We start from the raw sequence: 72,089 nt of genomic DNA, 5'->3' as shown, positions 1-72,089 counted from the left end.
ATCCTCAAAATGATGCGACAGTGAAGTAGTGAGAGTTGCTACGATCCTCAAAATGATGCGAAAGTGATGTGGTGAGAGTTGCTACGATCCTCAAAATGAGTTGGCAATGATGTAGTGAGAGTTGATACTAATCTCAAAATGATGCTCAAGTGATGTAATGAGAGTTGCTACAAATCTAAGAAGTGATGCTACAGTGATGCAGTGAGAGTTGATAGTAATTTCAAAATAATGCTAAAGCGGTGTAATGAGAGTTGCTACTTCCCGAAGAAATGATGCTACAGTGATGTAGTGAGGTTTGCTACGAACCGCAAAATGATGCTACAATTATGTAATGAGGGTTGCTATTTACCTAAGAAATGATGCTACAGTGATGTGGTGAGAGTTGCTACGAACCTCAAAATAATGCTACAGTGATGTAATGAGACTTGCTACTAATCTCAAAATGATGCTAGAGTGATGTAATGAGATTTGCTACAAACCTAAGAAATGATGCTACCGTGATGTGGTGAGAGTTGATAGTAATTTCAAAATCATGCGAAAGTGATGTAATGAGAGTTGCTATTTACCTAAGAAATGATGCTACAGTGATGTGGTGAGAGTTGCTACGAACCTCAAAATGATGCTACAGTGATGTAATGAGAGTTGCTACGAATCTCAAAATGATGCGACAGTGATGTAATGAGAGTTGCTCCTAACCGAAGAAATGATGCTACGATGCTCAAACTGATGCTTCCAGTAATGCTGTAAGAGTTGCTACAAACCTCAAAATGATGCTACAGTGATGTCATGGGAGTTGCTACTGACCTAAGAAATGATGCTACAGTGATGAAATGAGAGTTGCTACGAATGCCAAAATGGTGCGACTGATGTAGTGAGAGTTGCTACGATCCTCAAAATAATGCTACATTCATGTGGTGAGAGTTGATAGTAATTTCAAAATCATGCTAAAGTGATGTAATGAAAGTTGCTACATACCTAAGAAATGATGCTACAGTGATGTGGTGAGAGTTGCTACGAACCTCAAAATGATGCTACAGTGATGTAATGAGAGTTGCTACGAATCTCAAAATGATGCGACAGTGATGTAATGAGAGTTGCTCCTAACCGAAGAAATGATGCTACAGTGATGTAGTGAGAGTTGCTACGAATCTCAAAATGATGCTACAGTAATGACGTGAGAATTGCTACAATCCTCAAAATGATGCGACAGTGATGTTATGACAGTTGCTACTAACGTAAGAAATTATACTGATAGTGTTGTGGTGAGAGTTGATAGTAATTTCAAAGTAAAGCTAAAGCGGTGTAATGACAGTTGATACTTCCCTAAGAAATGATGCTACAATAATGTAGTGAGGTTTGCCACGAACCGTAAAATGATGCTACAGTGATGTAATGAGAGTTGCTACGAATCTCAAAATGATGCTAGAGTGATGCAACGAGATTTGCTACAAACCTAAGAAATGATGCTACAGTAATGTCGTGAGAGTTACGACTATCCTCAAAATGATGCGACAATGATGTATTGAGAGTTGCTACGATCCTCAAAATGATGCTACAGTGATGTAGTGAGATTTGCTACAAACCGCAAAATGATGCTACAGTGATGTCATGGGAGTTGCTACTAACCTCAGAAATGATGCTAGAGTGATGTAACGAGATTTGCTACAAACCTAAGAAATGATGCTACAGTAATGTCGTGAGAGTTGCGACTATCCTCAAAATGATGCGACAATGATGTATTGAGAGTTGCTACGATCCTCAAAATGATGCTCCAGTGATGTGGTGAGAGTTGCTACGATCCTCAAAATGATGCTACAGTGATGTGGTGAGAGTTGCTACGAACCTAAGAAATGATGCGACAGTGATGTAGTGAGAGTTGCTACTAACCTAAGAAATGATGCGACAGTGATGTAGTGAGAGTTGCTACAAATGTCCAAATGATGCTTAAGTGATGTAATGAGAGTGGCTACAAACCTAAGAAATGATGCTACAGTGATGTAATGAGAGTTGCTACAAATGACCAAATGATGCTAGAGTGATGTAATGAGAGTTGCTACAAACCTATGAAATTATGCTACAGACATGTGATGAGAGTTGATAGTAATTTCAAAATCATGCAAAATTGATGTAATGAGAGTTGCTACTTACCTGAGAAATGATGCGACAGTGATGTGGTGAGAGTTGCTACGAACTTCAAAATGATGCTACAGTGATGTAATGAGAGTTGCTACTTACCTAAGAAATGATGTTACAGTGATGTGGTGAGAGTTGCTACGAACCTCAAAATGATGCTACAGTGATGGAATGAGAGTTCCTACGAATCTCAAAATGATGCTGCAGTAATGTCGCGAGAGTTGCGACTATCCTCAAAATGATGCGACAGTGAAGTAGTGAGAGTTGCTACGATCCTCAAAATGATGCGAAAGTGATGTGGTGAGAGTTGCTACGATCCTCAAAATGAGTTGGCAATGATGTAGTGAGAGTTGATACTAATCTCAAAATGATGCTCAAGTGATGTAATGAGAGTTGCTACAAATCTAAGAAGTGATGCTACAGTGATGCAGTGAGAGTTGATAGTAATTTCAAAATAATGCTAAAGCGGTGTAATGAGAGTTGCTACTTCCCGAAGAAATGATGCTACAGTGATGTAGTGAGGTTTGCTACGAACCGCAAAATGATGCTACAATTATGTAATGAGGGTTGCTATTTACCTAAGAAATGATGCTACAGTGATGTGGTGAGAGTTGCTACGAACCTCAAAATAATGCTACAGTGATGTAATGAGACTTGCTACTAATCTCAAAATGATGCTAGAGTGATGTAATGAGATTTGCTACAAACCTAAGAAATGATGCTACCGTGATGTGGTGAGAGTTGATAGTAATTTCAAAATCATGCGAAAGTGATGTAATGAGAGTTGCTATTTACCTAAGAAATGATGCTACAGTGATGTGGTGAGAGTTGCTACGAACCTCAAAATGATGCTACAGTGATGTAATGAGAGTTGCTACGAATCTCAAAATGATGCGACAGTGATGTAATGAGAGTTGCTCCTAACCGAAGAAATGATGCTACGATGCTCAAACTGATGCTTCCAGTAATGCTGTAAGAGTTGCTACAAACCTCAAAATGATGCTACAGTGATGTCATGGGAGTTGCTACTGACCTAAGAAATGATGCTACAGTGATGAAATGAGAGTTGCTACGAATGCCAAAATGGTGCGACTGATGTAGTGAGAGTTGCTACGATCCTCAAAATGATGCTACATTCATGTGGTGAGAGTTGATAGTAATTTCAAAATCATGCCAAAATGATGTAATGAAAGTTGCTACATACCTAAGAAATGATGCTACAGTGATGTGGTGAGAGTTGCTACGAACCTCAAAATGATGCTACAGTGATGTAATGAGAGTTGCTACGAATCTCAAAATGATGCGACAGTGATGTAATGAGAGTTGCTCCTAACCGAAGAAATGATGCTACAGTGATGTAGTGAGAGTTGCTACGAATCTCAAAATGATGCTACAGTAATGACGTGAGAATTGCTACAATCCTAAAAATGATGCGACAGTGATGTATTGAGAGTTGCTACTAATCTCAAAATGATGCGACAGTGATGTAATGAGAGCTGCTCCGATCCTCAAAATGAGGTGGCAGTGATGTAGTGAGAGTTGATACTAATCTCAAAATCACGCTAAAGTGATGTAATGAGAGTTGCTACTTACCTAAGAAATGATGCTACAGTGATGTGGTGAGAGTTGCGACTATCCTCAAAATTATGCTACAGTGATGTAATGAGAGTTGCTACGAATCTCAAAATGATGCTACAGTAATGTCGTGAGAGTTGCGACTATCCTCAAAATGATGCGACAATGATGTATTGAGAGTTGCTACGATCCTCAAAATGATGCTACAGTGATGTGGTGAGAGTTGCTACAATCCTCAAAATGATGCTACAGTGATGTCATGAGAGTTGATACTAACCTAAGAAATTATACTGACAGTGTTGTGGTGAGAGTTGATAGTAATTTCAAAATCATGCTAAAGTGATGTCATGAGAGTTGCTTCTAACCGAAGAAATGATGCTACAGTGATGTAGGCAGAGTTGCTACGATGCTCAAACTGATGCTTCCAGTAATGTAGTGAGAGTTGCTACAAACCTCAAAATGATGCTTCAGTGATGTAGTGAGAGTTGCTACGATCCTCAAAATGATGCTAAAGTGATGTAATGAGAGTTGCTACAAACCTAAGAAATTATGCTGCAGTGATATAGTGAGAGTTGCGATGAACCTCAAAATGTTGCAACAGTGATGTAATGAGAGTTTCTATTAACCGAAGAAATGATGCTACAGTGATGTAGTGAGACTTGCTACGAATCTCAAAATGATGCTACAGCAATGTTGTGAGAGTTGCTACTATCCTAAAAATGATGCGACAGTGATGCGATAATTGCGATGAAGCTCATAATGAAACTACAGTGATGTATTGAGAGTTGCTTAAAACCTCAAAATGATGTTGAAAGTGATGTAGTGAGAGTTGCTAAAAACCTCAAAACGATGCTACAGTGATGTCGTAAGAATTGCTACTAACCAAAGAAATGATGCTAAAGTGATGTAGTGAGAGTTGCGACGAACCTCAAAATGATGCAGGGTGACTTTGTGGAAAGTCTTGCACTCCCAACACATTCATTCTCACGAATGCAGTGACAGGTCAGAGCAAAGGGAGCCTCCATGTCCACAGATGTCCACATGGCAGCTGGACTTCCTTTTTCACTCCTTCCCGTTCCTCCTGGTACTTTTTAGCCACCGTTTGTTTGATGGTCTGAAAATGACACCCAGAGTAAATCAATACATTGAAATTAGAGATGAAATAAACTGGAGATATCAACGACTGCTTTAGATCATTTCCACACAAACCTTTCTGGTTGGCAAACATATGAGGCTCAAGGACCTGAACCAGTTCCCTGAACCCTTCCCTCTCAACAGTGCTGAGGGGCTGGCAGTCCTTCAGGATCAAATTCAGCAGAGCCTCATCCAGCATCTGCTTCCTGGAAGCTGGATGGTTCAAGATGAAGGAGAGAAGAAATGAAGAGGAATTAATGATCAATGAAGCAACTGTGAGTCAGTTGGAGAGTGGCTGTATACCTGAGTTCATCCTGGTGGATCTGGGACTTCATTCTCATGCCTGGCCCCATCATGCCTCAGCACTGAAGAGGTGCTTTTGTTGAGATGAGACGCTTCTGTCCAACAAATGCCACATTCAACCTGCAGAAAAGAACATGAGTACTCAGCTAAAAGTTCCTTTCTTCATGGTGACTGGTGTTTCTTAGTCTTAGACCACCAGGTTTCCAATGAGGTGTATCGGATACGTTGTTGTGTGCCGCTGAAATCCGTCCAATTCCGGCGTTGTTTCCTCATGAAATATGTTTGCCTTAAAGCTCATTAAAGTGTTGAACCACAATATCGTTCACCATAACTGAGTCAACTTCAAGATAACCTACTTCTACATTCCAGTCCCGGCTGCTCCTGTTCTGCTGCAGTCCAGAAAACAACAACCCGATACAATTGGCGCTCCTTCCCACAGCTCCGGCCCGGATCCGCATGGTTCCGCTGACTGACTGTGAGACGCGCTCCCTCCAGAGTGGCACAGCCCGATGGGGGTCCTTATCTGGCACGGAGGCGTAAAACAGGTGCGACTGGAAAGCCTGGTTTATTCTGCGTCGAGGGAACGCGTTGCTCTGCAATTCACCGCCAAGCCGCTAGGGGGTGTGGCTTTGTCTTTGTATTGTTTACGGTGCTCTTGTCGGATTCCTCGGTTTTCTTCCGGTCACAGACAACAATTGTTGGCCATTTGTCAGTCTCTGTAGTGCCGCGAAGAGGCGTTGTAGAGGTGGTCGTACTTGAGCACCTCCTCGATAATCCTTTCTTCAGCTTGGTCCATTTTTTCTTGGAGCCTTCACCACAGAAACTTTGAAAATGGCGGGGTTGTGCTGCGACTGAACCGGAAATAACGTTCTGAGCGGACCAATCGCAGTCCTCGACGTTGACGTCACCACGCGTCGACGCGTCGCGTAAGCAGGATTTTTTGGAGGCGCGTCTCAGGCTACGGCTTACGGTCTGCGTCGACGGCGTAGGTACGAATACTACTCGACACAGAAGCATAAATCAGGCTTTAATCAGGCTTTATAGTCCAACAGGAAGTTAGCATGTCAGGGATGAGACACCCTGATAGTCCAAAAGGAAGTTAGCATGTCAGGGATGAGACACCCTCATCGTCCAACAGGAAGTTAGCATGTCAGGGATGAGACACGCTCATCGTCCAACAGGAAGTTAGCATGTCAGGGATGAGACACCCTCATCGTCCAACAGGAAGTTAGCATGTCAGGGATGAGACACGCTTATCGTCCAACAGGAAGTTAGCATGTCAGGGATGAGACACGCTTATCGTCCAACAGGAAGTTAGCATGTCAGGGATGAGACACCCTCATCGTCCAACAGGAAGTTAGCATGTCAGGGATGAGACACGCTTATCGTCCAACAGGAAGTTAGCATGTCAGGGATGAGACACGCTTATCGTCCAACAGGAGGTCAGCATGTAAGGGATGAGACACGCTTATCGTCCAACAGGAAGTTAGCATGTCAGGGATGAGACGCGCTTATCGTCCAACAGGAAGTTAGCATGTCAGGGATGAGACACCCTGATCGTCCAACAGGAAGTTAGCATGTCAGGGATGAGACACCCTGATAGTCCAACAGGAAGTTAGCATCTCCATGGTTCCCTTGACCAGAAGCCAGTGGGATCGTTCCATTCTGACATCTTGATTGACATTTGTCCTTCTCTTAGCTAAATAGCTGGCAATTATTTGAAAAAAAACCCCTTGATTTACTTTTTGTATTTTGATCTTCAGCTCATTTGCATACTTTTGTTGAAATTCTCCCCTTTTTGTCTTTTTTTTCTGCTGTTTTTAGCACAAAGTCCACCTGGTGCCTAAAGACCAGTTCAGCATGGACTACGTTGAACCTTCAGTCCGCTGCATCAGCACCCATGGACGGTTCCCCCCTGACAGATGGATTCTGGTGAGGAACATTAGTGGGACAGCGCTCTTGTTAGAACGGTTCTGATCCACCTTCCCTCCCCCTGTAGCTCCTCCTGTGTCCCCTCAGCGCTCTTGTTAGAACGGTTCTGATCCACCTTCCCTCCCCCTGTAGCTCCTCCTGTGTCCCCTCAGCGCTCTTGTTCGAACGGTTCTGATCCACCTTCCCTCCCCTGTAGCTCCTCCTGTGTCCCCTCAGCGCTCTTGTTCGAAGGGTTCTGATCCACCTTTCCTCCCCCTGTAGCTCCTCCTGTGTCCCCTCAGCGCTCTTGTTAGAAGGGTTCTGATCCACCTTCCCTCCCCCTGTAGCTCCTCCTGTGTCCCCTCAGCGCTCTTGTTAGAACAGTTCTGATCCACCTTCCCTCCCCCTGTAGCTCCTCCTGTGTCCCCTCAGCGCTCTTGTTAGAACGGTTCTGATCCACCTTCCCTCCCCCTGTAGCTCCTCCTGTGTCCCCTCAGCGCTCTTGTTAGAAGGGTTCTGATCCACCTTCCCTCCCCCTGTAGCTCCTCCTGTGTCCCCTCAGCGCTCTTGTTAGAACGGTTCTGATCCACCTTCCCTCCCCCTGTAGCTCCACCTGTGTCCCCTCAGCGCTCTTGTTAGAAGGGTTCTGATCCACCTTCCCTCCCCCTGTAGCTCCTCCTGTGTCCCCTCAGCGCTCTTGTTAGAACGGTTCTGATCCACCTTCCCTCCCCCTGTAGCTCCTCCTGTGTCCCCTCAGCGCTCTTGTTCGAACGGTTCTGATCCACCTTCCCTCCCCTGTAGCTCCTCCTGTGTCCCCTCAGCGCTCTTGTTCGAAGGGTTCTGATCCACCTTTCCTCCCCCTGTAGCTCCTCCTGTGTCCCCTCAGCGCTCTTGTTAGAATGGTTCTGATCCCCCTTCCCTCCCCCTGTAGCTCCTCCTGTGTCCCCTCAGCGCTCTTGTTAGAATGGTTCTGATCCATCTTCCCTCCCCCTGTAGCTCCTCCTGTGTCCCCTCAGCGCTCTTGTTAAAACGGTTCTGATCCACGTTCCCTCCCCCTGAAGCTCCTCCTGTGTCCCCTCAGGTTTCCAAACTCCAAACTCAACAACGGCGCCCTGCCTTGTGCCTGCCATGAGGTTGGAGCTGAGAGTGACACCTGCGAGCCATTTGGTGGTCGGTGTCGCTGCAGGCCCCACGTGATTGGCCGAGACTGCTCCATGTGGGCCGCGGGCTGCTGGGGATTCCCCATTGCAGACGTGAGTGTCAGATTGGATGAATGATGAGTTTTAAGGGCTTTTAATGATGAGTGAGAGGACGGACCAAACCAAACCTGTCCAACCATCAGAGGACAGTTTGTTGTTCGAGTTTCAACTCTTACTACATGATTCTCAGCATCATTTTTAGGTAACTCGCAACTTTCACTACATTACTTTTAGCATCATTTTGAGGTTCGTAGCAACTCTTACTACATGACTGTAAGCATCACTTTGAGGTCATTTGAAACTTTCACTCAATTATTGTTAGCATCATTTCGAGTTCATTAGCAATTCTGATGACATCATTGTCGCATCATTTTGAGATCATTAGCAATTGTTACGACATCACTGTCACATTTTTTGGATCATTAGCAATTCTTCCGACATCACTGTTGCATTATTTTGAGGTTCGTAGCAACTCTTACTACATGACTGTCAGCATCACTTTGAGGTTATTGAAAACTTTCACTACATTACTGTTCGCATCATTTTGAGTTTATTTGCAATTCTTCCGACATCACTGTAGCATTATTTTGAGGTTATCAGCAGCTCTTACTACATTACTGTCAGCATCATTTTTAGGTTACTCGCAACTTTCACTACATTACTGTCAGCATCATTTTGAGTTCATAAGCAATTCTTACTACATCACTGTCCCATCATTTCAGATCATAAGCAATTCTTACTACATCACTGTCACATCATTTTGAAGTTCGTAGTAACTCTTACTACATTACTGTTGCATTATTTTAAGGTTTGTAGCAACTCTTCCTCCATGACTGTCAGTACATTTTGAGTTTATTGGCAACTTTCACTACATTACTGTTAGCATTATTTTGAGTTCATTAGCAATTCTTACTCCATCACTGTCGCATCATTTTGAGGTTCGTTGCAACTCTTACTACATGACTGTCAGCATCACTTTGAGGTTGTTCGAAACTTTCACTCCATTACTGTTAGCATCATTTTGAGTTCATTAGCAATTCTTACTCAATCACTGTCGCATCATTTTGAGGTTCGTAGCAACTCTGACTACATGACTGTCAGCATCACTTTGAGGTTATTCGAAACATTCACTACATTACTGTTAGCATCATTTTGAGTTCATTTGCAATTCTTACTACATCACTGTCCCATCATTTCAAATCATAAGCAATTCTTACTACATCACTGTCACATCATTTTGAAGTTCGTAGTAACTCTTACTACATCACTGTTGCATTATTTTGAGGTTCGTAGCAACTCTTCCTACATGACTGTCAGCATCACTTTGAGGTTATTCGAAACTTTCACTACATTACAGTTAGCATCATTTTGAGTTCATTACAATTCTTACTACGTCACTGTCGCATCATTTTGAGTTCATTAGCAATTCTTACGACATCACTGTCGCATCATGTTGACATCATTACCGAGTCTTCTGACATCACTCTCGCACTATTTTGAGGTTCATAGAAACTCTTACTACATTAATGTTGCATTATTTTTAGGTTCATAGCAACTCCTACTGCATTACTGTCAGCATCAATTTGAGTTCATTGGCAACTTTCACTACATTACAGTTACCATCATTTTGAGTTCATTAGCAATTCTTACGACATCACTGTCGCATCATTTTTAGATGATTAGCAATTCTTACGACATCACTGTAGCATTATTTTGAGGTTAGTTTCAACTCTTCCTCCATTACCGTCAGCATCATTTAGAGTTTACTAGCAATTCTTACGAAATAACTGTCGCATTATTTTGAGGTTCGTAGCAACTCTTCCTACATGACTGTCAGCATCACTCTGAGGTTATTCGAAACTTTCACTCCATTACTGTTAGCATCATTTTGAGTTCATTAGCAATTCTTACTACATCACTGTCACATCATTTTGAGATCATTCGCAATTCTTCCGAGATCACTGTCGCATTATTCGGAGGTTCGTAGCAACTCTTATTACATGACTGTCAGCATCACTTTGAGTTTATTGGAAACTTTCACTACATTACTGTTCGCATCATTTTGAGTTTATTAGCAATACTTACGACATCACTGTAGCATTAAATTGAGGTTAGTAGCAACTCTTACTACATGACTGTCAGAATCACTTTGAGGTTATTCGAAACTTTCACTACATTACTGTTCGCATCATTTTGAGTTTATGAGCAATTCTCACGACATCACTGTAGCATTGAATTGAGTTCATTGGCAACTCTTAATACATTATTGTTGCATTGTTTTAAGGTTCGTAGCAACTCTTACTACATTACTTTCAGCATCACTTTGAGTTTATTAGCAACTATCATTACATTACTGTTAGCATCATTTTGAGTTAATGAGCAATTCTCACGACATCACTGTAGCATTGACATGAGTTCATTAGCAACTCTTACTAAATGACTGTCAGCATCACTTTGAGGTTATTCAAAACGTTCACTACATTACTGTGAGCATCATTTTGAGTTCATTAGCAATTCTTCTGACATCACTGTCGCATCATTTTGAGATCTTTTGCAATTCTTCTGACATCACTGTCGCAGTATTTTGAGGTTCGTAGCAACTCTTACTACATGACTGTCAGCATCACTTTGAGGTTCTTCGAAACACTTACTACATTACTGAAAGCATTACTGACTTGATTAGCAACTATCACTACATTACTTTTAGCATCATTTTGAGTTCATTAGCAATTCTTCCGACATCACTGTCGCAATATTTTGAGGTTCGTAGCAACTTTTACTACATTACTGTCGCATTATTTTGAGGTTCGTAGCAACTCTTAGTACATGACTGTCAGCATCACTTTGAGGTTGTTCGAAACACTTACTACATTACTGTAAGCATCACTGAGTTGATTAGCAACTATCACTACATTACTGTTCGCATCATTTTGAGTTTATGAACAATTCTCACGACATCACTGTAGCATTGAATTGAGTTCATTAGCAACTCTTACTACATTATTGTTGCATTATTTTAAGGTTCCTAGCAACTCTTACTACATTACTGTCAGCATCACTTTGAGTTTATTAGCAACTATCACTACATTACTGTTAGCATCATTTTGAGTTCATGAGCAATTCTCACGACATCACTGTAGCATTGAATTGAGTTCATTAGCAAATCTTACTACATTACTTTCGTATTATTTTGAGGTTTGTAGCAACACTTACTACATGACTGTCAGCATCACTTTGAGGTTATTCGAAAGTTTCACTCCATTACTGTTAGCATCATTTGAGATCATTGTCAATTCTTCTGACATCACTGTCGCATCATTTTGAGATCTTTAGCAATTCTTCTGACGTCACTGTTGCAATATTTTGAGGTTCGTAGCAACTCTAACTACATTATTCTTGCATTATTTAAAGGTTCATAGCAACTCTTACAACATTACTGGAAGCATCACTGAGTTGATTCACAACTATCACTACATTACTGTAAGCATCATTTTTAGTTCATTAGCAATTCTTACTACATCACTGTCGCATCATTTTGAGAACATTAGCAATTCTTCCGACATCACTGTCGCATTATTTTGAGGTTTGTAGCAACTCTTACTACATGACTGTCAGCATCACTTTGAGGTTGTTCGAAACACTTACTACATTACTGTAAGCATCACTGAGTTGATTAACAACTATCACTACATTACAGTTAGCATCATTTTGAGTTCATTGGCAATTCTTCCGACATCACTGTCGCAATATTTTGAGGTTCGTAGCAACTTTTACTACATTACTGTCGCATTATTTTGAGGTTCGTAGCCATTCTTACTACATTACATTCAGCATCACTTTGAGTTTATTAGCAACTATCACTACATTACTGTTCGCATCCATTTGAGTTTATTTGCAATTCTTACGACATCACTGTAGCATTAAATTGAGTTCATTAGCAATTCTTACTACATGACTGTCAGCATCACTTTGAAGTTGTTTGAAACACTTACTACATGACTGTCAGCATCACTTTGAGGTTGTTCGAAACTCTTACTACATTACTGTAAGCGTCACTGAGTTTATTAGCAACTATTACTACATTACTGTTAGCATCATTTTGAGGTTAGAAGCAATTCTTCCGACATCACTGTCGCAACATATTTAGGTTCGGAGCAACACTTACTACATGACTGTCAGCATCACTTTGAGGTTATTCGAAACTTTCAGTACATTACTGTTAGCATCATTTTGAATTCATTAGCAATTCTTACGACATCACGGTCGCATCATTTTGAGATCAATAGCAATTCTTATGACATCACTGTCACATTATTTTGAGGTTCGTAGCAACTCTTACTACGTTATTGTTGCATCATTTAAAGGGTCATAGCAATTTTTACTACATTACATTCAGCATCACTTTGAGTTTATTAGCAACTATCACTACATTACTGTTAGCATCATTTTGAGTTTATTAGCAATTCTTACTACATCACTGTCGCATTATCTTGAAGTTCGTAGCAACTCTTACTACATGACTGTCAGCATCACTTTGAGGTTATTCGAAACTTTCATTCCATTACTGTTAGCATCATTTTGAGTTCATTAGCAATTCTTCTGATATCACTGTTGCATTATTTTGAGGTTCGTAGCAACTCTTACTACATGACTGTCAGCATCATTTTGAGGTTGTTCGAAACACTTACTACATTACGATAAGCATCACTGAGTTTATTAGCAACTATCACTACATTACTGTTAGCATCATTTTGAGTTCATTAGCAATTCTTACTACATCACGGTCGCATCATTTTGAGATCATTAGCAATTCTTCTGACATCACTGTCACATTATTTTGAGGTTCGTAGCAACTCTTACTACATTATTCTTGCATTATTTAAAGGTTCATAGCAACTCTTACAACATTACTGGAAGCATCACTGAGTTGATTCGCACCTACCACAACATTACTGTTAGCATCATTTTTAGTTCATTAGCAATTCTTACTACATCACTGTCGCATCATTTTGAGAACATTAGCAATTCTTCCGACATCACTGTCGCATTATTTTGAGGTTTGTAGCAACTCTTACTACATGACTGTCAGCATCACTTTGAGGTTGTTCGAAACACTCACTCCATTACTGTTAGCATCATTTTGAGTTCATTGGCAATTCTTCCGACATCACTGTCGCAATATTTTGAGGTTCGTAGCAACTTTTACTACATTACTGTCGCATTATTTTGAGGTTCGTAGCCATTCTTACTACATTACATTCAGCATCACTTTGAGTTTATTAGCAACTATCACTACATTACTGTTAGCATCATTTTGAGTTTATTTGCAATTCTTACGACATCACTGTAGCATTAAATTGAGTTCATTAGCAATTCTTACTACATGACTGTCAGCATCACTTTGAAGTTGTTTGAACCACTTACCACATGACTGTCAGCATCACTTTGAGGTTGTTCGAAACTCTTACTACATTACTGTAAGCGTCACTGAGTTTATTAGCAACTATCACTACATTACTGTTAGCATCATTTTGAGGTTAGAAGCAATTCTTCCGACATCACTGTCGCAACATATTGAGGTTCGTTGCAACACTTACTACATGACTGTCAGCATCACTTTGAGGTTATTCGAAACTTTCAGTACATTACATTTAGCATCATTTTGAATTCATTAGCAATTCTTACGACATCACGGTCGCATCATTTTGAGATCAATAGCAATTCTTATGACATCACTGTCACATTATTTTGAGGTTCGTAGCAACTCTTACTACGTTATTGTTGCATCATTTAAAGGGTCATAGCAATTTTTACGACATTACATTCAGCATCACTTTGAGTTTATTAGCAACTATCACTACATTACTGTTAGCATCATTTTGAGTTTATTAGCAATTCTTACTACATCACTGTCGCATTATCTTGAAGTTCGTAGCAACTCTTACTACATGACTGTCAGCATCACTTTGAGGTTATTCGAAACTTTCATTCCATTACTGTTAGCATCATTTTGAATTCATTAGTAACACTTACTAAATCACTGTCGCATCATTTTGAGATCTTTAGCAATTCTTCTGATATCACTGTTGCATTATTTTGAGGTTCGTAGCAACTCTTACTACATGACTGTCAGCATCACTTTGAGGATGTTCGAAACACTTACTACATTACTATAAGCATCACTGAGTTTATTAGCAACTATCACTACATTACTGTTAGCATCATTTTGAGTTCATTAGCAATTCTTCCGACATCACTGTCGCAATATTTTGAGGTTCGTAGCAACTTTTACTACATTACTGTCGCATTATTTTGAGGTTCGTAGCAACTCTTAGTACATGACTGTCAGCATCACTTTGAGGTTATTCGAAACTTTCACTCCATTACTGTTAGCATCATTTTGAGTTCATTAGCAATTCTTACTACATCACGGTCGCATCATTTTGAGATCATTCGCAATTCTTCTGACATCACTGTCACATTATTTTGAGGTTCGTAGAAACTCTTACTACATTATTGTTGCATTATTTAAAGGTTCGTAGCAACACTTCCTACATTACTGTCAGCATCCCTTTGAGTTTATTAGCAACTATCACTAAATTACTGTTACCATCATTTTGAGTTCATTAGCAATTCTCACGACATCACTGTCGCAATATTTTGAGGTTCGTAGCAACCATTACTACATGACTGTCAGCATCACTTTGAGGTTGTTCGAAACTCTTACTACATTACTGTTAGCATCATTTTGAGGTTAGAAGCAACTGTTACTAAATGACTTTCAGCATCACTTTGAGGTTGTTCGAAACTCTTACTACATTACTGTAAGCATCACTGAGTTGATTAGCAACTATCACTACATTACTGTTAGCATCATTTTGAGGTTAGAAGCAATTCTTCCGACATCACTGTCGCAATATTTTGAGGTTCGTAGCAACACTTATGACATGACTGTCAGCATCACTTTGAGGTTTTTCGAAAAACTGAATACATTACTGGAAGCATCACTGAGTTGATTTGCAACTATCACTACATTACTGTTAGCATCATTTTAAGTTCATTTGCAATTCTTACTACATCACTGTCGCATCATTTTGAGATCATGAGCAATTCTTCTGACATCCCTGTCGTATTATTTTGAGGTTCGTAGCAACTCTTACTCCATGACTGTCAGCATCAGTTTGAGGTTATTCGAAACACTTACTACATTACTGTAAGCATCACTGAGTTGATTAACAACTATCACTACATTACTTTTAGCATCATTTTGAGTTCATTAGCAATTCTTCCGACATCACTGTTGTAAAAGTTGCTACGAACCTCAAAATATTGCGACATTACTGTTGCATTATTTTGAGGTTCATAGCAACTCTTACTACATTACTGTCAGCATCACTTTGAGTTTATTCGCAACTATCACTGCATTACTGTGAGCATCATTTTGAGTTTATTAGCAATTCTTACGACATCACTGTAGCATTAAATTGAGTTCATTAGCAATTCTTACTACATGAACGTCAGCATCACTTTGAAGTTGTTCGAAACACTTACTACATGACTGTCAGCATCACTTTGAGGTTGTTCGAAACTCTTACTACATTACTGTAAGCGTCACTGAGTTTATTAGCAACTATCACTACATTACTGTTAGCATCATTTTGAGTTCAGAAGCAATTCTTCCGACATCACTGTCGCAATATTTTGAGGTTCGTAGCAACACTTACTACATGACTGTCAGCATCACTTTGAGGTTTTTCGAAACTTTCACTCCATTAATGTTAGCATCATTTTGAGTTCATTAGCAATTCTTACTACATCACTGTCGCATCATTTTGAGATCATTAGCAATACTTCTGACATCACTGTCGCGTTATTTTGAGGTTCATAGCAACTCTTACTACATTATTGTTGCATTATTTAAAGGTTCATAGCAACTCTTACTACATTACTGTCAGCATCACTTTGAGTTTATTAGCAACTATCACTACATTACTGTTAGCATCATTTTGAGTTTATGAGCAATTCTTACGACATCACTGTAGCATTAAATTGAGTTCATTAGCAGCTCTTACTACATGACTGTCAGCATCACTTTGAGGTTATTCGAAACTTTCACTCCATTACTGTGAGCATCATTTTGAGTTCATTAGCAATTCTTGCGACATCACTGTCGCATTATTTTGAGGTTCGTAGCAACTCTTACTACATGACTGTCAGCATCACTTTGAGGTTATTCGAAACACTTACTACATTACTGTAAGCATCACTGAGTTGATTAACAACTATCACTACATTACTGTTAGCATCATTTTGAGTTCATTAGCAATTCTTCCCAAATCACTGTCGCAATATTTTGAGGTTCGTAGCAACTTTTACTACATTACTGTCGCATTATTTTTAGGTTCGTAGCAACTCTTACTACATTACTGTCAGCATCACTTTGAGTTTATTAGCAACTATCACTACATTACTGTTAGCATCATTTTGAGTTCATTAGCAATTCTTCCGACATCACTGTCCCAATATTTTGAGGTTGGTAGCAACACTTACTACATGACTGTCAGCATCACTTTGAGGTTTTTCGAAACTTTCACTACATTACTGTTAGCATCATTTAGAATTCATTCGCAATTCTTACGACATCACTGTCGCATCCTTTTGAGATCATTAGCAATTCTTCCGACATCAATGTCGCATTATTTTTAGGTTCGTAGCAACTCTTACTACATGACTGTCAGCATCACTTTGAGGTTGTTCGAAACACTTACTACATTACTGTAAGCATCACTGAGTTTATTAACAACTATCACTACATTACTGTTAGCATCATCTTGAGTTCATTAGCAATTCTCACGACATCACTGCCCCATCAGTTTGAGATCATTACCAATTCTTCTGACATCACTGTCGCTTTATTTTGAGGTTCGAAGCAACTCTTACTACTTTACTGTTGTATTTTTTAAGGTTCGTAGCAACCATTACTACATGACCGTCAGCATCACTTTGAGGTTGTTCGAAACTCTTACTACATTACTGTAAGCGTCACTGAGTTTATTTGCAACTTTGACTACATTACTGTTCGCATCATTTTGAGTTCATTAGCAATTCTTACGACATCACTGTAGCATTAAATTGAGTTCATTAGCAATTCTTACGACATGACTGTCAGCATCACTTTGAAGTTGTTCGAAACTCTTACTACATTACTGTAAGCATCACTGAGTTTATTAGCAACTATCACTACATTACTGTTAGCATCATTTTGAGGTTAGAAGCAACTGTTACTAAATGACTGTCAGCATCACTTTGAGGTTATTCGAAACTTTCACTACATTACTGTTAGCATCATTTAGAATTCATTAGCAATTCTTACGACATCACTGTCGCATCCTTTTGAGATCATTAGCAATTCTTCCGACATCACTGTCGCATTATTTTGAGGTTAGTAGCAACTCTTACTACATGACTGTCAGCATCACTTTGAGGTTGTTGGAAACACTTACTACATTACTGTAAGCATCACTGAGTTGATTAACAACTATCACTACATTACTGTTAGCATCATTTTGAAATCATTAAAAATTCTTATGCCACACTGTCACATTGTTTTGAGGTTCCTAGCAACTCTGACTACATTATTGTTGCATCATTTAAAGGTTCATATCAACTCTTACTACATTACTGTCAGCATCACTTTGAGTTTATTAGCAACTATCACTACATTACTGTTAGCATCATTTTGAGTTTATTAGCAATTCTTCCGACATCACTGTCGCAATATTTTAAGGTTCGTAGCAACTCTTACTACATGACTGTCAGCATTACTTTGAGGTTATTCGAAACTTTCACTGCATTACTTTTAGCATCATTTGAGTTCATTAGCAATTCTTACTACATCAGTGTCGCATCATTTTGAGATCATGAGCAATACTTCTGACATCACTGTCACATTATTTTAAGTTTCGTCGCAACTCTTCCTACATTATTGTTGCATTATTTGAAGGTTCGTAGCAACTCTTACTACATTACTGTCAGCATCACTTTGAGTTTATTAGCAACTATGACTACATTACTGTTCGCATCATTTTGAGTTTATTCGCAATTCTTACGACATCACTGTAGCATTAAATTGAGTTCATTAGCAATTCTTACTACATGACTGTCAGCATCACTTTGAAGTTGTTCGAAACACTTACTACATGACTATCAGCATCACTCTGAGGTTGTTCGAAACTCTTACTACATTACTGAAAGTATCACTGAGTTTATTAGGAACTCTCACTACATCACTGTAGCATCATTTTGAGGTTTTAAACAACTCTCACCACATCACTGTAGCATCATTTCTTAGGTTCGTAGCAACTCTCATTACATCACTTTAGCATCATTTTGAGATTCGTAGCAACTCTCACTACATGACTTTAGCATCATTTAGAGCATTGTAGCAACTCTCATCACATCACTGTAGCATCATGTCTTAGGTTTGTTGCAGCTCTTATTACAACACTTTCGCATCATTTTGAGATTCGTAGCAACTCTCACTACATCACTGTAGCACCATTTCTTTGGTTTGTAGCAACTCTCATTACATCACTTTGGCATGATTTTGAGCATCGTAGCAACTCTCATCACATCACTGTAGCATCATTTCTTAGGTTCGTAGCAACTCTCATTACATCACTTTAGCATCATTTTGAGAATAGTAGCAACTCTCACCTCATCACTTTCGCATCATTTCTTTGGTTCGTAGCAACTCTCATTCCATCACTGTATCATCATTTCTTATGTTAGTAGCAACTCTCATCACATCACTGTAGTTTTATTTTCTTAGGTTCGTAGCAACTCTCATTACATCATTTTAGCATGATTTTCAGGTTTTAAGCAACTCTCACCACATCACTGGACCATCATTTCTTAGGGAAGGAGCAACTCTCATGAAGTCACTGTCGCATCATTTTGAGATTCGTAGCAACTCTCACTACATGACTTTAGCATCATTTAGAGCATTGTAGCAACTCTCATCACATCACTGTAGCATCATGTCTTAGGTTTGTTGCAGCTCTTATTACAACACTTTCGCATCATTTTGAGATTCGTAGCAACTCTCACTACATCACTGTAGCACCATTTCTTTGGTTTGTAGCAACTCTCATTACATCACTTTGGCATGATTTTGAGCATCGTAGCAACTCTCATCACATCACTGTAGCATCATTTCTTAGGTTCGTAGCAACTCTCATTACATCACTTTAGCATCATTTTGAGAATAGTAGCAACTCTCACCTCATCACTTTCGCATCATTTCTTTGGTTCGTAGCAACTCTCATTCCATCACTGTATCATCATTTCTTATGTTAGTAGCAACTCTCATCACATCACTGTAGTTTTATTTTCTTAGGTTCGTAGCAACTCTCATTACATCATTTTAGCATGATTTTCAGGTTTTAAGCAACTCTCACCACATCACTGGACCATCATTTCTTAGGGAAGGAGCAACTCTCATGAAGTCACTGTCGCATCATTTTGAGGTTCGTAGCAACTCTCATTTCATCACTTTCGCATCAGTTTGAAATTAGGAGCAACTCTCATTACATCACTGTAGCATCATTTTGAGGTTCGTAGCAACTCTCATTACATCACTGTAGTATCATTTCTTAAGTTCGTAGCAACTCTCATTAAATCACTTTAGCATCATTTTGAAATTAGTAGCAACTCTCACTACATCACTGTAGCATCATTTCTGAGGTTAGTAGCAACTCTTACGACATCACTGCACCATCATTTTTAGGTTCGTAGCAACTCTCACTACATCACTGTAGCATCATTTTGAGGTTTTAAACAACTCTCACCACATCACTTTAGCATCATTTTGAGATTAGTAGCAACTCTCACTACATCACTGTCAGCATCTTTTTTAGGTTCGTAGCAAATATCACCACATCACTGTGGCATGATTTTGAGTTTGGTTGCAACTCTCACTACATTAATTTCAGCATTATTTTGAGATTCGTAGAAACTCTCACGACATCACTGTAGCACCATTTCTGAGGTTCGTAGCAACTCTCATTACATCACTTTAGCATCATTTTGAGATTCGTTGCAAATGTGATTACATCACATTGGCATTATTTTGAGATTAGTAGCAACTCTCACCTCATCACTTTCGCATCATTTCTTGGGTTCGTAGCAACTCTCATTACATCACTGTAGCATCATTTATTAGGTTTGTAGCAACTCTCATTACATCACTGTAAGCATCATTTTGAGGTGAGTAGCAACTCTCACCACATCACTGTAGCATCATATTGAGGTTTTAAGCAACTCTCACCACATCAGTGGAGCATTATTTCTTAGGTTAGTAGCAACTTTCATGACATCACTTTAGCATCATTTTGAGCATCGTAGCAACTCTCACCACATCACTGGAGCATCATTTCTTAGGTTAGTAGCAAACCTTACGACATCACTGTAACATCATTTTGAGGTTTGTCGCAACTCTCACTACATCACTGGAGCATTATTTCTTAGGTTAGTAGCAACTCTCATTACATCACTTTAGCATCATTTTGAGATTCGTTGCAAATGCGATTACATCACATTGGCATTATTTTGAGATTAGTAGCAACTCTCACCTCATCACTTTCGCATCATTTCTTGGGTTCGTAGCAACTCTCATTACATCACTGGAGCATCATTTATTAGGTTTGTAGCAACTCTCATTACATCACTGTAACATCATTTTGAGGTTTTAAGCAACTCTCACCACATCACTGGAGCATCATTTCTTAGGTTAGTAGCAAACCATACGACATCACTGGACCATCATTTTGAGGTTTGTCGCAACTCTCACTACATCACTGTAGCATCATTTTGAGGTTCGTAGCAACTCTCACTACATCACTGTAGCATCATTTTGAGGTTCTTAGCAACTCTCACTACATCACTGTCAGCATCATTTTGAGGTTAGTCGCAACTCTCACTACATCACTGTAGCATCATTTTGAGGTTAGTCGCTACTCTCACTATAATACTGTCAACATCATTTTAGCATAGTAGCAGCTCTCACCACATCACTGTAGCATAATTTCTTAGGTTAGAAGAAACCCATTATATCACCTCAGTATCATTTTGAGATTAGTAGCAACTCTCACTACATCACTGTAGCATCATTTATTAGGTTAGTAGCGACATTCATTACATTACTTTAGCATCATTTTGAAATTAGTAGTAACTCTCACTACATTACTGTCAGCATCATTTTGAGGTTAGTAGCAACTCTCACTACATGACTGTGTCTTCATTTTGAGGTTAATAGCAACTCTCATTTCATCACTTTCGCATCAGTTTGAAATTAGGAGCAACTCTCATTACATCACTTTCGCATCAGTTTGAAATTAGGAGCAACTCTCATTACATCACTTCAGCATCATTTTGAGGTTAGTCGCAACTGTCACAACATCGCTGTCAGCATCATGTTGAAATTAGTAGCAACTCTCATTACATCACTGTAGCATCATTTTGAGAGGAGTAGAATCTGTCACTACATCACTGCAGCCTTATTATGAGGTAAGCAGAAACTCTGAATACATTACTGTCAGCATCATTTTGAGGTTAGTAGCAACTCTCACTACATTACTGTCAGCATCATTTCTCAGGTTCGTAGCAACTCTCATCACATCACTGTAGTATCATTTCTTAAGTTCGTAGCAACTCTCATTAAATCACTTTAGCATCATTTTGAAATTAGTAGCAACTCTCACTACATCACTGTAGCATCATTTCTGAGGTTAGTAGCAACTCTCATTACATCACTGTAGCATCATTTCTTAGGTTAGTAGCAACTCTTACGACATCACTGCACCATCATTTTTAGGTTCGTAGCAACTCTCATTACATCATTTTAGCATCATTTTCAGGTTTTAAGCAACTCTCACCACATCACTGTAGTATCATGTCTTTGGTTTGTAGCAACTCTCATTACATCACTGTAGCATCATTTCTTTGGTTTGTAGCAACTCTCATTACATCACTTTGGCATGATTTTGAGCATCGTAGCAACTCTCACCACATCACTGTAGCATAATTTCTTAGGTTTGAAGAAACTCTCATTGCATCACTGCAAGCATCATTTTGAGATGAGTAGCAACTCTCACTACATCACTGTAGCATCATTTCTGAGGTTAGTAGCAACTCTCATTACATCACTGTAGCATCATTTCTGAGGTTAGGAGCAACTCTTCCGACATCACTGCACCATCATTTTGAGGTGAGCAGCAACTCTCACTACATGACTTTAGCATCATTTTGAAGTTCGTAGCAACTCTCACTACATCACTGTATCATCATTTCTTATGTTAGTAGCAACTCTCATCACATCACTGTAGCATCATTTCTTATGTTAGTAGCAACTCTCATCACATCACTGGAGCATCATTTCTTATGTTAGTAGCAACTCTCATCACATCACTGTAGTTTTATTTTCTTAGGTTCGTAGCAACTCTCATTACATCATTTTAGCATCATTTTCAGGTTTTAAGCAACTCTCACCACATCACTGGACCATCATTTCTTAGGTAAGGAGCAACTCCCATGAAGTCACTGTAGCATCATTTTGAGGTTCGTAGCAACTTTCATTTCATCACTTTCGCATCACTTTGAAATTAGGAGCAACTCTCATTACATCACTTCAGCATCATTTTCAGGTTAGTCGCAACTCTCACTACATTACTGTCAGCATCATTTCTCAGGTTCGTAGCAACTCTCACCACATCACTGTAGTATCATTTCTTAAGTTCGGAGCAACTCTCATTAAATCACTTTAGCATCATTTTGAAATTAGTAGCAACTCTCACTACATCACTGTAGCATCATTTCTGAGGTTAGTAGCAACTCTTACGACATCACTGCACCATCATTTTTAGGTTCGTAGCAACTCTCACTACATCACTGTAGCATCATTTTGAGGTTTTAAACAACTCTCACCACATCACTTTAGCATCATTTTGAGATTAGTAGCAACTGTCACCACATCACTGGAACATCATTTTGAGGTTCGTCGCAACTCTCACTACATCACTGTCAGCATCTTTTTTAGGTTCGTAGCAAATATCACCACATCACTGTGGCATGATTTTGAGTTTCGTTGCAACTCTCACTACATTAATTTTAGCATCATTTTGAGATTCGTAGAAACTCTCACGACATCACTGTAGCACCATTTCTTAGGTTCGTAGCAACTCTCATTACATCACTTTAGCATCATTTTGAGATTCGTTGCAAATGTGATTACATCACTTTGGCATTATTTTGAGATTAGTAGCAACTCTCACCTCATCACTTTCGCATCATTTCTTGGGTTCGTAGCAACTCTCATTACATCACTGGAGCATCATTTATTAGGTGTGTAGCAACTCTCACCACATAACTGGAGCATTATTTCTTAGGTTAGTAGCAACTTTCATTACATCACTTTAGCATCATTTTGAGCATTGTAGCAACTCTCACCACATCACTGGACCATCATTTTGAGGTTTGTCGCAACTCTCACTACATCACTGTAGCATCATTTTGAGGTTCGTCGCAACTCTCACTACATCACTGTAGCATCATTTTGAGGTTCTTAGCAACTCTCACTACATCACAGTCAGCATCATTTTGAGGTTAGTCGCAACTCTCACTACATCACTGTAGCATCATTTTGAGGTTAGTCGCAACTCTCACTATAATACTGTCAACATCATTTTAGCATAGTAGCAGCTCTCACCACATCACTGTAGCATAATTTCTTAGGTTAGAAGAAACCCATTATATCACCTCAGTATCATTTTGAGATTAGTAGCAACTCTCACTACATCATTGTAGCATCATTTATTAGGTTCGTAGCAACTGTCCTTCCATAACTTTAGCATCGTAATGCAATTAGTAGCAACTCTCACTACATCACTGTAGCATCATTTCTTAGGTTAGTAGCGACATTCATTACATTACTTTAGCATCATTTTGAAATTAGTAGTAACTCTCACTACATTACTGTCAGCATCATTTTGAGGTTAGTAGCAACTCTCACTACATGACTGTGTCTTCATTTTGAGGTTAATAGCAACTCTCATTTCATCACTTTCGCATCAGTTTGAAATTAGGAGCAACTCTCATTACATCACTTTCGCATCAGTTTGAAATTAGGAGCAACTCTCATTACATCACTTCAGCATCATTTTGAGGTTAGCCGCAACTGTCACGACATCGCTGTCAGCATCATGTTGAAATTAGTAGCAACTCTCATAACATCACTGTAGCATCATTTTGAGAGGAGTAGAATCTGTCACTACATCACTGCAGCCTTATTATGAGGTAAGCAGAAACTCTGAATACATTACTGTCAGCATCATTTTGAGGTTAGTAGCAACTCTCACTACATTACTGTCAGCATCATTTCTCAGGTTCGTAGCAACTCTTACGACATCACTGCACCATCATTTTTAGGTTCGTAGCTACTCTCATTACATCATTTTAGCATCATTTTCAGGTTTTAAGCAACTCTCACCACATCACTGTAGCATCATTTCTTTGGTTTGTAGCAACTCTCATTACATCACCTTGGCATGATTTTGAGCATCGTAGCAACTCTCACCACATCACTGTAGCATCATTTCTTAGGTTTGAAGAAACTCTCATTACATCACTGTAGCATAATTTCTTAGGTTTGAAGAAACTCTCATTGCATCACTGTAAGCATCATTTTGAGATGAGTAGCAACTCTCACTACATCACTGTAGCATCATTTTGAGGTGAGCAGCAACTCTCACTACATGACTTTAGCATCATTTTGAAGTTCGTAGCAACTCTCACTACATCACTGTATCATCATTTCTTATGTTAGTAGCAACTCTCATCACATCACTGTAGCATCATTTCTTATGTGAGTAGCAACTCTCATCACATCACTGTAGTTTTATTTTCTTAGGTTTGTAGCAACTCTCATTACATCATTTTAGCATCATTTTCAGGTTTTAAGCAACTCTCACCACATCACTGGACCATCATTTCTTAGGTGAGGAGCAACTCTCATGAAGTCACTGTAGCATCATTTTGAGGTTCGTAGCAACTTTCATTTCATCACTTTCGCATCAGTTTGAAATTAGGAGCAACTCTCATTACATCACTTCAGCATCATTTTGAGGTTAGTCGCAACTCTCACTACATCACTGTTGCATCATTTTGAGGTTTTAAACAACTCTCACCACATCACTTTAGCATCATTTTGAGATTAGTAGCAACTGTCACCACATCACTTGAACATCATTTTGAGGTTCGTAGCAACTCTCATTACATCACTGTAGCATCATTTCTTAGGTTAGTAGCGACATTCATTAAATTACTTTAGCATCATTTTGAAATTAGTAGTAACTCTCACTACATTACTTTCAGCATCATTTTGAGGTTAGTAGCAACTCTCATTACATCACTGTAGCATCATTTTGAGGTTAGTAGCAACTCTCATTACATCATTTTAGCATCATTTTCAGCTTTTAAGCAACTCTCACCACATCACTGGAGCATCATTTCTTAGGTTAGTAGCAACTCTTACGACATTACTGTAGCATCATTTTGAGGTTTTAAACAACTCTCACCACATCACTGTAGCATCATTTCTTTAGTTTGTAGCAACTCTCATTACATCACTTTAGCATGATTTTGAGCATCGTCGCAACTCTCATCACATCACCGTAGCATCATTTCTTAGGTTAGTAGCAACTCTCATTACATCACTTGAGCATCATTTTGAGATTAGTAGCAACTGTCACCACATCACTGTGGCATCATTTCTTTGATTAGTAGCAACTCTCACCTCATCACTATCGCATCATTTCTTGGGTTCGTAGCAACTCTCATTACATCACTGTAGCATCATTTTTTAGGTTCGTCGCAACTCTCACCACATCACTGTAGCATCATTTCGAGTTTCGTAGCAACTCTCATTACATCACTGTAGCATCATTTCTTAGGTTCGTCGCAACTGTCCTTACATAACTTCAGCATCATTATGAAATTAGTAGCAACTCTCGGAGCGGAAGTTCCAGTCAGAGCCGGAGATGGCCGCTTTAGGAAAGCTTGCTCGATTACGAACTAAACTTTTGCCCCTAAGAAGTATAAAACTGAGAAGTTAAGCCAATTAAAGTCATCGCGGGGTGAGGATGGCGTCTGGTGCAGCCAAAGACAGGAAAACTAGAGCGCTGAAGCCGACGTCTAACAAGCCTGCCGTTGGAGAAAGCAAGCAGCGGCAGCCGGGAGCTACCGCTAAAGCTACTGTGGGAGCCGCAGTCAAGGAAGCAGTCCGTTCGCCGCCGCCTGCTACGACCGCCTGGGCTGAGGAGGACAGGGAGGAGGAGGAGACGGTTGGTCTCGCCACGATCCTGAGAGAACTACGTGACTTCAGGCAAGACAACAAACGTCAGTTGCAGGAAATTAAAGGAGAACTTGATAAAACGAACTCCAGGCTAACTGATGCCGAGGCTAGGATATCGGCTAACGAGGATGGGCTGCAGCAGGTGAACGAGGTGCTCTCCAGCAGAGAATAACGGCTCTGGAGGGCTACGGGAGAAGATCAAACATCCGCATTTACGGCATGAAGGAGGGTTCGGAGGCTCCGGGCCCTATGATTCCGTTTGTTGAGAAACTGCTGCGGGAAAATCTGGGCATCCCTGACGGAAGAGTCTTACAAATACAGAGAGCTCATCGTGCGTTGGCGCCACTGCCCGACAAAGATAGACCACCGAGATCCATAGTGGTCAATTTCCTCAACTTTACGGATAAAGAAGAAGTGGTGAAGCTTGCCTGGCAGAAGAGAGGTTTTGTGTGGCAGAACCAGAAAGTCAATATTGACCATGACTATCCACCTGAAATTCTTGTCAAGAGGAAGGAGTATGCGGAGTCGCGCAGGGTCCTGAAGGAGAATGACATTCGGTTCCAGACATTGTATCCAGCCCGCTTGAAAATCCACCATGCCGACGGGGTGAGGATCTACACTACGGTGGAAGAGGCGACGGCAGAGCTGGCGAACCGGGGGCTCCCGGTCAAGGTTTTCAAGGAACCAGCATCACTGTGGGAGAGGATCCAGAGGGGGTCGTGGCAGAAGGCGAGAGGTGGAAGGCAGACCACACGGCAAAGCGGAGCTCCGGGATATAAAGAAAAACTGCAGGCGTTTAGAAGATGCGACGTGGAGTGAAAAGGAGCATCTCTTCTGAATTGGACAGCGAGGAAGGCAAAAAGGAGGTTTTTGCACCGACACAGACGCTAATATGCTATCATGTTTAAAGAGAGATCGAGACTTTTCTTTAGGTTGTCATCGGTATGGAGGGCCCTCTAACACGGTTAGGTTATGGAGGCTATCCCTCGGATGGGAGGCTGGTCGGCTGGGGAAGACCACAGCCGGAACACAAGTTCATCAGGGTGACGTTGTTAGTGTTTGATTGCACTATTGTTAATAATTTTGAGTTTGTTTCTGCTTCCCCAGGTGCTGAGGGGTTTTGGTTTACATGTATGAGGAGAAGGGGTGCCATAAAATGCCTACTGTATATAACATGCAGGGGGATCCAGTCAAAATAATTACTTTCAATGTAAATGGGGTTTTGAATCCTATTAAAAGACATAAAATACAAACAAAGTTGAAAAGGGAGAAGGCGCAGTTTGCTCTGCTTCAAGAGACACATATGAGTCAAGCTGAGCATCTGAAACTTAAAAGGATGGGAGTTCAACACGTGTTCTCGTCAGCTGATGGGACCAGTCATGAAAAAGGAGTTGCAACCCTAATTTCAAGTGCAATCAATTACGAACACATTTCTGAAGTGATGGATGGAGAGGGGAGGTTTGTGAGTAATACAGGCAAGATAGAGGGTACATTGGTGACCATTATAAATGTGTATATACCACCGGGAAGCGATTGGCCCTTATACAGACGTATTCTAGACTTAATGGTGAATTCACAGGGAGTGGTCATTTGTGGGGGAGACTTTAACATAAAATTGTCCAACATGGACTCTTCTGCCACGACGGGTTTGAATAATCCTATTAGTAGGAAGGTGAACGCGCTCATGGGAGAACTGGGATTGATCGATGTGTGGAGAGAGCTGCATCCTGACGACAGAGAGTATACACTTTATAGTTGCCCTCACGCTGCATACGGTTGGACTATTTTGTTATGTTTACAGTCGATGGGTTCAGAGTACGGAGCTGCGATATTGAAACAATAGACTTGTCTGATCATAGCCCAGTTTCTATGTCAATACACCTCGGGAGAAAGAAAAGAGCAAGCCTCTGGCGATTTAAATTCATATATATTGAACAAGCCAACAATAGTGGCGAAGATAAAGAAAGATATTCAAGAATTTATGGAATTAAACAATTCTGAGGAAATATCCCCAGCAATATTATGGGACACTTTAAAGGCAGTGATGAGAGGGAAACTTATATCTTTGACTGCTCATTTGAAAAAAGTTAAACGACAGAAGCTATTGACTTTAGAAGACAAATTAAAACATTTACAGTTGGCGGAGGTGGTACTAATCATACTCTAAAGCAAGAAATTAAAAAAATTCAGGCTGAAATTAATAACATTTACTCCCAGGAAACACAGAAGAATTTTCTTTTCTTAAGGCAAAAGTATTACGAAGCAGGTGGCAAATCAGCCAAGTACCTGGCTTTTCAGGCTCCACAGGCGATGCGGGAGGAATACGAATTATTATGGGATAATGATCACATTAAATATTTGGGTATAAACGTATCAAAGGACCCATCAAAGTTATCCCAGGCAAATTTTGACCCTATATCAATAAAAATTAAATCAGACTTACACAGGTGGAACTTAATTCCCTTCTTAAGCTTGATTTCGAGAATAAGTGCAATTAAAATGAATGTACTTCCCCGCTTGCTCTACTTATTTAGAAATTTGCCAATAAAAGTGGAGGAGAACCAATTTAGGGAATGGGATAAATTGATCTCGCGCTTTATATGGCAAGGGAAAAAACCGAGAATCAAATTTAGCACTCTTCAGTTGAGAAAAGATAAGGGGCGCTTGGCTCTTCCAAACTGGAGGAAATACTATGATGCTGCACAACTAACGCCCTTACTATACTGGAGCAACGAGGGGTACAGATCTAGCTAAACAAACACCTGGTTGCATATTTGAGTAACTGTTTGCTGTTGTCTGTGGTTTGAGATGTAAATACATTAAACAGTGGTAGAACCACTACTTCCATTGGATGCTGCTGCTCAGATGTGGGGACAGAGATCTTCTACATAACAGGAGCAACTGTGAGAAAAATCTTAAGATTCATTGTTCTAGAGGTAGAATATTAGGAAAATATGGCCGTTGGTGGCTTAAATCAGTCCAACACACACTGTAGCAGTATGAATTCTGATTGGACACACGACTCAACATTTACGGCAACACGAAAGGTCGACAGTTTTTCCTCATTGGTGGCTGGACTTCATTTTGGCGTCCTGCTGACAACCTTTCATTCAAGGGAGTTGTCTTTAAATCTCATTCATCATAATGGAAAACCAGTGTATTGCAGGAAACAAATGCATTGTGACATTGAATATGATGAGCATAAATGATTAAAAGTAAAGTTAGAGATACATTGAAAGTGATTATATAAAAGATGTAATTATAATTTTTAATTACAAATTAAAAAGAGAATAGAAAATATCTAATAATTTGAAAATCAATTCTAAATTATTTACCACTACAATTCTCTTGGCATCAATTATTTAAATGTTTTTAACTCTATTTATTCTGGTGGAACTCTCCAGGTTCTTCATGACATAGTTCACTCTATGTTTGGGTTCATCCACTGTATAAGCTTCTGCTTGGAATGCCACTGAACTTTTGTCTATTATTGTCAGGACGGCAGAGATGGAGGCAAAGCTCTGAGTAATCATCAATGATCGAACTGAGAAGTTGGTCCTTCCATCAGGAATCCCACCCACTGTGAATGAGCTGCAAACTATTGTGAAGGAGACCTTTCAGTCTTCAGTATTTGGACTTGGAATTTGAAGATTACTTTACTCTCCATAACAGTGGTCAGATTAAACACAAAGACACCATAAAGGTTGTTCACACTGCCCCCCTTGTTCTGAACTTGCTTCCAGTTGAGGAAAGTTTGAACACTTCCTTTGTTCAGCAGTTAACTGACTCTGAGTCTGTATGCTATGCAGAGTCAACTGCAGCTGATGCAGTGTCATCTCCTGGAACATCATCTTCACAGGACACCATTAGCCTGTCAACTGTCAGGGCGAAGTACACCAGAACGTCTTCAACCATGGCCAAAACAGTTCCCCATTCCACAGTTTGCGTACCAAACTGAGATGTACCTTGAAAGAGCCACTGAAGTCTTCAAGAAGGATGGAACACTTCTGACTACCTCGAAGATCAAGTCTGACACAATTGAGAAGCTGGCTGAAACTGTCTATAGATATACAGCCTATCCATCAGGGTCACACATAGGGGATGTTGCTGAAGCACTTGTTAAGAAATATCCTTGTCTCAAGGAACCCGGCTCCTTTGGAGGTTACTGTGGCTGGCAACAAAGCATCAAATATAAGATGGCAAATTATCGCACCAAACTCCGAGGCTATGGTGTTCCTGAGGTGTTGTGCAGTGCACAGAAACGCAAGGCTCCCGCAGACCAGAAGTCTGCAAAAAATGTAAAAAAGCCTCGAAAGGCAGAGGTTAACTACCTCCCTCCTTACCCAGCCGGAGAAGATGAAGAAAGCCAAGGGCAAGAGAGGATTCAGTTGCTTACTGAAGTAAAGAAAAAGGACAATAACGCATTGGTAAAAGAAAAAATGGCCAAAGCATTTGCACACAGAAGAAATGAAATCATCAACCTGTCACCCAGCATAGAGGACATCAAAGCCAGATGGCGGGCTCTATTTGAGCCAACTCAAGTGAGTTACAAGTGCATGCTAATCAGAAATATTCCTTGCCCATCGTGAAGGATTGCACTTGTGGTTCTGCTTTTGGCTCTTGGATACAAAATGTACGTTGCATTACTGTCATCTATTTTCTAAATTACATTTTCAAGATCAAATTTTGAAATGAATAAAATATTTTTTAATGTATTACTTGGAAAAATGTAAATAGTAGAGGAACACTGAAGATTACAGTATGCTAACCAAAACATTTAATTAAAAGGGTCATATTATGTTCCTTTCCCAGTTTAATATTGATGTATTCACGATGCATTAACTAACATTCGTTGAGAAGCCCACTCTTCTGTGATTGGCCAACTGCTTAGAGTACCGTATTTTCCGCACTATAAGGCGCACCTAAAAGCCCTTAATTTTCTCAAAAACCGACATTGCGCCTTATTATCCGACGCGTCTTATATATGGATCAACATTGGTTAATTATGGATACCGTAGTCAGGGGGCGTGGCCGAAGTAACAGTGGTAAAAACAGTACAGGAGAATTCTGGTCTCACACCACTTGTGTGTGTATAAAAACCCCAAAATGGCACCTTTCAAGAGACGCGCTTACGACGCAGAGTTCAAACTCAAGGCTGCCAGTCAGCAGCTACCGGTACGCACGGTACCGTGTTGTGAATGCACTGACTTGTTTTGGGAGTGAACAGTGTTGTCAGAACGTTGCTTTGTATTCTATTAATAAAGTTTGACTGACTGACTTAGCTGACTGTTTTGTTGACATTCCCTTGAGCACAGCTCCATCTAGTGGATGCATAACGCATCCCCAGCCACGACAGTCGTTGATATTCTATGCTCTTATAATGCGGTGTGCCCTGTATTTGAAAACAGTTTTAAAACAGGCCAAAGAGCTGCTTTGTGAATACACAGACATTTTTACGTAGATTCGGGCAACTTCTTAAATAAGTAATGGAAAGTAGAGTTGAACCAGTTGCTGTGGATGACTTCAAGCTTCAGGAATGAACTTTCAGTGACACATAGAGATTGGTTGTCAGGTGACCAGCCTGTGCTAGCGAAGGTAGAATAAGATATTCATCAGTACAGTGCCTGGCAGAAATGATGTAGCAATGGATTGATATCATTGACAAATATTTACAACTGTAACCATAGTTTCTGGTGTTAGTGAATTGTTTTGATTTGTTGGTGAACTGATTGGATCCTATTCAACTTACCTGGTGTATTTTTTATGCACGTTTTGTAAGTACATTATCTCAGATTTATTTTATGTAAATAGGGTGCATCACAAGCAACAGCCATGACAAACCGAACTGCTGGAAGCAATTTGTGAGATGGGACCTTCTCCTTTGGCTGTACTGTCCGATATACACAATGCTGTCTCTATGACAGGATGCTGATGGTGACACTGTGTCGCTGGACCTTGCTGTTAAAAGCCTGAAGATCTACAACCTCAAGACCAATATGTCTGAGGGTCCTGAGGACATCGGTATTGTGGTCGAGGGTGTGAGAGTTCTGACTGATCTGGGTAACTTTCCAAGGGCTTGTTCCCTGCTCGTTGGGTTGGCATTTGCTGTGAATCTTGCCTATCCAAAGGAACTCAGGTACACGTTTGAAGTATTCCAGAAGCTTCTCCTCGAGCTGGATAGTTCAAAGCTGTCCCCAAAAGTGGACCGCCTCAGGAGTAAGCTACTGGCTTAACAAGAAGGACCATTGCAGGTCAACAAAGGACTCTCACTCTTACTGTCAAAACTGATCAACAAGACTTTGTTCAATGCTGGAGTTTCAGTGAAGGTAGTCATTAAGGTAAAATGTCAAAAAGTTTGAATTTCCGCAGCGTATTTTTTCTTGCAGTGCATAATAACTGTTAATACGTTGTTTTTTGTCTGTGTTGACAATACAAGGTTGTGAATGCTTCTGTGCCATGGGATGGCACTGTCCAAGAGCCCCCCTTTCCAAGGACAGACCCAGTTGTTGTCATTTGTGGTGATGTAGCCTTTTACACGGCTTTTGCATCTTCAGAGACCTGTCACATGACCCTTGTGTAACTGTGACTTTTTGTTGTTCATGCCAACTGCACGACTGAAGAGTTATCGTCCATCCATCGTCATCTTCCGCTTATTCCTACACACATTAAGGGTCGCGGGGGGTGGAGCCTATCCCAGCATCTACGGGCGAGAGGCGGGGTTCACCCTGGACAGGTCGCCAGTCCATTGCAGGGCCAACATACAGAGATGGACAACCATTCACACTCACATTCATACCTACGGTCAATTTAGAGTATCAATCAGCCTCGTCCCCTAATGTCCATGTCTTTGGACAGTGGGAGGAAGCTGGAGTACCCGGAAAGAACCCACGCAGACACGGGGAGAACATGCAAACTCCACACAGAAAGATCCTGTGCTGGAGCCGGGACTCAAACCCGGAACCTTCTTGCTGTGAGGCCACAGTGCTGACCACTGCACCACCGTGCACCCGTCATTGTATGATTCATTTTGAAATATAAAGATGGAACAGAACCATTGGAATCAGATGTCAGGACATTTGAAGGAATGTCAATCTCCTGTTGAAATGTTGCAGTGTGCAGCTGAGGCTCTCTGGCAGTGGCACCAGGAGCCACAATGGCAGAACCTGGACCCTCCTGGAGGAGAACCACAGGTGAGGGCCTTCTTGGCTCCAGATTGATGGAAATCAAGTGTCTAAGTTCTGTTAGCAGCCATGAAGTTGATCTGGTTGGCACTGGTATTTGTTCTTGCTGCAGCTCAGGAGTGATTCAGGAGTGATTCAGGAGAAGAGTTTCAGAACAGCCCAGGTTGGGGACTGGAATTTTAGAATTTCCCCTGGAACCAGACAACCTTGGGAGGTAAAACCTCCAATCATAGCCACTCAGATGCAGCAGCAGAAGAAGCTGTCATCCACCCTGACAGTCAGAGCATCAAGTCAAGAAAACATCACCATCTTGTAGTTCCAAACCTCCACCTGTCAGATTCAGCTACTTCTTATTGTGGGACTTTAAATTTGAACACAATGGAATTTGGACAAGGAGTTTTCCTTCCAGTCCAAACATCATCGTCCAGCCTCCAACCAGAGGTCCATCAGTTATCATGGAGCCACAGGTGGAGTCTGGATTCTTTTCTAGAATGAGACGGCAATGACAGTCCTGCCAAGTGACATCACTGACATGAATGGATGACTTCAGTCACGTGACTGGATGACTTCAGTCACGTGACTGGATGACTTCAGTCACATGACTGGATGACAGTGTAGATGCCAATGTAGAGGTTGGGGAAATAGTCTCTGAGAATCCAGCTTGAAGCCACAGCCTCCTTGTTTTCCAAAAACCCAAACAGCGACCATCAGTCTCCCTCCAATCCTGTACTTGGGTAAACAACAAAAACAGAGTAAAAGTCTCTGGCAACATATTTGTTTCCTGTAGGGTTTCTTCATGTATGTGTGGTGTACCTGCTTTCCCAGAGGACTGCCATCTTTGTTCTGTGGGCTGACATGTTTTAGTGTCAGCACAGGTCATAGTGCTGAGACTGAACTCTCATTCTCCTCCAAGTAGTATTTCCACCTCACACTCCTGCATATATTCAAGTGAACAGGGAACACAAATTTATGCACAACTTCTCCTGTGTATTCATCCACAGTCACTAAACAACAACCAAACCAAACAAAAGAGGTTTGCTAGCATGGCGATCAGCTGTAGTTCACCATCTTATCCAGGTCACATGACTCAGGAGTGGCGTGGCCGTCTGGCAACCAAAGGGTGGCTGGTTTGATCCTCACTTTCTCTAGTGACCATGTCAAAGTGTCCTTGAGTGAGATACTGAACCCCTAAATACTTCTGATGAGTAGGTTGGCTCCTTGCATGGCAGCCTTCAGCATCAGTGTGTGAGTGTGTGTGAATGAGAGGACATTGTTCAGCTCCTTGAGTGCTGCTGAGGTAGAAAGGCTCTGTACAAACTGAGTCCTTTTACCATTTCTTTCCTGCTTCTAGCAGCGCTGTCGTCACTTCCTGTGACCGTGGAAGGAAGGGGTCCCCCTTCAGAATCAGTTTGATATCATGATGTTACTTCCTCTTCAACATGCCTTTAGCAGACCAACTCAGAGAACAGCTCAGGGAGGTAGTGTGGCCAAGCGGTCTAAGGCGCTGGATTAAGGCTCCAGTCTCTGAAGAGGTGTGGGTTCAAATCCCACCACTGCCATCATGTCCCAGGTCACTGGAGAGGTGTGGCAGGTCTCTCACAGCCTTTCCTTTCACTTCTACTCATATTTTCAAACCTGTGACCAAAAGAAGAAATAGGACCTTAAAGACTCTCCAGCTGGTCCAGAACACTGCTGCCTGACTAGAACTAATAGAAGAGACCATGTCTGTCCTGTGCTGGCTTCTCTGCATGGCCCCCAGTCAAATTCAGAATAGAATTCTAAATTCTCCTTCTACCATCAAAGTCCTCAACAGTCAGGCTCCTTCCTACCTGACAGAGCTCCTAGTCCCCTATTATCCAGCTAGAACCCTTCGCTCCCAGGATGCGGGGTTACTGGTGGTTCCTAGAGTTCTAAAAGTAGAATGGAGCCAGAGCCTTCAGCTATCAGGCTCCCCTCCTGTGGAACCGTCTCACAGTTTCAGTCCAGGATGCAGGCACCCTCTCGACCTACAAGAGCAGACTAAAGACCTTCCTTTTTGATCAGGCTTATAGTTGGGCTGCTTAGGCTGGCCATTAGATCTGCTGCTATAGGCTTAGGCTGCTGGGGGATCTCCCATGGTGCACTGGGCTTCTCTCTACTCCTCTCTTCCCTCTCTGTCCTCCTTTAATTGTCATTTATAAATCATACTCAGATGTGTCACTAACTCCCTCTCCCCTCATCCCAGATCTGGGTGCTGCTGGAGGAGGCTGCAAACCTGCAAACCTGAAGAGCTCAGTCTCCCACAATAACCTCAAAGTGATGCTGACAGTCATGTGGTAAGAGTTGCTACGAACCTTTGAATAATGCAACAGTGATGTCAGAAGAATTGCTAATGATCTCAAAATGATGCGACAGTGATGTAGTAAGAATTGCTAATGATCTCAAAATGATGCTAACAGTAATGGAGTGAAACTTTCGAATAACCTCAAAGTGATGCTGACAGTCATGTAGTAAGAGTTGCTACGAACCTCAAAAAAATGCGACAGTGATGTCAGAAGAATTGCTAATGATCTCAAAATGATGCTACAGTGATGTCGTAAGAATTGCAAATGAACTCAAGATGATGCTAACAGTAATGTAGTGATAGTTGCTAATAAACTCAGTGATGCTTAAAGTAATGTAGTAAGAGTTTCGAACAACCTCAAAGTGATGCTGACAGTCATGTAGTAAGAGTTGCTAATGAACTCAATTCAATGCTACAGTGATGTCGTGAGAATTGCTCATGAACTCAAAATGATGCTAACAGTAATGGAGTGAAAGTTTCGAATAACCTCAAAGTGATGCTGACAGTCATGTAGTAAGAGTTGCTACGAACCTCAAAATAATGCGACAGTAATGTAGTAAAAGTTGCTACGAACCTCAAAATATTGCGACAGTGATGTCGGAAGAATTGCTAATGAACTCAAAATGATGCTAACAGTAATGTAGTGATAGTTGCTAATCAACTCAGTGATGCTTACAGTAATGTACTAAGTGTTTCGAACAACCTCAAAGTGATGCTGACAGTCATGCAGTAAGAGTTGCTACGAACCTCAATATAATGCGACAGTGAGGTCAGAAGAATTGCTAAAGATCTCAAAATGATGCGACAGTGATTTAGTAAGAATTGCTAATGAACTCAAAATGATGCTAACAGTAATGGAGTGAATGTTTCGAATAACCTCAAAGTGATGCTGACAGTCATGTAGGAAGAGTTTCTACGAACCTCAAAATAATGCGACAGTGATGTCGGAAGAATTGCTAATGATCTCAAAATGATGCGACAGTGATGTAGTAAGAATTGCTAATGAACTCAAAATGATGCTAAAAGTAATGGAGTGAAAGTTTCGAAAAACCTCGGAGTGATGCTGACAGTCATGTAGGAAGAGTTGCTACGAACCTCAAAATAATGCGACAGTTATTTCGTAAGAATTGCTAATAAACTCTAAACGATGCTGACGGTATTGGAGGAAGAGTTGAAACTAACCTCAAAATGATGCTAAAGTTATGTCGTAAGAATTGCTATTAAACTCAAAATGATGCTAACAGTAATGTAGAGATAGTTGCTAATAAACTCAGTGATGCTTACAGTAATGTAGTAAGTGTTTCGAACAACCTCAAAGTGATGCTGACAGTCATGTAGTAACAGTTGCTACGAACCTCCAAATAATGCAACAGTGATGTTGGAAGAATTGCAAATGATCTTAAAATGATGCAACAGTGACGTAGTAAGCATTGTAATGAACTCAAAATGATGCTGACGTAATGGAGGAAGAGTTGAAAGTAACCTAAAAATGCTGCTACAGTGATGTCGTAAGAATTGCTAATCATCTAAAAATGATGCGACAGTGATGTCGTAAGAATTGTTAATGAACTCAAAATGATGGTAACAGTAATGGAGTGAAAGTTGCTAATAAACTCAAAGTGATGCTGACAGTAATGTAGTAAGTGTTTCGAACAACCGCAAAGTCATGCTGACAGTCATGTAGTAAGAGTTTCTACGAACCTTAAAATAATGCGAGAGTGATGTCAGAAGAATCGGTAATGATCTCAAAATGATGCGACAGTGATGGAGTAAGAATTGCAAATAAACTCAAAATGATGCTAACAGTAATGTAGTGAAAGTTTCGAATAACCTCAAAGTGATGCTGACAGTCATGTAGTAAGAGTTGATACTAACCTCAAAATAATGCAACAGTGATGTAGTAAGAGTTGCTACGAACCTAAAAATAATGCGACAGTGATGTCAGAAGAGTTGCTAATGAACTCAAAATGATGCTAACAGCAATGGAGTGAAAGTTTCGAATAACCTCAAAGTGATGTTGACAGTCATGTAATGAGAGTAGCTCTGAACCTTAAAATAATGCAACAGTGATGTAGTAAGAGTTGCTACGAACCTAAAAATAATGCGACAGTGATGTCAGAAGAGTTGCTAATGAACTCAAAATGATGCTAACAGTAATGGAGTGATAGTTTCGAATAACCTCAAAGTGATGTTGACAGTCATGTAATAAGAGTAGCTATGAACCTTAAAATAATGCAACAGTGATGTCAGAAGAATTGCTAATGATCTCAAAATGATGCGACAGTGATGTCGTACGAACTGCTAATGAACTCAAAATGATGCTAACAATAATGTAGTGAAAGTTTCAAACAACCTAAAAATGATGCTGACAGTAATGTAGTAAGAGTTGCTACGAACCTCCAAATGATGCGACAGTGGTGTCGGAAGAATTGCTAATGATCTCAAAATGATGCGACAGTGATGGAGTAAGAATTGCTAATGAACTCAAAATGATGCTAACAGTAATGCAGTGAAAGTTTCGAATAACCTCAAAGTGATGCTGACAGTCATGTGGTTAGAGTTGCGAGTAACCTAAAAATGATGCTGACAGTAATGTAGTAAGAGTTGCTAATAACCTCAAAATAATGCTACAGTGATGTCGCAAGAATTGCGAATGAACTCAAAATGATGCTAACAGTAATGTAGTGAAAGTTTCGAATAACCTCAAAATGATGCTGACAGTCATGTAGTAAGAGTCGCTACGAACCTCAAAATAATGCAACAGTGATGTCGGAAGAATTGCTAATAAACTCAAAATGAAGCTCACAGTAATGTAGTGATAGTTGCAAATAAACTACATGATGCTTGCAGTAATGTAGTCAGTGTTTTGAACAACCTCAAAGTGATGCTGACAGTCATGTAGTAAGAGTTGCTACTAACGTCAAAATAATGCTCCAGTGATGTCGTAAGAATTGCTAATCACCTCAAATTGATGCTGACAGGAATGTAGTAAGTCTGCTAATAACCTTAAAATAATGCTAGTGATGTAGTAAGAGTTACTACGAACCTCAAAATAATGTGACAGTGATGTAGTACGAATGGCGAATGATCTGAAATGATGGGACAGTGATGTAGTAAGAATTGCTCATGAACTTAAAATGATGCTAACAGTAATGTAGTGAAAGATGCGAGTAACCTCAAAGTGATGCTGAAAGTCATGTGGTTAGAGTTGGGAGTAACCTAAAAATGAGGCTGACAGTAATGTAGTAAGAGCTGCGAATGAACTCAAAATAATGCGACAGTGATGTCGGAAGAATTTCTAATGATTTCTAAATGATGCGACAGTAATGTACTAAGAATTGCTAATAACCTCAAAATAATGCTAGTGATGTCGTAAGAATTGCTAATGAACTCATTAATGAACTCAAAATGATGCTAACAGTAATGGAGTGAAATTTTCGAATAACCTCAAAGTGATGCTGACAGTCATGTAGTAAGAGCTGCTAAAAACCTCAAAATAATGCTACAGTGATGTAGTAAGAATTGATAATAAACTCAAAATGATGCTGACAGTCATGTAGTAAGAGTTGAAACTAGAACAACAAACTGTCCTCTGATGGTTGGACAGGTTGGTTTGGTCCGTCCTCTCACTCATCATGAAAAGCCCTTATTACTCATCATTCATCAATCTGACACTCACGTCTGCAGTGGGGAATCCCCAGCAACCCGCGGCCCACATGGAGCAGTCTCGGCCAATCACGTGGGGTCTGCAGCGGCACCGACCACCAAATGGCTCGCAGGTGTCACTCTCAGCTCCAACCTCATGGCAGGCACAAGGCAGGGCGCCGTTGTTGAAGAGAGCCCAAGAGACACAGCTGAGCTGAGACAGAATGGAGACGAAGGACAGGAGGGACGACAGAGAAAAAGGAAACGTTAGCGAGACATTTTAGGAAAATTAGTTTAGTGGGGAAAAGGTTACTAGCCAAACTTGCTAAATGGAAGGACAACAAAAAACAAAGATCTTCAAAAGAAAATTTGCACAAAGTGAAACCCTGCAAGAGAAAGTAAATCAAGAACTAAATATTCTTGAGGCTCAGGTCTTTAGTTCCAATGCTTGTAAATGACATCTGAATGCATTCACAACCCAAATCTGAGCAGACAGAAGCGTCCCAGTCAGGCCCAGTTTAGTTCCTCTAGAACATTCAGGGATACAGAACAGGGACCAACTCAGGCTGAGAGACACCGACTTGACATGAAAGCTGTTGAGGCCACAGTTGCTGATGAAGTGGTCAGATTTCTCCAGTGGTTCTTGGTTCAGGGAGCTGGAGCTGGAGCTGCTCTCAGGCACCACCAGGACGTAATCCTGGAGAGACAGAAGGAAGAAGTCCAGGCCTGACAGAGGAGAAGGAGGCACAGAGTAGAAACAGCAGATACGTGTCAGGAAAGGGAGAGGGTATCAGTCCAGCAGAGGAGCAGGAAACCTACCACCACAGGGCTCTGCCTGCAGGAACCTGCAGGTGAGGAGGACCTGGTGGTCCGGCACATCCAGAATGATCTGGTTTTCAGACACCGCCACGTTTCGGCAGCTGTAAGCGTGGGGACAGAAGGAGGCGTTGGCGTGGCCTGAAAGACACAAACAACCATCTCCATTTGAATGTTTCTCAAACAGCCGGAGCAGGAAAGCTAAGATGAATCAAAGATCCTCCACCCTGCCAGATCCGACCCTGGTAATGTAGACCTGCACAGGGTGGGTGGGGTGGAGCGGCTGGTGGTGGTGGAGGATGAAGACGTATCTGCCCAAAGCCTGGACACGGTGGTGTCCACCGCAGCGTTCTGAGTAGAAGGATGAGAGCGATGTTCAATGGTACATGTTTTCTTTCCTGAACCGCCGATGTTTCCAATCACGAATCTCAGTCATGAGATTTGAACATCATGAAGGAGTTCAAAAGTGTCAAACTGGGCCGGTCTCCATTTTATGAGTCCAGAGACCGAGGATAAAACTACAAGTCCCTGGTTCAGATTTGACTCGTCTGAATCCAAACACAGCAGCGTTCTTCCACCAGGCCAGAGGAGTTGATCATGATAACAAGATATCTTCATGCGACTACAACACACAAACTCATCACAAGAAAAGACTTCATGGTGGAACAACAAATCTCCTCCCAATGGGAAAAACATTGAGTTGAACAATCAACTTTTCCATGATGACATGGAGAGCTTGGCAGCAGCAGCAGGCTTCCATTGGGGGCTGATATGCCAGCTCCACTTAGCCTTCTTTGGAATGGTTTCACCTGGAGTGATGCTGTTATTGAGACCTTTTATCTGGAACAACACCACCTGCATGGAGACTGAGGACTTCAACAGATGCAGATGTTGACCCAGAATAAATCTAAATATTCCAGATGTGTTAAATCGATCCAGCAGCAGTGGTGGGAGCGTCGTAAACTCACTCACTCAGCAGCTGTCAGCCTCCGTACCTGCACGGAGTCCAGCCTGATGTGGTCTCTGTTGTCTGCTCCCAGAGGTGGTCTGTCACCTCTGAACCAGGGGGCTCATCTCTCTGGTGGGAGGTCAGTGGAGGACCTGCAGCGGGGGAGGCCAGGATGGGCTCCTGTAGGAGGAGCTCTGGCCCTCCTTCAGCACCAGCCAGTGGGAGGGAGTTTGGAAGCGTGAGGGGACACAGGAGGAGCTACAGGGGGAGGGAAGGTGGATCAGAACCCTTCTAACAAGAGCGCTGAGGGGACAGAGGAGGAGCTACAGGGGGAGGGAAGGTGGATCAGAACCGTTCTAACAAGAGCGCCGAGGGGACAGAGGGGGGAGCTACAGGGGGAGGGAAGGTGGATCAGAACCGTTCTAACAAGAGCGCTGAGGGGACACAGGAGGAGCTACAGGGGGAGGGAAGGTGGATCAGAAACGTTCTAACAAGAGCGCTGAGGGGACACAGGAGGAGCTACAGGGGGAGGGGAGGTGGATCAGAACCGTTCTAACAAGAGCGCTGAGGGGACACAGGAGGAGCTACAGGGGGAGGGAAGGTGGATCAGAACCGTTCTAACAAGAGCGCTGTCCCACTAATGTTCCTCACCAGAATCCTCCTGTCAGGGGGGAACCGTCCATGGGTGCTGATGCAGCGGACTGAGGGTTCAACGTAGTCCATGCTGAACTGGTCTTTAGGCACCAGGTGGACTTTGTGCTATAAACAGCGGCAAAAAAACAACAACAAAAAAAAAAAGGGGGAGAATTTTAACAAAAGTATGCAAATGAACTGAAGATCAAAATAGAAAAAGTAAATCAAGGTGTTTTTCAAATGATTGCCAGCTATTTAGCTAAGAGAAGGACAAATGTCAATCAAGATGTCAGAATGGAACGATCCCACTGGCTTCTGGTCAAGGGAACCATGGAGATGCTAACTTCCTGTTGGACTATCAGGGTGTCTCATCCCTGACATGCTAACTTCCTGTTGGACTATTAGGGTGTCCCATCCCTGACATGCTAACTTCCTGTTGGACTATCAGGGTGTCTCATCCCTGACATGCTAACTTCCTGTTGGACGATAAGCGTGTCTCATCCCTGACATGCGAACTTACTGTTGGACTATAAAGTCTGATTTATGCTTCCGCGTCGCATAGTATTCATACCTACGCCGTCGACGAAGACCCCTACGCAGACCCTCCGCCGTAGCCAGACGCGCACCTCCAAAATATCCTTCCTCCGTGTCGCGTCGACGCGGGGTGACGTCACGTCGAAGACTATGATTGGTTTGCTCAGAACGTCATTTCCGGTTCAGTCGCAGCACAACAACACCGCCATTTTCAAAGTTTCTGTGGTGAAAGCTTCAAGAAAAAATGGACCAAGCAGAAGAAAGGATTATTCGCGGCACTACAAAGACTGACAAATGGCCAACAATTGTTGTTTGTGACCGGAAGAAAACCAAGGAATCCGACAAGAACCCCGTAAACAATACAAAGACACAGCCACACCCCCTAGCGGCTTGGCGGTGAAGAGCAGAGCAACGCGTTCCCTCTACGCAGAATAAACCAGGCTTTCCAGTCGCACCTGTTTTACGCCCCCGTGCCAGATAAGGACCCCCATCGGGCTGTGCCACTCTGGAGGGAGCGCATCTCACAGTCAGTCAGCGGAACCATGCGGATCCGGGCCGGAGCTGTGGGAAGGAGCGCCAATTGTATCGGGTTGTTGTTTTCTGGACTGCAGCAGAACAGGAGCAGCCGGGACTGGAATGTAGAAGTAGGTTATCTTGAAGTTGACTCAGTTATGGTGAACGATATTGTGGTTCAACACTTTAATGAGCTTTAAGGCAAACATATTTCATGAGGAAACAACGCCGCAATTGGACGGATTTCAGCGGCACACAACAACGTATCCGATACACCTCATTGGAAACCTGGTGGTCTAAGACTAAGAAACACCAGTCACCATGAAGAAAGGAACTTTTAGCTGAGCACTCATGTTCTTTTCTGCAGGTTGAATGTCGCATTTGTTGGACAGAAGCGTCTCATCTCAACAAAAGCACCTCTTCAGTGCTGAGGCATGATGGGGCCAGGCATGAGAATGAAGTCCCAGATCCACCAGGATGAACTCAGGTATACAGCCACTCTCCAACTGACTCACAGTTGCTTCATTGATCATTAATTCCTATTCATTTCTTCTCTCCTTCATCTTTAACCATCCAGCTTCCAGGAAGCAGATGCTGGATGAGGCTCTGCTGAATTTCATCCTGAAGGACTGCCAGCCCCTCAGCACTGTTGAGAGGGAAGGGTTCAGGGAACTGGTTCAGGTCCTTGAGCCTCATATGTTTGCCAACCAGAAAGGTTTGTGTGGAAATGATCTAAAGCAGTCGTTGATATCTCCAGTTTATTTCATCTCTAATTTTAATGTATTGATTTACTCTGGGTGTCATTTTCAGACCATCAAACAAACGGTGGCTAAAAAGTACCAGGAGGAACGGGAAGGAGTGAAAAAGGAAGTCCAGCTGCCATGTGGACATCTGTGGACATGGAGGCTCCCTTGGCTCTGACCTGTCTCTGCATTCGTGAGAATGATTGTGTTGGGAGTGCAAGACTTTCCACAAAGTCACCCTGCTGACAGTTTGGCCCCAGTCCAAAGAGGCCTGATGGAGGACTGGGCCATCACCAACAAAGTCAAGTGTCTTGTGAGCGACGCAGCACCAAACATGACAGCATCCACTAGACAGCTCCAAATTCACCACTCAGTCTGCACTGCACATCGTCTGAATCTAGGAGTCAGAAAATCCTGTGATCAGATCCCCACTTCCATCATCAGACACAAAGCCAGGAACACTGTCACATCCTTCAGATCAGCACTACAGCCAAGGAGAAGCTGGCTCAGGTGCAGCAACAGATGGGGGGGCCATGACTGTCAGCATCATTTTTATTTCATAAGCAACTCTCATTACATCACTTTAGCATCATTTTGAGTACATTAGCAATTCTAACTCCATTACTGTCACATCATTTTTAGATCATGACCAATTCTTCCAAAATCACTGTCGCATTATTTGGAGGATCGTAGCAACTCTTACTACATTACTGTCAGCATCACTTTGAGTTTATTAGCAACTATCACTACATTACTGTTAGCATCATTTTGAGTTGATTAGCAATTCTTCCGACATCACTGTCGCATTATTTTGAGGTTATTAGCAACTCTTACTACATTACTATTGCATTGTTTTGAGGTTCGTAGCAACCATTACTACATGACTGTCAGCATAACTTTGAGGTTGTTCTAAACACTTACTACATTACTGTAAGCATCACTGACTTTATTAGCAACTATCACTACATTACTGTTAGCATCATCTTGAGTTTATTAGCAATTCTTCCGACATCACTGTAGCATTATTTTGAGATCATTAGCAATTTTTACGACATCATTGAGGCATTATTTTGAGGTTATTCGCAACTTTTACTACATTACTGTCAGCATCATTTTTAGGTTACTCGCAACTCTAACCACATGACTGTCAACATCACTTTGAGGTTATTCGAAACTTTCACAACATTATTGTTAGCATAATTTTGAGATCATTAGCAATTCTTACTCCATTACTGTCACATCATTTTTAGATCATGACCAATTCTTCCAACATCACTGTCGCATTATTTGGAGGATCGTAGCAACTCTTACTACATTACTGTCAGCATCACTTTGAGTGTATTAGCAACTATCACTACATTACTGTCAGCATCATTTTGAGTTCATTTGCAATTTTTCTGACATCACTGTCGCATTATTTGGAGGTTTCTTAGAAACTCTTACTACATTACTCTTGCATTGTTTTGAGGTTAGTAGTAACTCTTACTACATGACTGTCAGCATCACTTTGAGGTTGTTCGAAACACTTACTACATTACTGTAAGCATCACTGAGTTTATTAGCAACTATCACTACATTACTGTTAGCATCATTTTGAGTTCATCAGCAATTCTTACCACATCACTGTCGCATCATTTTGAGATCATTAACAATTCGTCCGACATCACTGTCGCATTATTTGGAGGTTTCTTAGAAACTCTTACTAAATTACTGTTGCATTGTTTTGAGGTTAGTAGTAACTCTTACTACATGACTGTCAGCATCACTTTGAGTTTATTAGCAATTATCACTACATTACTGTCAGCATCATTTTGAGTTCATTTCAATTTTCACTTCATTACTGTTAGCATCATTTTGAGTTTATTAGCAATTCTTCCGACATCACTGTAGCATTATTTTGAGATCATTAGCAATTCTTACTACATAACTGGAGCATTATTTTGAGGTTATTAGCAACTCTTACTACATGACTGTCACCATCATTTTTAGGTTACTCGCAACTCTAACCACATGACTGTCAGCATCACTTTGAGGTTATTCGAACCTTTCACTACATTACTGTTAGCATCATTTTGAGATCATGAGCAATTCTTCCGACATCACTGTCGCATTATTTTAGGATCGTAGCAACTCTTACTACATGACTGTCAGCATCACTTTGAGATTATGAGCAACTATCACTGCATTACTGTTCGCATCATTTTGAGTTCATTAGCAATTCTTACTACATCACTGTCGCATCATTTTTAGATCATTTGCAATTCTTCCAACATCACTGTCGCATTTTTTGAGGTTCGTAGCAACTCTTACTACATGACTGTCAGCATCACTTTGAGATTATTAGCAACTGTCACTACAATACTGTTAGCATCATTTTGAGTTCATTAGCAATTCTTACTTCATCCCTGTCGCATCATTTTGAGATCATTAGCAACTCTTACTACATTACTGTCAGCATAATTTTTTATTCATGAACAATTCTTCCTACATCACTGTAGCATTATTTTGAGGTTATTAGCAACTCTTACTACATGACTGTCAGCATCACTTTGGGGTTGTTCGAAACACTTATTACATTACTGTAAGCATCACTGAGTTTATTAGCAACTATCACTACATTACTGTTAGCATCATTTTGAGTTCATTTCCAATTCTTCTGACATCACTTTCGCTCTATTTTGAGGTGATTCGCAACTCTTACTACATGACTGTCAGCATCACTTTTGGGTACTTCGAAACACTTACTACATTACATGAAGCATCACTGAGTTTATTAGCAACTATCACTAAATTACTGTTCGCATCATTTTGAGTTTATTAGCAATTCTTCCGACATCACTGTAGCATTATTTTGAGATCATTAGCAATTCTTACTACATAACTGGAGCATTATTTTGAGGTTATTAGCAACTCTTACTACATGACTGTCACCATCATTTTTAGGTTACTCGCAACTCTAACCACATGACTGTCAGCATCACTTTGAGGTTATTCGAAACTTTCACTACATTACTTTAGCATCATTTTGAGTTTATTAGCAATTCTTACTACATCACTGTTGCATCATTTTTGAGATCATTTCCAATTCTTCCAACATCACTGTCGCATTATTTGAGGTTCGTAGCAACTCTTACTATATCACTGTTGCATTATTTTGAGGTTCATAGCAACTCTTACTACATGACTGTCAGCATCACTTTGAGATTATTAGCAACTATCACTACATTACTTTTAGCATCATTTTGAGTTCATTAGCAATTCTGATTACATCACTGTCGCATCAATTTGAGATCATTTGCAATTCTTCCAACATCACTGTCGCATTTTTTGAGGTTCGTCGCAACTCTTACTACATGACTGTCAGCATCACTTTGAGATCATTAGCAACTATCACTACATTACTTTTAGCATCATTTTGAGTTCATTAGCAATTCTTACTTCATCACTGTCGCATCATTTTGAGATCATTAGAAATTCTTCCTACATCACTGTAGCATTATTTTGAGGTTATTAGCAACTCTTACTACATGACTGTCAGCATCACTTTGGGGTTGTTCGAAACAAATATTACATTACTGTCAGCATCACTGAGTTTATTAGCAACTATCACTAAATTACTGTTAGCATCATTTTGAGTTCATTTCCAATTCTTCTGACATCACTTTCGCTCTATTTTGAGGTGATTAGTAACTCTTACTACATGACTGTCAGCATCACTTTGGGGTACTTCGAAACACTTACTACATTACTGTAAGCATCACTGAGTTTATTAGCAACTATCGCTAAATTACTGTTAGCATCATTTTGAGTTTATTAGCAATTCTTACGACATCACTGTCGTATTAATTTGAGGTTCGTAGTAACTCTTACTACATGACTGTCAGCCTCACTTTGAGGTTGTTCGAAACACTACATGACTGTCAGCATCACTTTGAGTTTATTAGCAACTATCACTACATTACTGTTAGCATCATTTTGAGTTTATTAGCAATTCTTACGACATCACCGTTGCATCATTTTGAGATCATTAGCAATTTTTACGACATCATTGTAGCATTATTTTGAGGTTATTAGCAACTTTTACTACATTACTGTCAGCATCATTTTTAGGTTACTCGCAACTCTAACCACATAACTGTCAACATCACTTTGAGGTTATTCGAAACTTTCACTACATTATTGTTAGCATCATTTTGAGATCATTAGCAATTCTTCCTCCATTACTGTCACATCATTTTTAGATCATGACCAATTCTTCCAACATCAGTGTCGCATTATTTGGAGGATCGTAGCAACTCTTACTACATTACTGTCAGCATCACTTTGAGTTTATTTGCAACTATCACTACATTACTGTTAGCATCATTTTGAGTTGATTAGCAATTCTTACGACATCACTGTCGCATTATTTGGAGGTTCGTAGCAACTCTTACTACATTACTGTTTCATGATTTTGAGGTTAGTAGCAACTCTTACTACATGACTGTCAGCATCACTTTGAGTTCATTTCAACTTTCACTTCATTACTTTTAGCATCATTTTTGATTTTATTAGCAATTCTTCCGACATCACTGTCGCATTATTTTGAGGTCATTAGCAACTCTGACTACATGACTGTCAGCATCACTTTGAGGTTATTCGAAACTTTCACTACATTACTGTTAGCATCATTTTGAGTACATTAGCAATTCTTACTCCATTACTGTCAGCATCATTTTGAGATCATGAGCAATTCTTCCGACATCACTGTCACATTATTTTAGGATCGTAGCAACTCTTAATACATCACTGTTGCATTATTTTGAGGTTAGTAGCAACTATCACTACATTACTTTTAGCATCATTTAGAGTTTATTAGCAATTCTTACGACATCACTGTCGCATCATTTTTAGATCAATAGCAATTTTTACGACATTATTGTAGCATTATTTTGAGGTTATTAGCAACTTTTACTACATTAATGTCAGCATCATTTTTAGGTTACTCGCAACTGTAACCACATGACTGTCAACATCACTTTGAGGTTATTCGAAACTTTCACTAAATTACTTTTAGCATCATTTTGAGTTTATTAGCAATTCTCACGACATCACTGTCGCATCATTTTGAGATCATGAGCAATTTTTACGACATCATTGTAGCATTATTTTGAGGTTATTAGCAACTCTTACTACATTATTGTCAGCATCATTTTGAGTTCATTAGCAATTCTTACTCCATTACTGTCACATCATTTTTAGATCATGACCAATACTTCCAACATCACTGTCGCATTATTTGGAGGATCGTAGCAACTCTTACTACATTACTGTCAGCATCACTTTGAGTTTATTAGCAACTATCACTACATTACTGCTAGCATCATTTTGAGTTGATTAGCAATTCTTACGACATCACTGTCGCATCATTTTGAGATTATTAGTAATTCGTCCGACATCACTGTCGCATTATTTGGAGGTTTCTTAGAAACTCTTACTACATTACTGTTGCATTGTTTTGAGGTTAGTAGCAACTCTTACTACATGACTGTCAGCATCACTTTGAGGTTGTTCGAAACACTTACTACATTACTGTAAGCATCACTGAGTTTATTAGCAACTATCAATACATTACTGTTAGCATCATTTTGAGTTCATCAGCAATTCTTACGGCATCACTGTCGCATTATTTTAAGATCATTAGCAATTCGTCCGACATCACTGTCGCATTATTTTGACGTTCACAGCAACTCTTACTACATGACTGTCAGCATCACTTTGAGTTCATTAGCAACTATCACTACATTACTGTCAGCATCACTTTGAGTTCATTTCAGATTTCACTTCATTACTGTTAGCATCATTTTGAGTTGATTAGCAATTCTTCCGACATCACTGTAGCATTATTTTGATATCATTAGCAATTCTTACTACATCACTGTAGCATTATTTTGAGGTTACTCGCAACTCTAACCACATGACTGTCAGCATCACTTTGAGGTTATTCGAAACTTTCACTACATTACTGTTAGCATCATTTTGAGTACATTAGCAATTCTTACTCCATTACTGTCAGCATCATTTTGATATCATGAGCAATTCTTCCGACATCACTGTCGCATTATTTTGAGGTTCGTTGCAACTCTGACTACATCACTGTCAGCATCACTTTGAGTTTATTAGCAACTATCACTACATTACTGTTAGCATCATTTTGAGTTTATTAGCAATTCTTACAACATCACTGTCGTATTAATTTGAGGTTCGTAGTAACTCTTACTACATGACTGTCAGCCTCACTTTGAGGTTGTTCCAAACACTTACTACATTACTGTCAGCATCACTTTGAGGTTATTCGAAAGTTTCACTACATTACTGTTAGCATCATTTTGAGTTCATTAGCAATTCTTACGACATCACTGTCGCATCATTTTGAGATCATTAGCAATTTTTACGACATCATTGTAGCATTATTTTGAGGTTATTAGCAACTTTTACTACATTAATGTCAGCATCATTTTTAGGTTACTCGCAACTGTAACCACATGACTGTCAACATCACTTTGAGGTTATTCGAAACTTTCACTAAATTACTTTTAGCATCATTTTGAGATCATTAGCAATTCTTACTCCATTACTGTCAGCATCATTTTGAGATCATGAGCAATTCTTCCGACATCACTGTCGCATTATTTTAGGATCGTAGCAACTCTTAATACATCACTGTCGCATTATTTTGAGGTTCGTAGCAACTCTTACTACATGACTGTCAGCATCACTTTGAGATTATTAGCAACTATCACTGCATTACTGTTAGCATCATTTTGAGTTCATTAGCAATTCTTACTACATTACTGTCGCATAATTTTGAGATCTTTTGCAATTCTTCCAACATCACTGTCACATTTTTTGAGGTTCGTAGCAACTCTTACTATATCACTGTCGCATTATTTTGAGGTTCATAGCAACTCTTACTACATGACTGTCAGCATCACTTTGAGATTATTAGCAACTATCACTGCATTACTGTTAGCATCATTTTGAGTTCATTAGCAATTCTTACTACATCACTGTCGCATCATTTTTAGATCATTTGCAATTCTTCCAACATCACTGTCGCATTTTTTGAGGTTCGTAGCAACTCTTACTATATCACTGTCGCATTATTTTGAGGTTCATAGCAACTCTTACTACATGACTGTCAGCATCACTTTGAGATTATTAGCAACTATCACTGCATTACTGTTAGCATCATTTTGAGTTCATTTCCAATTCTTCTGACATCACTTTCGCTCTATTTTGAGGTGATTAGCAACTCTTACTACATGACTGTCAGCATCACTTTGGGGTACTTCGAAACACTTACTACATTACTGTAAGCATCACTGAGTTTATGAGCAACTATCACTAAATTACTGTTAGCATCATTTTGAGTTTATTAGCAATTCTTACGACATCAGTGTCGTCTTAATTTGAGGTTCATAGTAACTCTTACTACATGACTGTCAGCCTCACTTTGAGGTTGTTCGAAACACTTACTACATGACTGTCAGCATCACTTTGAGTTTATTAGCAACTATCACTACATTACTTTTAGCATTATTTTGAGTTTATTAGCAATTCTTACGACATCACTGTCGCATCATTTTGAGATCATTAGCAATTTTTACGACATTATTGTAGCATTATTTTGAGGTTATTAGCAACTTTTACTACATTAATGTCAGCATCATTTTTAGGTTACTCGCAACTGTAACCACATGACTTTCAACATCACTTTGAGGTTATTCGAAACTTTCACTAAATTACTTTTAGCATCATTTTGAGTTTATTAGCAATTCTTACGACATCACTGTCGCATCATTTTGAGATCATTAGCAATTTTTACGACATCATTGTAGCATTATTTTGAGGTTATTAGCAACTCTTACTACATTATTGTCAGCATCATTTTGAGTTCATTAGCAATTCTTACTCCATTACTGTCACATCATTTTTAGATCATTACCAATTCTTCCAACATCACTGTCGCATTATTTGGAGGATCGTAGCAACTCTTACTACATTACTGTCAGCATCACTTTGAGTTTATTAGCAACTATCACTACATTACTGTTAGCATCATTTTGAGTTGATTAGCAATTCTTACGACATCACTGTCGCATCATTTTGAGATTATTAGTAATTCGTCCGACATCACTGTCGCATTATTTTGAGGTTATTAGCAGCTCTTACTACATTACTGTCAGCATCATTTTGAGTTCATTAGCAATTCTTCCGACATCACTGTCGCATTATTTGGAGGTTTCTTAGAAACTCTTACTACATTACTGTTGCATTGTTTTGAGGTTAGTAGCAACTCTTACTACATGACTGTCAGCATCACTTTGAGGTTGTTCGAAACACTTACTGCATTACTGTAAGCATCACTGAGTTTATTAGCAACTATCAATACATTACTGTTAGCATCATTTTGAGTTCATCAGCAATTCTTACGACATCACTGTCGCATTATTTTGAGATCATTAGCAATTCGTCCGACATCACTGTCGCATTATTTTGACGTTCACAGCAACTCTTACTACATGACTGTCAGCATCACTTTGAGTTTATTAGCAACTATCACTACATTACTGTCAGCATCACTTTGAGTTCATTTCAAATTTCACTTCATTACTGTTAGCATCATTTTGAGTTGATTAGCAATTCTTCCGACATCACTGTAGCATTATTTTGAGATCATTAGCAATTCTTACTACATCACTGTAGCATTATTTTGAGGTTATTTGCAACTCTTACTGCATGACTGTCACCATCATTTTTAGGTTGTTCGAAACTCTTACTACATTACTTTAAGCATCACTGAGTTGATTAGCAACTCTCACTACATTACTGTTAGCATCATTTTAAGATCCTGACCAATTCTTCCGACATCACTGTCGCAATATTTTGAGGTTTGTAGCAACTTTTACTACATTACTGTCGCATTATTTTGAGGTTCGTAGCAACTCTTAGTACATGACTGTCAGCATCACTTTGAGGTTTTTCGAAACTTTCACTCCATTACTGTTAGCATCATTTTGAGTTCATTAGCAATTCTTACTACATTACTGTTGCATTATTTTAAGGTTCGTAGCAACTCTTACCACATTACTGTCAGCATCACTTTGAGGCTATTCGAAACACTTACTACATTACTGTAAGCATCACTGAATTGATTAGCAACTATCACTTCATTACTGTCGCATACTTTTGAGATCATTAGCAATTCTTCTGACATCACTGTCGCAATATTTTGAGGTTCGTAGCAACTTTTACTACATTACTGTCGCATTATTTTGAGGTTGTTTGAAACACTTACTACATGACTGTCAGCATCATTTGAGGTTAATCGAAACGTTCACTCCATTCCTGTTAGCATCATTTTGAGATCCTTACCAATTCTTCTGACATCACTGTCGCATCATTTTGAGGTTCGTAGCAACTCTTACTACATGACTGTCAGCATCATTTGAGGTTAATCGAAACGTTCACTCCATTCCTGTTAGCATCATTTTGAGATCCTTACCAATTCTTCTGACATCACTGTCGCATCATTTTGAGGTTCGTAGCAACACTTACTACATGACTGTCAGCATCACTTTGAGGTTATTCGAAACACTTACTACATTACTGTAAGCATCACTGAGTTGATTAGCAACTATCACTACATTACTGTTCGCATCATTTTGAGTTGTTGAGCAATTCTCACGACATCACTGTAGCATTAAATTGAGTTCATTAGCAACTCTTACGAAATGACTGTCAGCATCACTTTGAGGTCGTTCGAAACTCTTACTACATTACTGTAAGCATCACTGAGTTTCTTAGCAACTATCACTACATTACTGTTAGCATCATCTTGAGTTCATGAGCAATTCTTCCGACATCACTGTCGCAATATTTTGAGGTTCGTAGCGACTTTTACTACATTACTGTCGCATTATATTGAGGTTCGTAGCAACTCTTACTACATGACTGTCAGCATCACTTTGAGGTTATTCGAAACTCTTCCTACATTACTGTAAGCATCACTGACTTGATTAGCAACTATCACTACATTACTGTTAGCATCATTTTGAGTTCATTTGCATTTCTTCCGACATCACTGTCGCAATATTTTAAGGTTCGTAGCAACTCTTACTACATTACTGTCAGCATCACTTTGAGTTTATTAGCAACTTTCACTACATTACTGTTAGCATCATTTTAGTTGTTGAGCAATTCTCACGACATCACTGTAGCATTGAACTGAGTTCATTAGCAACTCTTACTACATGACTGTCAGCATCACTTTGAGGTTGTTCGAAACTCTTACTACATTACTGTAAGCATCACTGACTTGATTAGCAACTATCACTACATTACTGTTAGCATCATCTTGAGTTCATTAGCAATTCTTCCGACATCACTGTCGCAATATTTTGAGGTTCGTAGCAACTCTTACTACATTATTGTTGCATTATTTTAAGGTTCGTAGCAACTCTTACTACATTACTGTCAGCATCACTTTGAGTTTATTCGCAACTTTCACTACATTACTGTTAGCATCATTTTAGTTGTTGAGCAATTCTCACGACATCACTGTCGCATTGAACTGAGTTCATTCGCAACTCTAACTACATGACTATCAGCATCACTTTGAGGTTGTTCGAAACTCTTACTACATTACTGTAAGCATCACTGACTTGATGAGCAACTATCACTACATTACTGTTAGCATCATTTTGAGTTCATTAGCAATTCTTCCGACATCACTGTCGCAATATTTTGAGGTTCGTAGCAACTTTTACTACATTACTGTCGCATTATTTTGAGGTTCGTAGCAACTCTTACTACATGACTGTCAGAATCACTTTGAGGTTATTCGAAACACTTACTACATTACTGTAAGCATCACTGAGTTGATTAGCAACTATCACTACATTACTGTTAGCATCATTTTGAGTTCATTAGCAATTCGTCCGACATCACTGTCGCATTATTTTGAGTTTCGTAGCAACTCTTACTACATTACTGTTGCATTATTTTAAGGTTCGTAGCAACTCTAACTACATTACTTTCAGCATCACTTTGAGTTCATTAGCAACTATCACTACATTACTGTTAGCATCATCTTGAGTTCATTAGCAATTCTTCCGACATCACTGTCGCATTATTTTGAGGTTCGTAGCAACACTTACTACATGACTGCAAGCATCACTTTGAGGTTATTCGAAAGTTTCACTCCATTACTGTTAGCATCATTTTGATTTCATTAGCAATTCTTACTACATCACTGTCGCATCATTTTGAGATCATGAGCAATTCTTCTGACATCACTGTCGCATTATTTTGATGTTCGTAGCAACTCTTAGTACAAGACTGTCAGCATCACTTTGAGGTTATTTGAAACATTCACTCCATTACTGTTAGCATCATTTTGATTTCATGAGCAATTCTTTCTGACATCACTGTCGCAATATTTTCAGGTTCGTAGCGACTTTTACTACATTACTGTCGCATTATATTGAGGTTCGTAGTAACTCTTACTACATTACTGTCAGCATCACTTTGAGGTTATTCGAAACTCTTCCTACATTACGGTAAACATCACTGACTTGATTAGCAACTATCACTACATTACTGTTGGCATCATTTTGAGTTCATTTGCATTTCTTCCGACATCACTGTCGCAATATTTTGAGGTTCGTAGCAACTTTTACTACATTACTGTCGCATTATTTTGAGGTTCGTAGCAACTCTTACTACATGACTGTCAGCATCACTTTGAGGTTATTCGAACGTTTCACTCCATTACTGTTAGCATCATTTTGAGTTCATTAGCAATTCTTACTACATCACTGTCGCATCATTTTGAGATCATTAGCAATTCTTCTGACATCACTATCGCAATATTTTGAGGTTCGAAGCAACTGTTACTACATTATTTTGCATTATTTTAAGGTTCGTAGCAACTCTTACTACATTACTGTCAGCATCACTTTGAGTTTATTAGCAACTTTCACTACATTACTGTTAGCATCATTTTGAGTTGTTGAGAAATTCTCACGACATCACTGTCGCATTAAATTGAGTTAATTAGCAATTCTTACTAAATGACTGTCAGCATCACTTTGAGGTTGTTCGAAACACTTACTACATTACTGTAAGCATCACTGAGTTTATTAGCAACTCTCACTACATTACTGTTAGCATCATTTTGAGTTCATTAGCAATTCTTCCGACATCACTGTCGCATTATTTTGAGTTTCGTAGCAACTCTTACTACATTACTGTTGCATTATTTTAAAGTTCGTAGCAACTCTTACTACATTACTGTCAGCATCACTTTGAGTTCATTAGCAACTATCACTACATTACTGTTAGCATCATTTAGAGTTGTTGAGCAATTCTCACGACATCACTGTCGCAATATTTTGAGGTTCCTAGCAACTTTTACTACATAACTGTCGCATTGTTTTGAAGTTCGTAACAACTCTTACTACATGACTGTCAGCATCACTTTTACGTTTTTCGAAAGTTTCACTCCATTACTGTTTGCATCACTGAGTTTCTTAGCAACTATTACTACATTACTGTTAGCATCATCTTGAGTTCATTAGCAATTCTTCCGACATCACTGTCGCAATATTTTGAGGTTCGTAGCAACTTTTCCTACATTACTGTCGCATTATTTTGAGGTTCGTAGCAACTTTTACTACATTACTGTCGCATTATTTTGAGGTTCGTAGCAACACTTACTACATGACTGTCAGCATCACTTTGAGGTTGTTCGAAACTCTTACTACATTACTGTTAGCATCATCTTGAGTTCATGAGCAATTCTTCCGACATCACTGTCGCATTATTTTGAGGTTCGTAGCAACTCTTACTACATTATTGTTGCATTATTTTAAGGTTCGTAGCAACTCTTACTACATTACTGTCAGCATCACTTTGAGTTTATTAGCAACTATCACTACATTACTGTTAGCATCATTTTGAGTTGTTGAGCAATTCTCACGACATCACTGTAGCATTAAATTGAGTTCATTAGCAACTCTTATTAAATGACTGTCAGCATCACTTTGAGGTTGTTCGGAACTCTTACTACATTACTGTAAGCATCACTGAGTTTCTTAGCAACTATCACTACATTACTGTTAGCATCATCTTGAGTTCATTAGCAATTCTTCCGACATCACTGTCGCATTATTTTGAGGTTCGTAGCAACACTTACTACATGACTGTAAGCATCACTTTGAGGTTATTCGAAAGTTTCACTCCATTACTGTTAGCATCATTTTGATTTCATTAGCAATTCTTACTACATCACTGTCGCATCATTTTGAGATCATTAGCAATTCTTCTGACATCACTGTCGCATCATTTTGAGATCATTAATAATTCTTCTGACATCACTGTCGCATTATTTTGATGTTCGTAGCAACTCTTAGTACAAGACTGTCAGCATCACTTTGAGGTTATTTGAAAAGTTCACTCCAATACTGTTAGCATCATTTTGAGTTCATGAGCAATTCTTTCTGACATCACTGTCGCAATATTTTCAGGTTCGTAGCGACTTTTACGACATTACTGTCGCATTATTTTGAGGTTCGTAGCAACTCTTACGACATGACTGTCAGCATCACTTTGAGGTTATTCGAAAGTTTCACTCCATTACTGTTAGCATCATTTTGAGTTCATGAGCAATTCTTCCGACATCACTGTCGCATCATTTTGAGATCATTAGCAATTCTTCTGACATCACTGTCGCAATATTTTGAGGTTCGAAGCAACTCTTTCTACATTATTGTTGCATTATTTTAAGGTTCGTAGCAACTCTTACTACATTACTGTCAGCATCACTTTGAGTTTATTAGCAACTATCACTACATTACTGTAAGCATCATTTTGAGTTGTTGAGCAATTCTCACGACATCACTGTAGCATTAAATTGAGTTCATTAGCAACTCTTACGAAATGACCGTCAGTATCACTTTGAGGTTGTTCGAAACTCTTACTACATTACTGTAAGCATCACTGAGTTTCTTAGCAACTATCACTACATTACTGTTAGCATCATCTTGAGTTCATTAGCAATTCTTCCGACATCACTGTCGCAATATTTTGAGGTTCGTAGCAACTCTTACTACATTACTGTTGCATTATTTTAAGGTTCGTAGCAACTCTTACTACATTACTGTCAGCATCACTTTGAGTTTATTAGCAACTATCACTACATTACTGTTAGCATCATTTTGAGTTTTTGAGCAATTCTCACGACATCACTGTAGCATTAAATTGAGTTCATTATCAACTCTTACTAAATGACTGTCAGCATCACTTTGAGGTTGTTCGAAACTCTTACTACATTACTGTAAGCATCACTGAGTTTCTTAGCAACTATCACTACATTACTGTTAGCATCATCTTGAGTTCATTAGCAATTCTTCCGACATCACTGTCGCAATATTTTGAGGTTCGTAGCAACTTTTACTACAGTACTGTCGCATTATTTTGAGGTTCGTAGCAACTTTTACTACATTACTGTCGCAATATTTTGAGTTTCGTAGCAACTTTTACTACATGACTGTAAGCATCACTTTAAGGTTATTCGAAAGTTTCACTCCATTACTGTTAGCATCATTTTGAGTTCATTAGCAATTCTTACTACATCACTGTCGCATCATTTTGAGATCATTAGCAATTCTTCTGACATCACTGTCGCATTATTTTGATGTTCGTAGCAACTCTTAGTACAAGACTGTCAGCATCACTTTGAGGTTATTCGAAACGTTCACTCCATTACTGTTAGCATCATTTTGAGATCTTTAGCAATTCTTCTGACATCACTGTCGCAATATTTTCAGGTTCGTAGCGAATTTACTACATTACTGTCGCATTATTTTGAGGTTCGTAGCAACACTTACTACATGACTGTCAGCATCACTTTGAGGTTATTCGAAACTCTTACTACATTACTGTAAGCATCACTGATTTGATTAGCAACTACCACTACATTACTGTTAGCATCATTTTAAGTTCATGAGCAATTCTTCCGACATCACTGTCGCAATATTTTGAGGTTCGTAGCAACTTTTACTACATTACTGTCGCATTATTTTGAGGTTCATAGCAACTCTTAGTACATGACTGTCAGCATCACTTTGAGGTTATTCGAAACACTTACTACATTACTGTAAGCATCACTGAGTTGATTAGCAACTATCACTACATTACTGTTAGCATCATCTTGAGATCATGAGCAATTCTTCCGACATCACTGTCACATTATTTTGAGGTTCGTAGCAACTCTTTCTACATTATTGTTGCATTATTTTAAGGTTCGTAGCAACTCTTACTACATTACTGTCAGCATCACTTTGAGTTTATTAGCAATTCTTCCGACATCACTGTCGCAATATTTTGTGGTTCGTAGCAACTCTTACTACATTACTGTTGCATTATTTTAAGGTTCGTAGCAACTCTTACTACATTACTGTCAGCATCACTTTGAGTTTATTAGCAACTATCACTACATTACTGTTAGCATCATTTTGAGTTGTTGAGCAATTCTCACGACATCACTGTAGCATTAAATTGAGTTCATTAGCAACTCTTACTAAATGACTGTCAGCATCACTTTGAGGTTGTTCGAAACTCTTACTACATTACTGTAAGCATCACTGGGTTTCTTAGCAACTATCACTACATTACTGTTAGCATCATCTTGAGTTCATTAGCAATTCTTCCGACATCACTGTCGCAATATTTTGAGGTTCGTAGCAACTTTTACTACATTACTGTCGCATTATTTTGAGGTTCGTAGCAACACTTACTACATGACTGTAAGCATCACTTTGAGGTTATTCGAAAGTTTCACTCCATTACTGTTCGCATCTTTTTGAGTTCATTAGCAATTCTTACTACATCACTGTCGCATCATTTTGAGATCATTAGCAATTCTTCTGACATCACTGTCGCATTATTTTGAGGTTCGTAGCAACTCTTACTACATTATTGTTGCATTATTTTAAAGTTCGTAGCAACTCTTACGACATTACTGTCAGCATCACTTTGAGTTTATTAGCAACTATCACTACATTACTGTTAGCATCATTTTGAGTTTATGAGCAATTCTCACGACATCACTGTTCGCATCATTTTAAGTTCATTAGCAATTCTTACTACATTAATGTTAGCATCATTTTGAGATCATTAGCAGTTCTTCCGACATCACTGTTGCAATATTTTGAGGTTGTAGCAACTCTTACTACATTATTGTTGCATTATTTTAAGGTTCGTAGCAACTCTTACTACATTACTGTTAGCATCACTTTGAGTTTATTAGCAACTATCACTACATTACTGTTCGCATCATTTTGAGTTTATGAGCAATTCTCACGACATCACTGTAGCATTGAATTGAGTTCATTAGCAACTCTTACTAAATGACTGTCAGCATCACTTTGAGGTTATTCGAAACACTTACTACATTACTGTAAGCATCACTGAGTTGATTAGCAACTATCACTACATTACTGTTAGCATCATTTTGAGTTCATTAGCAATTCTTCCGACATCACTGTCGCAATATTTTGAGGTTCGTAGCAACTTTTACTACATTACTGTCGCATTATTTTGAGGTTCGTAGCAACACTTACTACATGACTGTAAGCATCACTTTGAGGTTATTCGAAAGTTTCACTCCATTACTGTTAGCATCATTTTGAGTTCATTAGCAATTCTTACTACATCACTGTCGCATCATTTTGAGATCATTAGCAATTCTTCCGACATCACATTTGCAATATTTTGAGGTTCGTAGCAACTCTTACTACATTTCTGTTGCATTATTTTAAGGTTCGTAGCAACTCTTACTACATTACTGTCAGCATCACTTTGAGTTTATTAGCAACTATCACTACATTACTGTTAGCATCATTTTGAGTTGTTGAGCAATTCTCACGACATCACTGTAGCATTAAATTGAGTTCATTATCAACTCTTACTAAATGACTGTCAGCATCACTTTGAGGTTGTTCGAAACTCTTACTACATTACTGTAAGCATCACTGAGTTTCTTTGCAACTATCACTACATTACTGTTAGCATCATCTTGAGTTCATTAGCAATTCTTCCGACATCACTGTCGCAATATTTTGAGGTTCGTAGCAACTTTTACTACAGTACTGTCGCATTATTTTGAGGTTCGTAGCAACTTTTACTACATTACTGTCGCAATATTTTGAGGTTCGTAGCAACTTTTACTACATGACTGTAAGCATCACTTTGAGGTTATTCGAAAGTTTCACTCCATTACTGTTAGCATCATTTTGAGTTCATTAGCAATTCTTACTACATCACTGTCGCATCATTTTGAGATCATTAGCAATTCTTCTGACATCACTGTTGCATTATTTTGATGTTCGTAGCAACTCTTAGTACAAGACTGTCAGCATCACTTTGAGGTTATTCGAAACGTTCACTCCATTACTGTTAGCATCATTTTGACATCTTTAGCAATTCTTCTGACATCACTGTCGCAATATTTTCAGGTTCATAGCGAATTTACTACATTACTGTCGCATTATTTTGAGGTTCGTAGCAACTCTTACTACATGACTGTCAGCATCACTTTGAGGTTATTCGAAACTCTTACTACATTACTGTAAGCATCACTGATTTGATTAGCAACTACCACTACATTACTGTTAGCATCATTTTAAGTTCATGAGCAATTCTTCCGACATCACTGTCGCAATATTTTGAGGTTCGTAGCAACTTTTACTACATTACTGTCGCATTATTTTGAGGTTCATAGCAACTCTTAGTACATGACTGTCAGCATCACTTTGAGGTTATTCGAAACACTTACTACATTACTGTAAGCATCACTGAGTTGATTAGCAACTATCACTACATTACTGTTAGCATCATCTTGAGTTCATGAGCAATTCTTCCGACATCACTGTCGCAATATTTTGAGGTTCGTAGCAACTTTTGCTACATTATTGTTGCATTATTTTAAGGTTCGTAGCAACTCTTACTACATTACTGTCAGCATCACTTTGAGTTTATTAGCAACTATCACTACATTACTGTTAGCATCATTTTGAGTTTATGAGCAATTCTCACGACATCACTGTAGCATTAAATTGAGTTCATTCGCAACTCTTACTAAATGACCGTCAGTATCACTTTGAGGTTGTTCGAATCTCTTACGACATTACTGTAAGCATCACTGAGTTTCTTAGCAACTATCACTACATTACTGTTAGCATCATGAGTTCATTAGCAATTCTTCCGACATCACTGTCGCAATATTTTGAGGTTCGTAGCAACTCTTACTACATTACTGTTGCATTATTTTAAGGTTCGTAGCAACTCTTACTACATTACTGTCAGCATCACTTTGAGTTTATTAGCAACTATAACTACATTACTGTTAGCATCATTTTCAGTTGTTGAGCAATTCTCACGACATCACTGTCGCATGAAATCGAGGTTCGTAGCAACTCTTACTACATGACTGTCAGCATCACTTTGAGGTTGTTCGAAACTCTTACTACATTACTGTAAGCATCACTGACTTGATTAGCAACGATCACTACATTACTGTAAGCATCACTGACTTGATTAGCAACGATCACTACATTACTGTTAGCATCATTTTGAGTTCATTAGCAATTCTTCCGACATCACTGTCGCATTATTTTGAGGTTCGTAGCAACTCTTACTACATGACTGTCAGCATCACTTTGAGGTTATTCGAAACACTTACTACATTACTGTAAGCATCACTGAGTTGATTAGCAACTATCACTACATTACTGTTAGCATCATTTTGAGTTCATTAGCAATTCTTCCGACATCACTGTCGCAATATTTTGAGGTTCATAGCAACATTTACTACATTACTGTCGCATTATTTTGAGGTTCGTTGCAACTTTTACTACATTACTGTCGCATTATTTTGAGGTTCGTCGCAACACTTACTCCATGACTGTCAGCATCACTTTGAGGTTATTCGAAAGTTTCAGTCCATTACTGTTAGCATCATCTTGAGTTCATGAGCAATTCTTCTGACATCACTGTCGCAATATTTTGAGGTTCTTAGCAACTTTTACTACATTAATGTCGCATTATTTTGAGGTTCAGAGCAACACTTACTACATGACTTTAAGCATCACTTTGAGGTTATTCGAAAGTTTCACTCCATTACTGTTAGCATCATTTTGAATTTATTAGCAATTCTTACTACATCACTGTCGCATCATTTTGAGATCATTAGCAATTCTTCTGACATCACTTTCGCATTATTTTGAGGTTCGTAGCAACTCTTAGTACAAGACTGTCAGCATCACTTTGAGGTTATTCGAAACGTTCACTCCATTACTGTTAGCATCATTTTGAGTTCATGAGCAATTCTTTCTGAATCACTGTCGCATCATTTTGAGATCTTTCGCAATTCTTCTGACATCACTGTCGCAATATTTTCAGGTTCGTAGCGACTTTTACTACATTACTGTCAGCATCACTTTGAGTTTATTAGCAACTATAATTACATTACTGTTAGCATCATTTTGAGTTGTTGAGCAATTTTCACGACATCACTGTCGCATGAAATCGAGGTTCGTAGCAACTCTTACTACATGACTGTCAGCATCACTTTGAGGTTGTTCGAAACTCTTACTACATTACTGTAAGCATCACTGACTTGATTAGCAACGATCACTACATTACTGTTAGCATCATTTTGAGTTCATTAGCAATTCTTCCGACATCACTGTCGCATTATTTTAAGGTTCGTAGCAACTTTTACTACATTACTGTCGCATTATTTTGAGGTTCGTAGCAACTCTTACTACATGACTGTCAGCATCACTTTGAGGTTATTCAAAACACTTACTACATTACTGTAAGCATGACTGAGTTTCTTAGCAACTATCACTACATTACTGTCAGCATCATCTTGAGTTCATTAGCAATTCTTCCGACATCACTGTCGCAATATTTTGAGGTTCGTAGCAACTTTTACTACATTACTGTCGCATTATTTTGAGGTTCGTAGCAAGTCTTACTACATTATTGTTGCATTATTTTAAGGTTCGTAGCAACTCTTACTACATTACTGTCAGCATCACTTTGAGTTTATTAGCAACTATAACTACATTACTGTTAGCATCATTTTCAGTTGTTGAGCAATTCTCACGACATCACTGTCGCATGAAATCGAGGTTCGTAGCAACTCTTACTACATGACTGTCAGCATCACTTTGAGGTTGTTCGAAACTCTTACTACATTACTGTAAGCATCACTGACTTGATTAGCAACGATCACTACATTACTGTTAGCATCATTTTGAGTTCATTAGCAATTCTTCCGACATCACTGTCGCATTATTTTGAGGTTCGTAGCAACTCTTACTACATGACTGTCAGCATCACTTTGAGGTTATTCGAAACACTTACTACATTACTGTAAGCATCACTGAGTTGATTAGCAACTATCACTACATTACTGTTAGCATCATTTTGAGTTCATTAGCAATTCTTCCGACATCACTGTCGCAATATTTTGAGGTTCATAGCAACATTTACTACATTACTGTCGCATTATTTTGAGGTTCGTTGCAACTTTTACTACATTACTGTCGCATTATTTTGAGGTTCGTCGCAACACTTACTCCATGACTGTCAGCATCACTTTGAGGTTATTCGAAAGTTTCAGTCCATTACTGTTAGCATCATCTTGAGTTCATGAGCAATTCTTCTGACATCACTGTCGCAATATTTTGAGGTTCTTAGCAACTTTTACTACATTAATGTCGCATTATTTTGAGGTTCAGAGCAACACTTACTACATGACTTTAAGCATCACTTTGAGGTTATTCGAAAGTTTCACTCCATTACTGTTAGCATCATTTTGAATTTATTAGCAATTCTTACTACATCACTGTCGCATCATTTTGAGATCATTAGCAATTCTTCTGACATCACTTTCGCATTATTTTGAGGTTCGTAGCAACTCTTAGTACAAGACTGTCAGCATCACTTTGAGGTTATTCGAAACGTTCACTCCATTACTGTTAGCATCATTTTGAGTTCATGAGCAATTCTTGCTGAATCACTGTCGCATCATTTTGAGATCTTTCGCAATTCTTCTGACATCACTGTCGCAATATTTTCAGGTTCGTAGCGACTTTTACTACATTACTGTCAGCATCACTTTGAGTTTATTAGCAACTATAATTACATTACTGTTAGCATCATTTTGAGTTTATGAGCAATTCTCACGACATCACTGTAGCATTAAATTGAGTTCATTCGCAACTCTTACTAAATGACCGTCAGTATCACTTTGAGGTTGTTCGAATCTCTTACGACATTACTGTAAGCATCACTGAGTTTCTTAGCAACTATCACTACATTACTGTTAGCATCATGAGTTCATTAGCAATTCTTCCGACATCACTGTCGCAATATTTTGAGGTTCGTAGCAACTCTTACTACATTACTGTTGCATTATTTTAAGGTTCGTAGCAACTCTTACTACATTACTGTCAGCATCACTTTGAGTTTATTAGCAACTATCACTACATTACTGTTAGCATCATTTTGAGTTGTTGAGCAATTCTCACGACATCACTGTAGCATTAAATTGAGTTCATTAGCAACTCTTACTAAATGACTGTCAGCATCACTTTGAGGTTGTTCGAAACTCTTACTACATTACTGTAAGCATCACTGGGTTTCTTAGCAACTATCACTACATTACTGTCAGCATCATCTTGAGTTCATTAGCAATTCTTCCGACATCACTGTCGCAATATTTTGAGGTTCGTAGCAACTTTTACTACATTACTGTCGCATTATTTTGAGGTTCGTAGCAAGTCTTACTACATTATTGTTGCATTATTTTAAGGTTCGTAGCAACTCTTACTACATTACTGTCAGCATCACTTTGAGTTTATTAGCAACTATAACTACATTACTGTTAGCATCATTTTCAGTTGTTGAGCAATTCTCACGACATCACTGTCGCATGAAATCGAGGTTCGTAGCAACTCTTACTACATGACTGTCAGCATCACTTTGAGGTTGTTCGAAACTCTTACTACATTACTGTAAGCATCACTGACTTGATTAGCAACGATCACTACATTACTGTTAGCATCATTTTGAGTTCATTAGCAATTCTTCCGACATCACTGTCGCATTATTTTGAGGTTCGTAGCAACTCTTACTACATGACTGTCAGCATCACTTTGAGGTTATTCGAAACACTTACTACATTACTGTAAGCATCACTGAGTTGATTAGCAACTATCACTACATTACTGTTAGCATCATTTTGAGTTCATTAGCAATTCTTCCGACATCACTGTCGCAATATTTTGAGGTTCATAGCAACATTTACTACATTACTGTCGCATTATTTTGAGGTTCGTTGCAACTTTTACTACATTACTGTCGCATTATTTTGAGGTTCGTCGCAACACTTACTCCATGACTGTCAGCATCACTTTGAGGTTATTCGAAAGTTTCAGTCCATTACTGTTAGCATCATCTTGAGTTCATGAGCAATTCTTCTGACATCACTGTCGCAATATTTTGAGGTTCTTAGCAACTTTTACTACATTAATGTCGCATTATTTTGAGGTTCAGAGCAACACTTACTACATGACTTTAAGCATCACTTTGAGGTTATTCGAAAGTTTCACTCCATTACTGTTAGCATCATTTTGAATTTATTAGCAATTCTTACTACATCACTGTCGCATCATTTCGAGATCATTAGCAGTTCTTCTGACATCACTTTCGCATTATTTTGAGGTTCGTAGCAACTCTTAGTACAAGACTGTCAGCATCACTTTGAGGTTATTCGAAACGTTCACTCCATTACTGTTAGCATCATTTTGAGTTCATGAGCAATTCTTTCTGAATCACTGTCGCATCATTTTGAGATCTTTCGCAATTCTTCTGACATCACTGTCGCAATATTTTCAGGTTCGTAGCGACTTTTACTACATTACTGTCAGCATCACTTTGAGTTTATTAGCAACTATAATTACATTACTGTTAGCATCATTTTGAGTTGTTGAGCAATTTTCACGACATCACTGTCGCATGAAATCGAGGTTCGTAGCAACTCTTACTACATGACTGTCAGCATCACTTTGAGGTTGTTCGAAACTCTTACTACATTACTGTAAGCATCACTGACTTGATTAGCAACGATCACTACATTACTGTTAGCGTCATTTTGAGTTCATTAGCAATTCTTCCGACATCACTGTCGCATTATTTTAAGGTTCGTAGCAACTTTTACTACATTACTGTCGCATTATTTTGAGGTTCGTAGCAACTCTTACTACATGACTGTCAGCATCACTTTGAGGTTATTCAAAACACTTACTACATTACTGTAAGCATGACTGAGTTTCTTAGCAACTATCACTACATTACTGTCAGCATCATCTTGAGTTCATTAGCAATTCTTCCGACATCACTGTCGCAATATTTTGAGGTTCGTAGCAACTTTTACTACATTACTGTCGCATTATTTTGAGGTTCGTAGCAAGTCTTACTACATTATTGTTGCATTATTTTAAGGTTCGTAGCAACTCTTACTACATTACTGTCAGCATCACTTTGAGTTTATTAGCAACTATAACTACATTACTGTTAGCATCATTTTCAGTTGTTGAGCAATTCTCACGACATCACTGTCGCATGAAATCGAGGTTCGTAGCAACTCTTACTACATGACTGTCAGCATCACTTTGAGGTTGTTCGAAACTCTTACTACATTACTGTAAGCATCACTGACTTGATTAGCAACGATCACTACATTACTGTTAGCATCATTTTGAGTTCATTAGCAATTCTTCCGACATCACTGTCGCATTATTTTGAGGTTCGTAGCAACTCTTACTACATGACTGTCAGCATCACTTTGAGGTTATTCGAAACACTTACTACATTACTGTAAGCATCACTGAGTTGATTAGCAACTATCACTACATTACTGTTAGCATCATTTTGAGTTCATTAGCAATTCTTCCGACATCACTGTCGCAATATTTTGAGGTTCATAGCAACATTTACTACATTACTGTCGCATTATTTTGAGGTTCGTTGCAACTTTTACTACATTACTGTCGCATTATTTTGAGGTTCGTCGCAACACTTACTCCATGACTGTCAGCATCACTTTGAGGTTATTCGAAAGTTTCAGTCCATTACTGTTAGCATCATCTTGAGTTCATGAGCAATTCTTCTGACATCACTGTCGCAATATTTTGAGGTTCTTAGCAACTTTTACTACATTAATGTCGCATTATTTTGAGGTTCAGAGCAACACTTACTACATGACTTTAAGCATCACTTTGAGGTTATTCGAAAGTTTCACTCCATTACTGTTAGCATCATTTTGAATTTATTAGCAATTCTTACTACATCACTGTCGCATCATTTTGAGATCATTAGCAATTCTTCTGACATCACTTTCGCATTATTTTGAGGTTCGTAGCAACTCTTAGTACAAGACTGTCAGCATCACTTTGAGGTTATTCGAAACGTTCACTCCATTACTGTAAGCATCATTTTGAGTTCATGAGCAATTCTTTCTGAATCACTGTCGCATCATTTTGAGATCTTTCGCAATTCTTCTGACATCACTGTCGCAATATTTTCAGGTTCGTAGCGACTTTTACTACATTACTGTCAGCATCACTTTGAGTTTATTAGCAACTATAATTACATTACTGTTAGCATCATTTTGAGTTGTTGAGCAATTTTCACGACATCACTGTCGCATGAAATCGAGGTTCGTAGCAACTCTTACTACATGACTGTCAGCATCACTTTGAGGTTGTTCGAAACTCTTACTACATTACTGTAAGCATCACTGACTTGATTAGCAACGATCACTACATTACTGTTAGCATCATTTTGAGTTCATTAGCAATTCTTCCGACATCACTGTCGCATTATTTTAAGGTTCGTAGCAACTTTTACTACATTACTGTCGCATTATTTTGAGGTTCGTAGCAACTCTTACTACATGACTGTCAGCATCACTTTGAGGTTATTCAAAACACTTACTACATTACTGTAAGCATGACTGAGTTTCTTAGCAACTATCACTACATTACTGTCAGCATCATCTTGAGTTCATTAGCAATTCTTCCGACATCACTGTCGCAATATTTTGAGGTTCGTAGCAACTTTTACTACATTACTGTCGCATTATTTTGAGGTTCGTAGCAAGTCTTACTACATTATTGTTGCATTATTTTAAGGTTCGTAGCAACTCTTACTACATTACTGTCAGCATCACTTTGAGTTTATTAGCAACTATAACTACATTACTGTTAGCATCATTTTCAGTTGTTGAGCAATTCTCACGACATCACTGTCGCATGAAATCGAGGTTCGTAGCAACTCTTACTACATGACTGTCAGCATCACTTTGAGGTTGTTCGAAACTCTTACTACATTACTGTAAGCATCACTGACTTGATTAGCAACGATCACTACATTACTGTTAGCATAATTTTGAGTTCATTAGCAATTCTTCCGACATCACTGTCGCATTATTTTGAGGTTCGTAGCAACTCTTACTACATGACTGTCAGCATCACTTTGAGGTTATTCGAAACACTTACTACATTACTGTAAGCATCACTGAGTTGATTAGCAACTATCACTACATTACTGTTAGCATCATTTTGAGTTCATTAGCAATTCTTCCGACATCACTGTCGCAATATTTTGAGGTTCATAGCAACATTTACTACATTACTGTCGCATTATTTTGAGGTTCGTTGCAACTTTTACTACATTACTGTCGCATTATTTTGAGGTTCGTCGCAACACTTACTCCATGACTGTCAGCATCACTTTGAGGTTATTCGAAAGTTTCAGTCCATTACTGTTAGCATCATCTTGAGTTCATGAGCAATTCTTCTGACATCACTGTCGCAATATTTTGAGGTTCTTAGCAACTTTTACTACATTAATGTCGCATTATTTTGAGGTTCAGAGCAACACTTACTACATGACTTTAAGCATCACTTTGAGGTTATTCGAAAGTTTCACTCCATTACTGTTAGCATCATTTTGAATTTATTAGCAATTCTTACTACATCACTGTCGCATCATTTTGAGATCATTAGCAATTCTTCTGACATCACTTTCGCATTATTTTGAGGTTCGTAGCAACTCTTAGTACAAGACTGTCAGCATCACTTTGAGGTTATTCGAAACGTTCACTCCATTACTGTTAGCATCATTTTGAGTTCATGAGCAATTCTTTCTGAATCACTGTCGCATCATTTTGAGATCTTTCGCAATTCTTCTGACATCACTGTCGCAATATTTTCAGGTTCGTAGCGACTTTTACTACATTACTGTCAGCATCACTTTGAGTTTATTAGCAACTATAATTACATTACTGTTAGCATCATTTTGAGTTTATGAGCAATTCTCACGACATCACTGTAGCATTAAATTGAGTTCATTCGCAACTCTTACTAAATGACCGTCAGTATCACTTTGAGGTTGTTCGAATCTCTTACGACATTACTGTAAGCATCACTGAGTTTCTTAGCAACTATCACTACATTACTGTTAGCATCATGAGTTCATTAGCAATTCTTCCGACATCACTGTCGCAATATTTTGAGGTTCGTAGCAACTCTTACTACATTACTGTTGCATTATTTTAAGGTTCGTAGCAACTCTTACTACATTACTGTCAGCATCACTTTGAGTTTATTAGCAACTATCACTACATTACTGTTAGCATCATTTTGAGTTGTTGAGCAATTCTCACGACATCACTGTAGCATTAAATTGAGTTCATTCGCAACTCTTACTAAATGACTGTCAGCATCACTTTGAGGTTGTTCGAAACTCTTACTACATTACTGTAAGCATCACTGGGTTTCTTAGCAACTATCACTACATTACTGTCAGCATCATCTTGAGTTCATTAGCAATTCTTCCGACATCACTGTCGCAATATTTTGAGGTTCGTAGCAACTTTTACTACATTACTGTCGCATTATTTTGAGGTTCGTAGCAAGTCTTACTACATTATTGTTGCATTATTTTAAGGTTCGTAGCAACTCTTACTACATTACTGTCAGCATCACTTTGAGTTTATTAGCAACTATAACTACATTACTGTTAGCATCATTTTCAGTTGTTGAGCAATTCTCACGACATCACTGTCGCATGAAATCGAGGTTCGTAGCAACTCTTACTACATGACTGTCAGCATCACTTTGAGGTTGTTCGAAACTCTTACTACATTACTGTAAGCATCACTGACTTGATTAGCAACGATCACTACATTACTGTTAGCATCATTTTGAGTTCATTAGCAATTCTTCCGACATCACTGTCGCATTATTTTGAGGTTCGTAGCAACTCTTACTACATGACTGTCAGCATCACTTTGAGGTTATTCGAAACACTTACTACATTACTGTAAGCATCACTGAGTTGATTAGCAACTATCACTACATTACTGTTAGCATCATTTTGAGTTCATTAGCAATTCTTCCGACATCACTGTCGCAATATTTTGAGGTTCATAGCAACATTTACTACATTACTGTCGCATTATTTTGAGGTTCGTTGCAACTTTTACTACATTACTGTCGCATTATTTTGAGGTTCGTCGCAACACTTACTCCATGACTGTCAGCATCACTTTGAGGTTATTAGGAAGTTTCAGTCCATTACTGTTAGCATCATCTTGAGTTCATGAGCAATTCTTCTGACATCACTGTCGCAATATTTTGAGGTTCTTAGCAACTTTTACTACATTAATGTCGCATTATTTTGAGGTTCAGAGCAACACTTACTACATGACTTTAAGCATCACTTTGAGGTTATTCGAAAGTTTCACTCCATTACTGTTAGCATCATTTTGAATTTATTAGCAATTCTTACTACATCACTGTCGCATCATTTTGAGATCATTAGCAATTCTTCTGACATCACTTTCGCATTATTTTGAGGTTCGTAGCAACTCTTAGTACAAGACTGTCAGCATCACTTTGAGGTTA

The 72,089-nt window shown here is 39.3% G+C and overlaps 1 protein-coding gene and 1 long non-coding RNA gene across 2 annotated transcripts; one reads left to right on the top strand and one right to left on the bottom strand.

Annotated features, from left to right (window-relative positions):
* The first annotated feature begins 24,746 nt into the window (after positions 1-24,746).
* Positions 24,747-29,229, top strand: LOC147271929 (uncharacterized). The gene is made up of 3 exons (XR_015115810.1): positions 24,747-25,042; positions 25,135-25,434; positions 27,769-29,229. It is a non-coding gene; the product is annotated as an uncharacterized LOC147271929 (long non-coding RNA).
* A 10,686-nt stretch (positions 29,230-39,915) lies between these two features.
* Positions 39,916-41,742, bottom strand: LOC147271928 (laminin subunit alpha-5-like). Its single transcript, XM_086203725.1, has 4 exons — positions 41,622-41,742; positions 40,630-40,767; positions 40,372-40,507; positions 39,916-40,024 (listed from the first exon to the last, which is right to left on the bottom strand). Exons 2-4 carry the CDS (start codon positions 40,687-40,689, stop codon positions 39,966-39,968), a joined length of 255 nt encoding a protein of 84 aa, XP_086059851.1. The 5' UTR covers positions 40,690-40,767; positions 41,622-41,742; the 3' UTR covers positions 39,916-39,965.
* Between the last annotated feature and the right edge of the window lie 30,347 nt (positions 41,743-72,089).

The sequence above is a fragment of the Aulostomus chinensis genome, chromosome 1, assembly GCF_037954235.1.
Source record: "Aulostomus chinensis isolate RoL2024-O1b breed Wild chromosome 1, RoL_Achi_v1.0, whole genome shotgun sequence".
Lineage (NCBI taxonomy): Eukaryota > Metazoa > Chordata > Actinopteri > Syngnathiformes > Aulostomidae > Aulostomus > Aulostomus chinensis.
The sequence above is the reverse complement of the archived record's forward strand: the minus strand, read 5'-3'. Positions and strand labels throughout refer to the sequence as shown.

Bases quoted from the DNA above. Each gene is read 5' to 3' on its own strand.
- LOC147271928 (XM_086203725.1), bottom strand. From the start codon at position 40,689: ATGTGCCGGACCACCAGGTCCTCCTCACCTGCAGGTTCCTGCAGGCAG. The intron at 40,508-40,629 runs GTAGGTTTCCTG...CTGTCTCTCCAG, and splicing joins GCAGGCAGAGCCCTGTGGTG to GATTACGTCCTGGTGGTGCC. The intron at 40,025-40,371 runs GTTGGTCCCTGT...ATTCTGTCTCAG, and splicing joins GTCGGTGTCTCTCAGCCTGA to CTCAGCTGTGTCTCTTGGGC.